This window comes from Phascolarctos cinereus, unplaced genomic scaffold (genome assembly GCF_003287225.1).
Source record: "Phascolarctos cinereus isolate Bilbo 61053 unplaced genomic scaffold, phaCin_HiC Scaffold_726;HRSCAF=1367, whole genome shotgun sequence".
Lineage (NCBI taxonomy): Eukaryota > Metazoa > Chordata > Mammalia > Diprotodontia > Phascolarctidae > Phascolarctos > Phascolarctos cinereus.
In genome coordinates this window covers 175,880,855-175,952,943 of record NW_027556098.1, presented here as the reverse complement: position 1 = coordinate 175,952,943, position 72,089 = coordinate 175,880,855, and the positions used below count along the sequence as shown (strand labels likewise).

General features: G+C 43.0%; 1 protein-coding gene across 1 annotated transcript; it reads right to left on the bottom strand.

The window, feature by feature from the left end:
• Positions 1-38,908: 38,908 nt before the first annotated feature.
• OAF (out at first homolog) lies at positions 38,909-64,879 on the bottom strand. The gene is made up of 4 exons (XM_020984845.2): positions 64,102-64,879; positions 42,348-42,482; positions 41,157-41,337; positions 38,909-40,056 (listed from the first exon to the last, which is right to left on the bottom strand). Exons 1-4 carry the CDS (start codon positions 64,345-64,347, stop codon positions 39,779-39,781), a joined length of 840 nt encoding a protein of 279 aa, XP_020840504.1. The 5' UTR covers positions 64,348-64,879; the 3' UTR covers positions 38,909-39,778.
• Positions 64,880-72,089: the final 7,210 nt, after the last annotated feature.

The window sequence follows — 72,089 nt, the reverse complement described above, 5'->3', positions numbered from 1 at the left end:
AATTATAGGGAAGAGATCCCATTCCTACCACATCTGGTATTCTCTGGGTACCCACCATTACAAACAAAAAAATTTCTTATGAATATCATTCTATTTGTTCTGGTGCCATCATAGAGACGGGTATGAGTCAGAGTTTTTTTCTCACAGAATGTCAGTGATGGAGGGGACATTAGGTTGATTTGGTTCGTCACTGCTGACCTCCCATTTTATAGATGACAACATTGAGGCCCCAGAGGGGAAGTGACTTTGATTATGAGCTAGCTCTCTGACTCCCACACTAGTATCCAGCCCACTATTGCCTACAGCATCTCTGTTTCAGAAGGGGAAACTGAAACCCAGAGAGGCAAAGTGATTTGCCCACCCATTGCCACAAAGTAAAGAAGGGGCCAGAGATTAAACCTGGACTCAGGGGCCCTGACTCCCAATGTTACTGCTTTCTAACCGCCTGACAATCCAGGCTACTTTCTTTAAGAGGTTCAATATCTTTTAATTCACAAAACCATAGGCTTTAGATCCAGAAAGACCTTTAGACAGAATTTAGCACAGTTCCTGAGTTTTTACAAGAAACTAAGGCCTGGAAACATTGGACTTGTCCAAGGTTGCTAAAGCGGAAAGTAGCTAACCAAGGTACTTTAACTCCTGATGGCACGGCGTTTTTCACTTCTTCACATCGTTTCTCCCATGATCACAAATCCCTTCGTGATACCGGCGGAGAAACTAAGTCCATTACACCGACAGGTAAACTTACGCATTCACACAGTAGACAATGGCTTGACCCTGTTTTCTTAGAGGGTCAGAGGGAGTCAGAACTTAGAAAGATTGCGCAGAGATGGGGTATCGAGGGAGATGGAGTGTCGTGACCCTTGCAGTAGGAGGAATGGAAGGCGTGGAGCGTGGGGCTTTGGAGAGGAGCCAGCCAGGTGCACTCCTCCCTTAGATAACTTTCGGTTAAGGAGACTGACATTTGTCAGACGGCTTAACCCCTTTTGCCCTCGCTTCCCTCCTCAAGATAACCTTAATCATCCTCATTTGAATTTCAAATGACCTCTCTCCTCTCCCCTCACACCCCCAGCAGGCTCTGAGGCAGGGATATGGAAATTTGCAGGGCTTCGCACTGGGCTGCAGTAGGAAAATCAGCGCCCTATGCAAATCGGGGCTGCAGCCCCGTTGTCATAGCAACCTCCAGGTCCCCTTCGCGCGGTTGCTCTGGGTCCTCCATCCGCCCGCGCCTTGAGCCTTTCTCTGTTCTTCCCAAGCTGCGCTGGTCCGGAGAGGGCAGGCCTGCTGCTGTGGTCTCCATCTTTGTTATAGAGGGCTTGTCTTGATCTGGTCTTGGAAGACCTGGAGATCCCTCACCCACGGCGCAGACCTAGGCTAGCCAAACAGAGCAGCGGAGTGAAAGCTGTGCTAGGTCTGAACTTTGGAAGGCTTGGGTTACAATCTGCTGCTCCGATCTTCGCTACGCGTGACCTTGAATCATTTCCCCCTTTTGGGCCTCAGTTTCTTCATCCGTAAAATGAGGGGGTTGCATTTGGTGATTGCTAAGGTCCCATCCAGCTCAAATGGTTACGAACCTAATATAATAAACCGAGGTACCAACTTTTGGTTTTTCCACCGAAATAAACCAGGGACTTGAAGAGCAAAGAACCAAAAGCTGGCAGATAGAGTGCGGCTGTGAAAGGCAGGCATGGGGATTTTTATTTTATTTTTTACAGAATGTGTAGGATGTTAGGGTTGAAAGGCACCTTAGTAATCTTGTAGGCCAACCCCCTCATTTTACAGATGAAGAAACCGAGGCGCAAAAGAAATGAAGCCCAAGATTGCACAGCCAGTGATTCTTTGAGCTGGGTGTTGAACTCAGTTTTTTTTTTTTACTCCAAGTTTAGGGCTCTTGCAGTCTAACATAAAAGGAACTGCATGGAAATTAGATGCAAACCAGTATACAAATTAACACCTATTATTTTTTTGAGTCAACAGCACCGACGCTTTTTGGGAGAGGCCCACAACGCTGTTTCCCATGCTTAGGACTTGGCAAGAGGGGCTTCTCTCTCCTGGGCCCCTTAACTTCCTAGCAAACTTCACCTTTTCACCCTGGAGGGCAATAGGACCATAGCCCAAGAGAGGAAAACCTGCACTTATACTTTTCTAAGGAGGAGGAAGAAATGAAACAGAGGGGCTTTAGCCCCAGAAAATTTCCCCTAGGGTGAGGAGGTTACTCCTCCCTATTTAGGGGGTGATTTCTTCCAGGCAGAAGCTGGCCCAGCATCTGTAAGATGAGAGGAAATTAGACAGCTTCAGGAAAGAGTTAGGGTATCATCCTATTTGATGACCTCAAGATCCCCTTCTTAGCCCTACAGTTTCTCCAGAGCTTTGGGCTAATTTTGGAGGTAGGCGGTCCAGGCCTAGGTGACCTCAGGCAGAAAGAAGGAGGGAAAGGGCTGAAGAGAATATAGGACCATAATATCGATGTCTAAAAGAGATCTTTTAGGGCATTTAATGAAATCCCCTCCCTCATTTTACAGATAAAGAACCTGAGAAAGGTGAAGTGACTTGCACTAACTAGGTCACACAGGTAGTATGCGGAAGAGTTTGGATGAGAACCTAAGTTTTCTTCTCCAAATTCTCTCTCCCTCTCCCTCTCTCTCTCTTTCTCCCCCTTGTCCCATCCCCACACCAACATCTCCTCTCCTATGATTGAAAACCCCTTCATGATACTGGTCTAAAGGGAGTGGAGATACTAAGTCCATTACACAGCATATTAACTATATAATAAAAACATATGTAATGTTAAAGCTGGAAGGAACCTCAGAAAGCATCAGTGCAACCCTCTTATTGTCAAAGAAGGAAATGGGCAAGTCACTTAACCCAGACTGCCTCACCAAAAAAAAAAAAAAAGAAGCAAAAAAGCAAAAGAAGGAAATGGGAAGGTTCAGAGAGGTGGAAAGACCCAGGCCTTGAGGGCCCAGCTCTCCAATCTCCCAGGCTGGTGCTCTTTCCAGAACACCAAAAGCATCATCTTGATCCATTTCTATCCTGTGACAGAGTCTATTTTTCAATGTGCTTTCACACAAACAATCTCATCTGAGTATGAGGTCAGGAAGGGAACTAGTCCATCCCTAATTCATTCATATCATTACTTCTTTCCCAAATCTGACTGCTTTTTAGCTTCTCATCTCTGGCTTTCTCTTTCCTTGAATGGATAGTTTTATATATAACATAAATATCTAAACCCCCATTCATTGGTTTTCATAGATCCACCCCCTCCACCTTGGCACAATCCTTACTCTTTGTTACTGCAATCTCACTTAGAGCCAGGGCCAGGGCTTAGGCAAAGTAGGTATCCATTTAGGGCACAACCTAAAGATGATCCCCCAAATGTAATACTTCTTATAAATGTGAATTTTTTAGTACTTTAAATTTACATTCTTCATTCTATATGGGTATTTATTTTATGATAAATCAAATTTCCTTATACATAAAATGAAGGGGTTGGACTAGAAGACTACCAAGGTTCCTACTAGCTCTAAACTGCAGAGTCTAAACTCCATTGCTTATGAAAACAAGCTTACAAATGAAGAATGATAAGATCTTATTTCAGAAGATCCTGAACATATTGACAGGAAGTTATCATTTCACAGATGGAGAAGGTGAGGCTAGAATATAATAGCCACAAGAAAGGGAGGTCAATGTGCCCCCAGTTCCCTCCTGTGATCTGCAGGGACTCCCATTTAACTCTTGGAACCATTTACCTTCTGGGATCTCCAAACACTTTGGAAAAGGCTGGGGTGAGGGGAAAGGTGGAAATGGGGAGGTGGAATCCTTTCCAAGTTCTAGGAGAGTACAAGAGAGAAAAACAAAACTACTTGCCCCACATTCAACTGCATTTAGAAAAATCGACCTGGCTGGGTCACCCTGACAAAGGACCACAGAGGCTGGGCCGTGTGGGGAGTAGGGAGAGGGAATGCTGCCTTAACATCAAGTTTCTTTCTATTATCCATTACTCTGAAGGTGGAAGGGGAAAGTGGGGGAGACTATTCCTAGGTCTTTTTCCTTCCTTTTCAGGCAGTCTCAGTTAAAGGTAGATAAAGCTTTCAATCTCCTAGGCCAAGGGTGCAGCCCTTGGACTGAATCCAAATTTCACAGAACAAATCCTCTTGTTCTGTAAAACTTGGACTCAGTCAAAAGGCCACACCCAAGAACCTAGAAGGCCACATGTGGCCTTGAGGCCACAGGTTCCCCACCCCTGTCCTAGACTAATTCATATTTTCTCAATTCACCATAGATTCAACTCTTCTCCGACTCTTTAACAATCTACTCTCCACCACTATTGCCCAAGTGTATCAACTGTCTGGCTTTCTGAGGTCCTCTCCCTCCCTGTCTCCTGCCTTCACTTCCTTGCCTTGCTCTGCCTTTGCTTAGCTTCCCACACATCCAAATGGACCGGTGAGGAAGAGAGGAAAAGGAAGAAAGCAGGGAGAGGGAAACAAGGAAAGAATGAGGTGGAGAGAGCTGGGAGAAAACTTGGAGAAGGAAGGCAAGAGGGATGGTGCCAAGGAAAGGAGTGGAAAGAGAAGGCATGAAATCTGTATGTTAACATGTACATACACAAATAATAAATAATAAAGTGTTCAGAAAAGTGAAAAGAAATTCCTATAATTATGAGGTTTTTTATTAGAATCTTAACATGTTGGAACTAGAAGAAAATTTAGAGATTATCTAGTCCAGCAATGATTTCTGCCAAAACACAAAGTCACCATCAGAGCTGGAACTAGAAATCAAGTCTCCTGACTCCTAATCCACTGTTTTTGTCCTTACACCACTCTGCCTAATATTATTTTAATATTATCTCATTATTATTAAATAATATTGTCAAGACTATGCTAAAAGCATGGCCAGCGTAAGCAAGTAAATCCCCAACCTGACAATGTGCCTGACCTTCTCTGTGCCACAGTTTCCACATCTAGAAAATGGGGATAATAATGCTTGTACTCCACCACCCCAGAACCCAATGCCTCATTTGTGTCATGGGGATGACACTGGATTCCTGAAGCATATGCCAATGGGGTACAGGCTCTGGAAGGTCCCATGAAGATGGAAAGACTTAAAAGTCAGGTGACAGGCTTTACTCAGCTCTTTTTCCTAACTTCTCTATTGCTGTTGAGGTCACCACCATCATTTCATTCATTCAGGTTCACAACCTTTGCAGCGTCCATCAACCTTCCCTCTCTCATGTACCCTTCTCTCACCAGTCCTATCATTTGCCAGCTCTTGTCTATTATCTTTCCCTATCTTTCCCTTCTATGCCCTCTGTGCCTACTCACACAGTCACCACTCTCATTCAGGCCCTCATTTCTCCTCTTCTGGATGTTCAAAATAGCTTCCTAATTGGTCTTGCTGCTTCCAAACTTTCCCCTTTCTAGTCCACCCTTCTTACCATTGCCACATTGATATTCATAAAATACGCTTTTGACAATGTCACTCCTCTGCTCACGAAGCTTCAGCATCTCTAGGATAAAATATGAACCCCTCTGTCTGGTATTTAAAACCCTTGAAGATTTGTTTCCAATCTATCTTTGCACACTTGCCTCAGGTTCCTCTCCTTCGTGCATACCCCAATCCACCAAACTGCCCTGCTTGCCATTCCCAGGTAGCAACAAGCCATCTTCTCTTTGTGACTTTACATAGGCTATGCCTCATGCCTAGAGCAGTACCCTTACTTCTCACCTCTGCCTCCTTAAGGCTCAATTCAAATGCCACTTTCTGCTCCAAGCCTTTTCAGATAACACTACTTTTTGCTTATTTCTCTGAAATTACTTTGCATTGTTGTTGTTCAGTCATTTCCAGCCTCCTCTGACTCTTTATGTTCCATTTGGGGCTTTCTTGGCAAAGATACTGGAGTGTTTGCCATTTCCTTCTCTAGCCCATTTTACAGAAGAAGAAACTGAGACAAACAGGGTTAAGTGATTTGCCCAGAATCACACATCCAGTAAGTGTCTGAGGCCATATTTGAACTCAGAAAGATGAGTTTTCCTGACTCCAGGCTCAGCATTCTATCCACTGCGCCACTTTTTACAAAGGAAATACTTTGTATTTACTTTTTATATATTTTGTGTTGACTTAGTTGCCTAAGGTGTCCTTTGCTCTAGTAGAATATAAGATCACTGAGGACAGGGGCTGTTTTGTCTTGTCTTTGTGTTCTCAACTCCTAGCACAATGCCAGACACACATTAAGTGATTAATGAATGCCTGTTGAATCACTTGAATGAACTGTGAGTAATATTTACAGGCACAGCTACTCATGAAGCCCTCTGCTCAGCCACAGAGAGGTGCACCCATCTGGATGAAACCACAAATCCTCGAAGTAATAATTGCCCTAGCTCTCTTCTCGGGTTGTTGTGAGGAAAGATCTTTGCTCAAATCTATAGCATTTAAAAGTGAACAGTTGTTGTGACTATAATGTAGGCTCCAAGGGGCTGGGGGTGGGAAGTGGATTGGGGGGAACTTGTAGGTGTTAGAGTTTATTCTTAGATATTAACTAAGCTGAGAACACCATAAAATATCCTTATCCCTCTCTCACCCATCCAGGGAAAAGAAGTGTCAGTGATTGGATAAGATCTGAGAGTCAGAGAGGAAGGTGAAAGGAGTGGATTCAGGAAACTTTGACATGAACGGTGGAAAAACTCAGTTCCCTTTCCTCACTCCTTCCACTAGGTGCCCTTTGGGGATTTCACTGAGCACAGAAGCTGTTCTCAGGGAGTGCTGGGGCTTTCTAGGTTGCCTTTGTTTATAGTTCCTTTAAAACCACCCCTTAATTCATGAATTGCTGGGAAGGTGATTCTGTCTTTTAAAAACCCAAAGGAAGCCTTTAAACCAAATCAGAAACCATTGTGACTCATAATGAGCCTTCCTCTGTTAAAAAAAAAAAAGGTCAGAATGACTTTCCAGGAAGTTTGGTTACTTTAATTAGCTACCTCTTTTCTCAGTCCTCAAAAACATGTGGTTAATTGGATGATCACCTCATTTTAGTGCAGGTCTGCCCTGGAGAGAAAAATCCGGGTTCTGGAGGACCCTATCAAGTTTATTGTCATTGACTCCTTGGTTTCCTGGACAACACAGATGATTCACCCTCCTAACAGGAAAGGAGAATGAATCTCAGAATCACAGAATTTTGAGAGTTGGAAGGGACCTCTAAGGCCATCTAGTTTAACTCCTTAGAGTACTATAATAGAATGCTGACCCCTTTAAGGAGGACAGGAGTGAATAAAGAAGAGAAGGGTTCTGTAGCTAATAGTAAAGGAGCTCTGCTTAGCTTCTGAAATTTCACACCTAGGTCCCTAATGGCCCACTCATTGCAGGTTACACATAACATCTACCGATGCAATTGCATCAAAGAGTGGGACCTTTCCCCTTTCTTCCTTAGCTAAACTCCCACTGATTCTAAAGCCTTGTTTGGGTTCTCTTCCTCAAGCAGGAGCCAGAGTAGATACTTTCTCTGAATAAAGGATGGTTCTGGAAAGGGGAGGAGGGCAGCCAGATGATCCAAGACTCTTCTCTCCTACAAAACAGGTCCCCACCTTGCCCAAGTACAGAAGGCTAAGTCAAAAAGACTGCAAGTGTCTATTCCTCAATCCTCCTCACCTTCCCCTACTCCACTAAAAAAAAAAAAGAATTAGAACATGAGGTCATTTCAGCATTTGGATGGGGAGTGGGAAAGTTCACTTTTCTTCTAGGTGCATCTGACCCCTGATCCTGAGAGATGAGCTATCAGAATGAAACTTTATGCTCAGAAAAAAGGGGAGGGGTTTAACCCCTGGAGAAAATGAGAAAAGATCTTAGGCCTCGGGACACCCAGGGGATTTAGGAAACCTTTTCGGCTTCTTATTTCTCTGGGCCCTAATGATCCAGATGAAAGACTAATTGTAGTGTCTTTGAGATGCTCTAATGGTCCCATTACTTTACACCTACCATTTCAATCCGTTTTAATAAACATTTATTAAGCACTTACCACCTACAAGGCACTGTGCTAGGCTCTGGGAAGCAAAGACAAAAAAGAAAAAAAAAGCCAGTCTTCACCTCACTCTTAAGGAGTTTATATTCTACTTTCTTTAAACTTAAAAAAAAATTCTGTAGGAGTTTTGCAAATAAAATTTCTACCAGGAGAAAAAAAGCTATCAAGCTAGGAAAATTTATTCTCATTTCATAGGAACCTTTTGGCTGTCTTGATTTGGTTTAACACTATCACTGCTGAGCTGACTCTCTAATGACCTGTGGTCACCCTGAACACATTGGCTCACTGGAGAAACAAACACTCAAATGACAGTCTCTCTTTTGAGTTCCCCTTGAGTTGGACCATCAAACCATGCCTCTTCTGCTAAATTTGGATTTCCTTCTTTGCCTAATTGCAGGCAACCTGGTGGTAGTGATGTCCACTAAGTGCAAACCTCATCTTTCACCTGTTTTCCCCAGGTTCTGGCCTCTTCCTAAGATTAACAAGCATTCCCTAAATCCCAAGTGACTGCCTTCTTATTCAGACCAGTAAAGAATCACTGAGACACGTTAGTGTTCTAACTCAGATTTCTCTCTCTTTTTTTCTAGTAGGCTCCATTTACCAGGCTGTACCAGGTCTGTCTGACTGGGGGGAAAGAGCAAACAAGAGAAGAGGATACAATCCATACATTGTATGTTTTCTGCAACTTCCCAGCTACTCTGTTCTTCCCCAGGCCTCATTGTCCCTTGTCCTCCACCCAGGCTGCTTAGGAATGATGGTACAGGAGACCGAGGATCCCCTTACCTGTCTCCACCTGGCTAAGGGCATTTGGAGTGTCCGTGGAATCTGCCACATCCCCATTCATCTTGATATCTGCAAAGAAAACACAGCTGATTTTAATGACAGGTCACAACTTGTCACGCAATGACATGTGTGGCTTTAACTAAACAGCAAAAATGAATGTGTAATTACAACAACCATCAGACTTTCAAATGCCCTATTCCTGCATATACAACCATTAGAATATTCATAAGCTTGGGGTACAGCTCCCCTCCACAGTGGGTGAGCTGTGTTCTCTCCTCCTCTCTGTCTCTCTTTTTTCTTTTCCCCTTTCTGCAGAGCCACTTTTGGGTCTCTCACCTTTTGTAACATTCATTTTCTGTAACTCTTCATCACCAGGGCTCAGTTGATAAATATTTTAAAAGGAGAGAGGGGTACAGAAGGGGAAAGATGCCCTTTTCCTTCACAATCTGATTCATCCTATCCTCTTCTGGGATTGGGGTCTAGGGATTGATTTTGTTTCTTGAAAAAGGGGTAGAAAACACTTCTAGGCTTTCGAACCCCAGCCACACAACCCCAGGCTGGAAAGTGAGCGTCTTATAGCCTAAACCCAAGTGCCCCATCATCTCACCTCTCTGCCCATTCCAATTCCTCCCTTGTCAGAGGAGGGTGGCTAACATGCTAGGGACTAACCTCCCAGTTCCCACCTTGGCCCTCCCCCAGGAGACTTCTGTCCCTTAGGAGCATTCTGCTCTCTCATTGTCCTGCTCCTTCATTGTCCGTATGTGTGTGTGTGTGTGAGGTGTGGGGCCCCCAACCCCATCTGAATGCCCATAGAACAGCCATTAAAAGCTTTGCCAGGTCTCTCTCTCTCTCTCTCTCTCTCTCTCTCTCTCTCTCTCTCTCTCTCTCTCTCTCTCTCTCTCTCTCTCTCTCTCTCTCTCTCTCTCTCTCTCTCTCCAATAAATTAAACATTTACCCATAACTGACAGCTACCACCACCTATGAGACCCGAAGTCTCCTCCAAGGATCAGCAGAGTGATGGGGAGAAACAACTTTGAACTAACTCACTGTGTCTCCTGGCTCCTCTCCTTATTAAACCATCCAAATATTGAATCAGTTAAAGACAGAAGAATATTTTATTCAAATTATGCTGACCCCCCCCCTTGCCCCCACCCTTTTCTCAGGGGCAGCATTTTAACTCTTTCCAACCAGGTAAGCTGTGGGTGAGCTGATCTGCATGTACCAGGCAACCAATCCTAGTTGAGCAGACAGGCCTTATTTGCATCTTGTAATCAGGCAGTTAGCAGTCTGAATGTCTGTGATCTGGAGAGTGCTGGGACAGAGGGAGCAGAATGGGACAAAGGCATCAGAAAGAACTTGGAGAAAATGTAGCCCAGCTTGCTTCATGGGGCAAAGGCAGTGCCTTAGCCAAGTCAGCCACTGGAATGCACCATCTCTGGTGTGCATGAGGTGGGGTGAGTGTAAACATTGACCAGCTACCAGGGTTAAGAGGGATCCCTGGAGAACCAAACCTTTCAAGGAATTCCCAGGCAGGAAATGAAGTGGCTAAGTGGGGTAAGGGACCCTTAAATGTCATAGTAGTGTCTTGAGAGCTTTTAGAGGAAATGAATCATAGAAACCCAGGCAAGGATTTTTATAATGCTGTCACCCTAATTCTGAGCAAGACCACAACAAAATTCTCTCCTGACACAGAGGAGAACAAGGCAGAGAAGATTACAATTTAAGAAGCAGCATGGAATAGTGGACAGGGCTCTTATAGCTGTGAGACCTAGCTCTAAAAATGAGCAGACTCAGGCAAGTCAGTCACTTGACCTCTCTGTGCCTGAGTTTCTTCAACTGTAAAATAGGTATTAGTAATGTTCATACTCTTTGCCTCACAGGGTTATTTTGAGGAAAGTACTTTGTAGCATTATTATGAATTCTCCCACTCCTTTTAAAAGGGGTTAAAGTTTTGTATTCAGAAAGTTCTTGCTATTCTAAGTGAACATGAAGAACAGGCGATCTTATATCTCTTCTTACTGCTCCTTTCTTTCAGCATGGGGCCAAGAGCTCCTCAGACAATGAAATTAGCTGTATTTTTTTCAGCCCTTGACCTGAACTTGAAGTTTTGATGTATTCCCCAACCCCCACCCCTTTAGCTGATGCTTCCCTATCTAAAACCCCAAGCAGCAGAGATGAAGGAATGGGGGGGGTGTCTTTTTCCATGGGGAAATTTTAACCTGTGGTCTCTTCAGCCCTGATGATTACCCTCTCTGCCTTCTTATGTTTACCCAGTGCCTTAGGTTCTTGTTGGCTGCATCATAATTTTCTTTAAAGGAAACCAGGATGTCCTCGAACAGAGACTTTTAAGTGAAAAGCAATGTGAATTATTCCTTTTCATAAATTTATTTCAAACTCCTAGCTTAAGAAGGGTATGATGTAATCTTGTGCCTGTTATTATATACCCTTGCTAGGCACTTTTCTCACCTTCTATTCAACTTGGAGTGAAGAGATTTGTATTCAAATCTGCATGATGAAATACTAGTGTGCTCTAAGAAATGATGAGCAGGTTGATTTTAGAAAAAGAACATGGAAAGACTTGCATGAAATAACCAAGAATGAAATAAGCAGAACCATGAGAATGTTGTATACAGTAACAGCAATATTGTTCGAAGAATAATTGTGAACAACTAAGTTATTCTGAGTATTATAAATACTCAAATCAACTACAAAGGACCTATGAAGGAAGATGCTATCCACCTCCAGAGAAAGAAAGAACTGATACACAAAGTATGCATAGTATAGTTTTACATATATATACATATACGTACATATATAAATGTATATCTATCTATCTATCTATCTATCTATCTATCTATCTATCTATCTATCTAATCTATGTCAAATAGTAGCCTAGAGAAGGCTCTAGGCTTCTCTAGAAGCACTAGGTTGAATGCAGGGGAGGGAGGGAGGAAGGGAAGGGAAGAGAAGAGACAGTTTGGAATTTTAAACGTAACAAAAAATTAAATTGAATTTTAAAAAATAACAAATCCTGGTTCTGATACTTCACAAGCTAGGTGATTTTGAAAAAGCCTCTCTGAGGCTCAGTGTCATCAAGTACATAATTGGGAAGAATCATACATGTCATGCCATCATTGAGAGGGACCTTTGAGATCTGGTCCAACTATTTCATTTTATAGATGAGGGAATTGAGAGATAGAATGGTTTACTCCAGGTCACATAACATAAGAATCATGATCAGAATCTAGGTCTCCTGATTCCAAGTCCATTCATTCCCACTATGCCACATTGTCTTCTAAGAAAGTACTACCTACCTCCTAAGAATGTATTTTGTGAACCTTAAAGCATTATAGAAACATGGCTACTTTTGTTTTCTTTTCTTTTCTTTTCTTTTCTTTTCTTTTCTTTTCTTTTCTTTTCTTTTCTTTTCTTTTCTTTTCTTTTCTTTTTTTCTTTTCTTTTCACACATCCTCTATATCATCAAGAAACTAGGATTAGCAATAGCATCACATTCATTCTTTGGATTGACTTGATATTTAGTCCTAGCTTAGCTATGGCTAAGAACATCTTTTGATGTGGTATCAGACACACTTAACCATAACAAGGAAATGGGATTTTATAGACATAGGATCAATGATAGGTGTGAAATAACTGTAGAGCCAGCCCCTACTGGGGAAAGGCCCAAGGTTAGTTAACAAAACAACTCCTATAGTTTCAATCCGTGAAGGAGCCAATGTTATAATTCTTAACCCTTTACATGCAGGACAGAATTTGCCAGGCATGAATTTAAGAAGAGTTCAGACACCCTATTCCTCTTTTCTTATCCCAGTCATCTATTGAGTGAGTGTCTCCAATTACTCCTTTCCTTAGTCATGGGGGAGAGAGTGGAGTTAGCTTCTTGACACAACAGATCTTCTGGAATGCTAAACATAAAGCCCCTAGCTACCATTTTAGCCATCCTGGGGACGTATTGGATAGTCACATATGAACTGTCCTGAGAGCAGATATTCTCATTAGCTTCATACAAAGCCCTCAAGAAGAGTTCTCTCTTCTTACATGTCTGTGAGCATACATATGCATGCTCTCACCAACACATAAACCTAGTGAGCCCCTGCCCCATTCCCTATCTCCTTAGTATTCTATGGAGAGTTCATTTTTCAGTCTTTCCCTAAGGGGCAGGTGCTACCTGAGATCTGAACTGCTCCTCCTTCTGTAGACTATATAGCCTTGTGTCTCCAAGATGCCTCGTCAAGCCCCTTTGGTTTCAGAGACAACTGGAAGCAGTGAAAAGACCAGTGGACCAGGGAGCCTGATTTCAAATCCAAGATCTGCCTCATATAACAGTGTGACCACAGGTAAGTCATTAACAAAGCCTCCATCTCCTTAACTGAAAAATGAGGTATCCGGAGAGAAGGGAAGATGGTGTAGTACAGGCAGCAGCCCAGCTGAATTCTCCCAACATTTCTCTACAAAAAACTCTAAAATAGTGCCTCAAATCAAATTTTGGAGTGGCAGAGCCAACAAAAAGTCAATAGAAAGAATCCAACAATATGTTGTCTATAGGAGACACACTTGAAATGGAAAGACACACAGAGTTAAAATAAAGGGTTGGAGCAGAATCGATTATGCTTCAGTTGAGGTAAAAGAGGCAGAGATAGTAACCATGATCTCAGGCAAAGCAAAAGGAAAAACAAACCTAATTAAAAGAGACAATTAGGGAGGCTACATTTTGCTAAAATGTACTGTAGACAATAAAGTAATATCAAAAAAATTTATAGCAAGTTTTTTTTTGATAAAGGCCTCATTTCTCAAACATGTAGGGAATTGAGTCAAATTTATAAACTAGTCCAATCATTCTGGAAAACAATTTGGAGCAATGTTGAAAAGCTATAAAACTGTGTATGTCCTTTGACCCAGCAATACCACTACTTGGTATGTACCCCAAAGAGATCAAAGAAAAAGAAAGAGGACTTATATGTACAAAAAATATTTATAGTAGCTCTTTTTGTAGTGGTAAAGAATTAGAAATTGAGTGGATGCTTATCAACTGGGGAATGGCTGAAAAAGTTGTGGTATATGATTGTGATAGAATACTATTGTGCTATAAGAAATGATAAGCAAGATGGTTTCAGAAAAAAACATGGGAAGACCTATATGAACTGATGCAAAGTAAGGTGAGAAGAACCAGGAGAACATTGTGTGCAGTAGCAGCAATGTTGTAATGATGATCAACTGTGAAAGACCTGGCTACTCGATGCATACAATGATCCAAGACAATTCTAAAGGACTCATGATGAAAAAATGCTGTCTACTTCCAGAGACAGAACTGATGAACTCTGAATACAAACTGAAGTATAACTTTCTAGCTTTATTTTTTTTGTTGCTTTTTTTTGGGGGTGGTGGCAATATGACTAATATGGAAATGTTTTACCTAGTTTCATATGTATAATTGATATCATTTTGCTTAGTGGATGGGAAATGGGTGAGAGTGAGGGAGAAAATTTGGAATTTAACATTTAAAAATAAAAGAATGTTAAGAATAAATAATAAGTTTTTTGAAAGGAGCATTATGGTCATAACTCAAAATGGAGACCTGCCAAGTTGAGCACAATGATATATCCACTATGGCTGGACTGGGGGAATTGGTCCTTTGTTCTTCAATCCCATTTCATTTCAAAAGGATTTACATTGGACGAGTATTTCCAATTTGTCTTCCTCTTGCTGAAATTTTATATGTGCATATGTATGTGTATCATATATATCTTCATTGTTTTTATGTGGTAAGGTTTAGAAATTGTGCTATGAACTACTCTTTAGCCTTCATATAGCTTTAAAGTGAAAGCCCAATATAAGAGGTATTGTGCTTCAACTAAAAATTAAAAATACAGTATTACCAATCATGATTTTGGGAAAAGATGAGAGTAAAAATGGATACCATTAGGAGACAAAACATTATGCTTAAAATATTAGGGGTAAAGAAATAATATTAAATAATTTGAATGATTAAATAATTTTATTCTTCTAAAAAATGAGAGGTTGGACTTAGATGACCTCTAAGGTCCTTCCTAGCTCTAAATCTTGTGACCCTGTGGTCAGAGATCTCAAGACCTCATTCTTCTCTAGCCCTTCTCTCAGAAAGGAATCCCCTTCCCTCATCTCCCTGAGAAAAGCCAACTCCCTTCAGAATCCTCCCAAATTGAAGAGAATAGGTGAGGGGCACTTCTATAAATAATCAAATCCCTTAGGAAGAGACCTTAAACATTTTGCTCTTCTATCATCCATCACCTTCCTATGAGACCACTCTCCAAACTTTGCAAGAGGAGAGCTGGGCAGTGAAAAGGGAGACGATCTGTATATCAGGAGACCTGAGGCTTTATCCCAGCTTCTCTGCTTACTACCTGTGTGACCTTGGGCAAGTCATTTAACTTTTCTCTGCCTTAGTTTCCTTATGTGTAAATAACACAAATTCTTCGTAAACTATAAAGGGAGATACGAATGTGAGCTATTATTATTAGAAGGGATTCCACACCCCTTTACAGTAAGTGTTGCCTTTCAGTCCAAAAGGCATTTTTTGAGATCTTAACTGGCATCCCTCTGCTGAGACAACTGCTCATCGTCTGATTTGTCTGAGTTTTGATGGAAACAGAATAGTTCATAGTTTCAACACTGGGCAGAGGAGCAGCAGCAGCTGGGAAGATCTCTCTGCAAGCAGCGGAGGAAATATTGAACTGGGAGACTTGGGTTCTACTTTCAACCCTGCTACTAATTAGCTATGTACCTTTGATCAAATCCTTCTACTCTGGGCCCCTATTTTCTTATTTGTGTAATAAGATTAGACTAGATCAATGTTAGGATTCTTCTGGCTCTAAGACTGTAGTCTTCTCTGTTCTCTCTCTACTTCTCTGTGATTAGTTGTTTGGCGCCTGCTTTTCTCTGACTAGGAAAGAAGAGCCCCCTTCCTTTGCCAGGGATGCTCCCAGGGCAGGTGACCTCATGCCTGCTCAGGCTTTAGGGATCCTTTTGTGAGAGATATTCTTTAAAGTACAAAGTCCGTAGGCTAGCCAAGGCTGCCGGGCTGGAGTGAATCATGGCTTTAACACTAGGCTATCAGACAGAGCTAGCTGGGAGACTTTCTAGAAATGAGGAAAGAGAGTGATTGTATAGCATGGGCTGACTCAGGGGTTACAGTTCATTGAGTGGGGGTTGGTCCTATACCAACCTGCTTCCAAGTCTTTTCACCCCTGCCCTCCAGGTTATTTTCAAGACAGAAGAACAAACAAACAAAGCATGACTTTCCAAAATTGGCTGGAGCTTTGATGGAGAAGGATCTTGGGTGGGCATGGTAGCAGGGGAATATAAGGGGAATTTACAATTTACCTAGCACATAATAAGGGCTTAATCGGTGCCCTTCATTTTAGCAGGAATAGTTGGCACAAGACTGTAGTAAAAGCAAAGGAGAATTTCAACCCTATTACAGTCCTCAAGAAGGCACAGGAGCTCATCAATTGCCTTGAGAGTGGGATAGATCACATTGAATGTCCCAAACAAGGGTGTTTTACAATTATAGAAACCTTACAGAAGAGACCCCAAAAGTGAGGCCAACCCCACGGAAGATCCCATACTGAGGGGGACTCCACAGAAGAGTCTACCCATAGGAAGATATCACAAAGAATCCCAGATTGTGAGAAATTTCCCCAAAAAGGAGTTTGTTCACACAGAGTCCCAAACAAAGACTTTCCAGAGCAATCCAGAACAAGGGGCACCCCACAGAGTCATCAGACAGCAACCCTACAGAGGACCCTAGATAAATGTAACAAAATCTAACCAATTCCACAAACATTTATGAAATGTCTACTAGACTCAAGACTTTGGATGGGGCTTTAGAATGTGACAAAGACTTCAGAATGTGAGAGGCTCCTCTAGAAGATCTCGACCCAAGGGAAATCTGGTAGAGGGCTCAGACAAAAAGTAACTCTACCAAGAAGGTCCATACTGAAGGAGATCTCAAGGAGGGGCTTCCAATTGAGAGAAACTCCTCAGAGAGGAAACTCTGGACCAAGAAACCTTAAAGAAGAGCCTAGACAGAGAGGGGTAGGTCCTACCTACACTGAGAGATCCCACAGAGAAGGTTTCATGCATATGTTGCCTGTTCACGATCAGAGCAAGAATTACCTGGGAATTCAACACCAACCTGTGCCACCTTTCACTTAGCCCCATTTTTCCTCCCTCCTCCCTGCCCCCTGTCCTCTTTGTTACCAAAAGCTATGGCTTACAAATGCTGGTGGAGAGAATAATGAGATGAGAATTTTCCTCAGGAGTTATAAGATACACTGAATGGAATGCTGTCTTTCACATGTCCTCACCTGAACCCTCAATCTTTCTGGATCTAAAGGTGACCACAATCCTCTAATCCCTGATATGAAATGCCCCCAGTGCCAGCCTTGGCTCCAAGTTCCTGAGGATTCTCCTCTGCTGGGTCTTGGCTCTCTCTCCGCCTCCACCTCCACTTGAGGGTCAAAGAGTTATATGAATGTGAGCTGCTGTCTACTACAATTAGTAATCAATAATATGAGGAAAGCCCTAAGAGGCCTCTGATCTGCCCACTGAAGATCACTAGGGGGATTTCCTTGGCCATCACCATCCACTCCGTCTGCCATTGTGATAGCAATGTCTGAAGAAAATCCTGGCTTCCATTCCAAGCAGAAGGGTCTTCATTTTAAGGGAGGCGGGGTAGGGATGGGGAGGCAAAGACCTGCCTGCTTGCCCAAAGCTCACCTTCCCAAGTTAAGTATAATCAGCCACCAAACATTCCCAGCCACATGTTTATAAACGAATGAGATAAAGTATAGGGAAGTACTTTGTAAACATCATGTAAAGAACTCTACATATGCTGACAGGAATAATATTACTTTGGTCATGCTTATTCTTTGGGGTCTGGAAACCACCCCCCAACAGCCCTCTGTCCTGGTCCTTGCTCACGTTCAAGTTCTACAAGCCAGCTCTGGAAGAGAAAGTGATTTCCATGCTTGAATTATGCTTTTGTCCTTGGGAGCTGAGCTTGAACTCCTTGGTGGTTCTGGCTAGCTCGGCTTCTGGAATTCACTGTCCATACTCTGCAAATGGTTCTGAGCCTCCCCTTTGCCGCTTTGGAGCTGTGGAATCCAGATGCTTTAAGAACTTCCCTATTTCTATGGCTTATCAAAAGGGGGCAAATGTCTTTTGCCTACTCTAATTTTCTGTGTTGGGATTGAAGAAGCATTCCCTCTGTACCCTTTAGAGCAGGGACAGATGTATCAAGCAGCTAACTGCTCAAGCCCTGGAATCTAAAAGGTCATATAGTCCAGTCCTCAGCCTTCTAAGTCAGTGGCATTGAAGAATGAAAAAGGGGAAAATAGCTTGTCTGAGGTGGGATCCAGCTCAGTGCCAACTCCCAGTGAGATCTCTTATCTCCTTGGCATTTTTGTCTGCCTGACTCTAGCCTAGCCTAGGTAGGGGAGGAGGGAATCAAGGTGAATGGATTTGGGCTTGATCTCTCCAGATCTCAGTCACTGTTTACCCAGCAAAAATGAACTCTAGGCTAAGTGTTCCCATTGACTGTCTGCCCCTACTGAAGTCACAGGAAACCCTGGGAATATGGTGGCCACCCCCAGGACAGACAAATGGACACAGGTACCTACCCCACAGACCCATGTGCATGCTCTCTCCTAATCCGTGGCTTCGATCAGCTCCCACAAAGGACACAGACCCGGCCCAGAATATGCACACGGGCTCTTCAGCACCGCCATGCACTGAGCCTACAGAGCCAGCCAAGATCCCCACGGCACGTGGGCGGACACACCTCCCAACACATGCAGACACACCTCACACACATGTGCAGGCATCTTCAACCCCCGCAACCCACCACCTGACATATGGGCAAGCTCTTTAAGACTTGGCCCCAAGACACACATGTGGATATGTAGTCCTCTGACATATATGTATAGGAAGGGGCTGCAATCCAGTGAACACGCCTTGTATCCACATGTGCTCTGCCCCCTCCTATGCCACTTTCCAGATAGCCCCAATAGACACCTTCATTTTAGAGATGAGCACATATCTTCAATCCCACCCTGACATATATGCCTATAACTTTATGAGTCAGAGAGGGTAGGTGGATTTCATATGTGTGCATTGGCTCCGAGCTTCCGAATCCCCTGAATCGAGTGAATACAGACACACCTCACAGATAGATACCATCCCTACCACTATCCCACACATCCTAAATCAGCCTACACAAGTGCTCACATCTTTTTCCCCCCTTCCCTCTTGTAGCATTCCCTCCACATTCTTCTTCCCAGCTCCCTTATCTCTTTCTTTTAGTCTGTCCCTTTCTCTTTGTATAGTGTGCTTCATTCCCCAATCTAAGTCACCTAAGGCCGGATGACACTATTACCCCAACTGGTGGAAGGACAAAACCTTGGGAAGTCAAGCTTTCTTTATGCCCACCCCCAGCCCTAGAGGGCTGTCCAGAACCAGCAGGGAGCTACCCGGCTGGACACCTGTCAGATCCCATTCTTTCCGTCCCCTCACCTGTGTGCATGGATTCCAAATTCACCATCCTGCCTGAGATGGGGCCAAAGCCAGTACCCACCCAGGCCCTGTTTGTTCGCCCCAGCTGGTCCCCTTGGGCAGCCAGGATCCCCTTCCCCTCCCAGCAACCCTTACAATCCGCTGTGGATCAACTGCTGCTACCAGCCCAGAGCTGCTGAGGATTCTTCTCTAGGTGAGCATGAGGCACTGAGAAGGAGCCGCCTGCCGGGACTGACTGGGGCCACACCCTCCCTGGCAGGGTCTCCCAGCCTGGCTGGTGGCCCATGCAAATGGATCATTTGCATACGGGGAGCTGGGGGACCAGGTATGGGGAGGAGGGCAAAGAGTTACAATGGTGGAAGTTCAGATGGCCCAGGGGGGCCAAAGCCCAAGGCTACAAACTTGCTCTGTCTTCACTCTAAGAGTCATTCCTCATGTCTCTAATTCAGGAACTCTGGGTAGAAGAGCTTTTCTTTGAAGGTGAAGCCAATGTATAGGGAAAAAATAAAACAACTAATTTGGAGTCAGAGGACCAGAGTTCAAATTCCAGGTCTGCACTTACTACTTGTGGTACCTTGGACAAAACTGATTCCCCTGCCTGGGGCTTGGTTTATCTAAAATTGGGGGGTGGGGCTGGACTTAATCTGAGGTCTTTAACTTTTTAATGGGTCATGGTCCCCTTTGTCAATCCAGTGAAGCATAGGGATCCCTCCTTAGAATCATATTTTTAAATGCATAAAATAAAATGCATAGGGTTACAGAGAAAGCCAATTATACTGAAATACAGTTATCTAAATATTTTTTAAACACAAGTTCACATACTCCATGTTAAGGACTTCTGGACTAGATGGTGACCAAAAGACTCGTTCAGTTTTAGATCTTCTACTGGAAAACAACCATTCAGCTCTTCCCCAAATCCCTGCTCTGGCCCCATCTTTTTTTCTCCTCTCAAACCCTAAAAGCTGAGCTGGAAGCTGTGGGCACCAACTGCCCATTGGCCCTGGAACAGCTGGGCCTCCCTTTTGCCCAGAATGGAATTCTGGGGCTCCCAATGACATTGCTAGATACTGCTCATATGTTTCTCTTTTAGCCTCTCCCAGGACCAAGCAAATTATAATAATGATCATGAGAGATGACATTTGTATATTGCTTTAGTTTGGAAAGCATTTTACATTGATCATTAATTTAATTCAACTGATTCTCACTTCTTGGGGAAGCTGATAGAGTGCTGGACTTGGAGTCAGGAAGACCTGGGTTTGAATCCTGCCTTGAATTTCCTGTGAGGCAAGTCATTTAACCTCTCCTGGCCTCAGTTTCCCCACCTATGGGGATTCAATTCAATGACCTCTGATTTCCTGCCAGTTCTAAATCTGTGATCCTATGTCTCTGTGATATTGGTAGTACAAGTACAATTATTCCTGTTTGATGGATTTAAAAACAAAACCAAACCAAGGAGGCTCAGCAAGGTTACATGACTTATCCAAGATCATATGGCTGGCAAATGGCAGTCTTTTTTTGGCATCCTTAGAAGTTACCTTCTTGCCAGTTGCATTATGTCATGATATCTTTTCCTCCCATTCACTCTTATAACTTGAATGGGAGGTAAAGGGAAGAGAGAAGAATTCTCCCATTAGTTAGGAGTTGGAAGGTTAAAAAAAAAAGCAGCCAAAGATGGTATGGAAGCACATGGGGTTCATCACATTTTGTTTCCGAGGCAGAGAGGACCCAAGAGCCTCAGTTGCCCAGTCAAAGCTCTAGCTACTGCTCAATTTCTTCTCTCCTTTTGTCCTCCTTCCCTTCCAAAAGCAGACCCCCTTCCCATGGGCTGGCCTTTCTTACGTGAATGCTGCCTTGCAATTGTTACCTTAGAAAAAAGGCCTAAGTTCCTGACTGTGGCACTAATTTGAATATCATTTAAATTTGCATATCATTTGCATGTCAGAATCACTGAATGGCTACATGTTCAGAAAATACTACTCTTGGCTCCAGAGCCTGACCCCTTTCTCCAATGTCCCCACCCCCTCCTGGGTCAGCAGTGCTTTGGAAAAAACAATGGATGGGTTGGGCTCTGTCTGGGTGGGGCTGGCATCCCTAGCAGGTGAGAGGGGCCCAGTCACTGGATGGAGTCTTCCAGCCTGCAGACTCTTTTCTTGCCAGTTTGGAAAACCTGATGCCCTAGGGCCATCCTGACCAAGGTAGAGTTGGCTTGGGACAACCTCACCCTTCTCCTCCCACAGCTATACACTTTGACAGAGAGGCAACATTGTAGAGTGAAGAGCAATGAATTCAAATCAGAAGACCTAGGCTGGAATCCAGGTCCTGCTGTCTCTGTGACTTTGGACAAATCACTTTACTTTTTTTGGGTTCAGCTTCCTCATCTGAAAAAAGAGGGGCCTGAACTAGATTGTTTCTAAGGTTCTTTTTAACTCCTGGTCAGTCATAGCACCAGGGTGTTTAAGGCACATCCCAATACTCAAGGTTAGGGATGCTTTATGCGTAGGGGAAGGAGATGGACCTCTATTCTGAGGCTGGTGGCTTTGGACAAATCCCTTCCTTTTTCTGACCTTTAGTTTCCTCCTATGTGAAATAAGGGGATAGGAACAGATATCTCCAAGTTTATTTCAGCTGAATGCTAACTGTTAGCTACTCAGCTTCAAGATTGTCTGACCCTATAATTCTACTTAATACAGCATAATGGGAGTCATCCCATCCCCACCATCCCCACATTTTCCTGGCCTGGAAGTGGCTTAATTATGGCCACTCTAACCAAAGACCCCTGTTAAAGTGAACAAATGCTCTTAAACAGAGAGAAGGAGGAAAGATCTTCTAATCCCAAGTAGTGTGTCATAATATTAGTTAATATTTATAAAGCCCTTACTATGTGCCAGGCACTGTGCCCCAACTAGTGGACAGCTAGTGCTTTATGCTCTGGCCAAGCTGGACTATTAGCTGTTTCCTAATGATGCCCTGCCCTCTCCCACCTACCTGAATACAGTCGCATAGGTTGTCCTTGAGGCCTGTAATATACTATATTCTACATCTGAATCTGTTGAGTTTTTTCCTTCTCCCAACACCCAGCTCAAGGGCCAACCACCATTATAGTTTTCTTGGGTTCCTAACCCTCCAGTCCCCCTCCAAGGTGTTTTATACTCTCTAATTTCCCTAAAGCAATTTTTCTCTTTCTCCTCCTCTTTCGCAGACAATCTTGTATTATACTTATCTGTGTTCATGTTATATTCTCATAAATAGATTGTAAACCCTTTGAGAGCAGGAGCTGTGCCAGTCTCATCTTTGATTCTCTAATGCCTGGTGTAGTGACTTAAACATAGTAGCCACTTGATGAATTTCTTTCTCTTTGGATTGGAATGTGAAAGAAGGAAGGAAGGACAGAATCACGGGCTGGGATTTGAAGGAGTGGGTGAGGTGCCCCCATCAAAGCAATGGGTATTACACATGGCAATGGAGAAGGGAGGCAATGTGGTGAGTAAGGGAGATAACAGGCTGTACCCAGTCTTCTCTGGGCAGCCTTAATATTGCTCTCCTCCTACTCTTCCTCTTCCTAGAATCACAGCATCTCAGCATTGGACACTCTTGGTCCAACCCATATTTGAACAAGAATCCCCTGATACCCTCCACAAGTGGTCATTCGAACCTTTGCTTGAAGACCTCCAGGCAAGGAGAGGCCCCCCAACCTCCAGATACAGCCAATTCCATTTTCAGGTGGCTCTAAAATGTAGAGTCTAAATGTTGGCAAGTTTCCCCTTACATCTGCTTCTTTGTATCTTCCACTCATTGTACCTGATTCTGTCCTTGGGAACTAAGCAGGAAAAAACCAAATCCCTTCAAATATCTGAAGACAGTGATAATGTCCTCACTTAAATCTTCTCTTCTTCACCCTTAGTAGCTTCAAAGGATACTCACATGCCCCAGTCTCAAGGCCCTTTATCATCCTTATGGCCTTCCTATGGACGCTTTTTACCTTAAAAGTGTCCTTTCTAAATTGTCACTCTGCCTTGCACACGGGACTCCAGATGTGGTCTGGCCAGAATAGAGGATGGAGGGAGCATCACTACTCTTTTTTTCCATTGTTGACTCATTTTGAGCTGGCATTTCACCAAATCCCTTAAGTCTCCTTTCGGTCTAGCTGTGTCTCCCTCATCATCTACTTCGCAAGTCAAAACCAAGTGCAAGAGTTTACTTTTATTCCTATTGTTATGCAATCTAGCCCAACATTATTGCCTGAGGAGATCCTCTTTTGGATCTGCAAATTTTGATAAGTATAAGATCTATGCCTTTAGCCAAGTTGTTGATTAGAACATTAAATAGCATATGGCCAAGCATTCTTCTCTTTTACCCTCATGCCTGAAGTGCCACATTGTGGTTAAGAGTGGACTAGTGGAAACAGGGTTTGAGAGGACCTTATGAGAATCATAGGATTTTAGAGTTGGGTGGGCAGCTAGGTAGCACAGTGGATAGAGTTCTGGGCCTGGAGTCAGGAAGACTCATCTTCCCGAGTTCAAATCTGGCCTCAGAAACTTATTAGCTGTGTTACCCTGGGCAAGTCACTTAACCCTGTTTGCCTCAGTTTCCTTATCTGTAGAATGAGCTGGAGAAGGAAATGGCAAACTACTCTAGCATCTCTGTGAAGAAAACCCCAAATGGGGTTACAAAGACTGAAATGACTGAAAACAATGAACAACAAAAGTTAGAAGAAATTTTGTAGATAACCTAGTCCAATTCCTTATTTTACAGGTGAAGAAACAGGCTCAGAAAGGTTAAACGACTTGTTCGGATTATACAGCCGATAATAGGAGAGATCGAATTCAAACTCAGGTCTTGGTACTCCAAAATCTGTGTTCTTTCCACTACTTCTGTACTTCCTTCCTGAGACATTAGTAGGGGCAGGGTCTCAGTCAGGATGAAGAGTATGTTCAGGATTTGGAGGTGACAATTAGCTATTTCTGTATCATTTCCCCCAGATTTAAAGTCCTGTAATTGACTGTAAACTTGGCAATGTTTCCCTGACTGTCTTGCTCCTTCTCTTTCCTTTTCCCTCCTCTTTCTGAGATGACCTTAACTTTCCATCTAGATTGGAGAGATATTTGGGGGCAGATATCTAACGGTAGGGATATGTAAAGTTTGGAACCTCTTTTTCACTTGGGATCGTTGGGAGAGTTAAAAACAAGGCTGGAAAAGGAGCAGAGGCTGGGGAAATTTCAGTGCTTTTAGACATCAAAAGATCCTTATGCAAATGATAATGCAAATGAACATGCAAATTAGCCAGTACAATTTTTTTTTAAGTCAACAGCTGGAGGACTTTTTTCAGAAAGGAACAGTAGCTCTGGCTCCAAGACCTTACTGGTCAAAATTGCGATGACGTTTGACCCCTCCGCAGCTTTTCCTGGTTCCTCTTTGGGACTATTAGCCCTCCAACTCCATTCCTTCCCTTTCTTCCTCTGCTTCATCCCTTGCTGGCTAATGGCCTCAGAAAAGGAAATTCCAAGAGACTGATCATCTCCTCCTCTGAGGCACATTTACTGGAGAGGCAGCTGTTTTCTAAGAGAAGGGCAAAGCAAGTTCCCAGAAATCTCTCTCTCTCTTCCTCCCTACCTGTGTGTCTTGGCGACTGGCCCCTGCCACTCATTCCCGTTTCCTGTCATGTCAAGTCAATTGAGTTGTCAGACCAGGGAAGGAGCGAGTGGGGAAGGGCCCTGGAAGGCTGCCCAAGCAACAAGTCCCCTCTAGCTCTGCCAGTCTGCCAGCCAAGCTCTAAAGTTGGCGAGCATGGAGGTGGCAGGAAGGGGAATCAGTTCCAGACTAGGCAGGAGATTTGGGAGAGGGAGTCAGGCCAACGTGATTATCTTTCTGCAAAGGTGGCAAAGGGAAGTTTGGATGTCCAAAAGGACTTCCTCTTTGGGAAGACTGAGTGATGGGATTGTAGGTTCTAGCTCATGTTCTAATGAAAAGAATGTAGGATTTGGAATCAGAAGACCTGTGTTCTAATCTCCGTTATATAATTTATGTGCCTTTGGATGAGTGGTCTTGACCCTCTGGGCTGCCCTGGATAAAAGACAGTGTATGGAGTGAATCAAATGCTGGACCTGGGTTCGGGAAGGCCAGAGTTCATATCTCTGCTACTTACTAGCTGTATGACCTTGGGCAAATAATCTTAGAGCCCCAGGTAAATTTTCTAAGGCAGTGCTTCTGAAACTGTGGGTTGAGGTCTATCGGGGGTTTCTGAGACCACAGGGAACACAAGGTCAAAATTATTTTTATAGTAATGGTAAGATGTTATTTGCCTATTAATATACTCCTCCCTTTTTCCAGGTACATATTTGTGTTAGCCAAAATAATGTATCACAACAGATCAAATGCACAAACAGATTTGAGTATCCAGCTATCTTTAAAACCAGATATGAAAGATTTATAAAATTATGCAGATCAATATCACTTTCCTCACTAATTTTTTTATTTGGAAAACAGTTTTCAAAAAATAAGTTATTCATATTAACATAATGGATTCTAAAATTATTTTAAATAAATGAGTATTTTTAAAATTTCAGTTTTAATTTCTCATACAGTAAATTTTCTAATTTAAAATTAGTCATTAATAAATGAGTAATTTCCAATACAGTAAATATTGATAGATATTTTAGAGTCAACTCAACCTGGCTCCTGAGAGCCAAGTGTGAGTATTTACACCCAGAAATCAGTAAATGCTTAAAAATAAGACTTCATGTATTGTTTTCTTTATTGTCTGGACTTAAGAGTGATGGAGAAAATGTGGATAAAGCAGATCAAGTTTAAATATGTGTCCTGTGTACATTCCCCCCCCCAGAGCTGGTTATTAACATTTGCCAGCACATCCCTAAACATAACCCACATAAATAGAAGCTCTTTGGGTCCTCAATAAATTTCCAGAGTTTAAAGGAGTCCTGAGAAGCAAAAGTTTGATAATCACTGCTCTATAGCATCTACTGAGCTATGTACCTACCTATATATTTACCTACATATTTATCTATGTATTTTTTCTTTCTTTCTTTTTTCTTTCTTCTCTTCTTTTTCCTTTCTTCCTCTTCCTTCCTTCCTTTCTTTTTTCCTTCTTCCTTCCTTTCTCTTCCTTCCTTTTTTCTTCTTTCTTTCTCTTTCTCTTTCTTCCTTTCTTTTTTCTTTCCTTCTCCCTTCCTTCCTTTCTTTCCCTTCCTTCCTTTCTTTCTCTCCCTTCCTTCCTTCTCTTTCTTTCTTTCTTTCTTTCTTTCTTTCTTTCTTTCTTTCTTTCTTTCTTTCTTTCTTTCTTTCTTTCTTTCCTTCCTTCCTTCCTTCCTCCCTCTGTGTCTGTCTGTCTCTCTGTCAGTGGTAGGAGTTCCTGGACTGAGAAATTCAAATTTTGGGGGCATTGACCAACTAGATGATCCATAATTGTATTAAAGCTCTCCATTCCTAAGCGTTGGATACGGTGCCTACTCTTCTCCCTTGGCTGATCAGCATAGGGCAGGGTTTTTCTTTTTCATCCGAGCCACAGGTGTAGTCCTGAGTGGTTATTTAGTGGGAGTGATATAGAATGATAGTCTGGAGGCTTGGGGATGGTGGACTGTGGGAGAATGGTGCTCAGGATGACAGTTGGGGTGACATTCCTAAATGTTCTCCTCACAACTGTTAAAGTGGTGTCGGGGTATCTTTACAGTCTTCACTGGAGGCAGCCTGTGATAGTGGGATGAACACCATTTCTGTCATTTACTAGCTGGGTGATCTTGGGCAAATAGGCTTAATGTCCCAGGTAACTCTAAGGCAGGGGTTCTCGCAGTGTGGTCTGAGAACCCTTGGAGGCCCCTGAGAGTCTTTCAAGGGGGACCATAAGGTCAAAACCATTTTCATAAAAATACTAAGATGTTATTTACCTAATAAATACTTGCTTTATTTGGTTTCAGGGGCTGTTGTTTTTGGTCTTTCTGGTTAAAGCACATACCTGGGTTCTGATTTCTAGAAAATTGGCACTTGGGGAAACAATACAATCAAGTGCTTTATTGTTATTTGATGCAGCAAGCTGGCAAACAAATATAACCTTCTCTATGTATATATACACACACAATGGATATATATGTGTGTGTGTGTGTGTATGGTGTATATACACACAGCATGGCATGCTATATATGGCATACATATATGTGTGTATGTATATATACATATGCACATACACACTATGGCACTATATATAGCATATACAGTGCACATATGTATACATTCATATGTATATGTACGTGTGTGTGTGTGTGTATATATAATATATATATATATGTCTGTATACACACATATACACTATGACAATATAAGCAACCAGTAGTTTGTTCCCACATGCAAAAAATTGAGTCTGGCCAGCGGGTGAGGGAGACATATTGGGGGCAGAATACATGCCAAGTTGGGGTTCAGGTGACAAGATCATATACACTAAAAATGGGCTTGGTTGAGAACAGGCGATTGGTACCAGATGTAGGAGGCGGTGTTCCTAATCAGACCCAGATGTGACGGAAACGTTCTCAGGGTTCCTAACCTATATCAGGCTTGGGTGAAGTGCTGTTAAGGGGACTTTTTTTTGTCTGGACAACAAAGTAGTGGGAGGATTTAATGTTAACTAAGGTAGCAGAAGTAGAATGGCTCAGGGCCCCCCTGTAGTAAGTCAAGAGTTCATCCCACCAAAAACTGCAACCCTCATCCATCTATCACAGAATCAACAGCGGAAAAGTACAATTGTCTGTTTTGCCTGCATATTTTAATGGGCATTATGAGCACTTAGCCTAAATGACTCCATATTAGAGTCCTGTCATTATGGCATCAAATAATAATCAAACAATAACCTCAAACAACATGAAGTTTTTAATTATCACAATACTCCTTGAAGATTTGGATTTGAATTCAGGCTCTGATACTTCCTAACTTCATGACCTTGTTCAACTCACTGAACTTCTCTGAAGCTTAGGAAAATGGGGATAATATTTGCTGCATTGCCTACCTTCCAAGGTTGTTGTGAGGAAGGAAGGAAGACCTTGTTGCTACAGAAATGTGATCATTTCTAAGGTAATGCTCCTGGGGAGCCATATAAGGCTATTGAAGAAAACCCTGGGTTTTCACAAAATCAGAGCATTTTAGAGCTGGAAGGAACCTTAGAGAGAGTATCTAATCTAATCTAACCTTAGAGAGAATATCTAATAAATACTCTCATTTTACAGCTGTGAAAACTGAGGCCTGGACAGGCTAAGTGACCAAGTTTCTGGAATGTCTTTACTCTGGAGGCCCAAGCTCTGGCATTCTTCAGCACCCACGAAAGTTACATGCTCATGTTTTCCATTGCACAGTTGAAGGTCTAGAAGAAGTATACCACACATTTTAAAAGCCCTCAGGATTAGCTTGTATGCCCCCAATACCATCCCTTTCCCCCTCAAGCACTGGCTGATATAATCACAGAACACATTCTAGGGACAACCTTTGTCCCTAATATTCAAGACCACAAGGAAATCCTGTTCTCTATGCTCCTACAGTTTGATTGAAGCTACCTAGTTGTTGTTGTTTGTCTTTCGTTCTTGAAGAGGACCAAGACATCAGGAAGGTGCTGCCATGACTCACAAATGAATTGGATTTAAGTACCTTTAGAATGCTTGGCCCCTCAGGGCTGCACATCTGGACTCATGGTGCCCTCTTGTGGTATTTGGGAAAGGAAAGTTCTGACGAGAATTAAAAGTAAAGAAATTTCAGAGATTTTCAGAGTTGTAAGGACCTTTGTTGTTGTTTTGCTGTTCAGGTTATTCCAGTCACGTCCAACCGTTTGTGACCCTATTTGGGGTTTTCTTTGGCAAAGATACTGGAGTGGTTTCCCATTTCCTTCTCCAGCTCATTTTATAGATGGGGCAAACAGGGTTAAGTGACTTGCCTGGGGTCACACAGCTAGTAAGTGTCTGAGGCTGGATTTGATCTCATGAAGATGAGTCTCCCTGATTTCAAGCCCAGTGCTCCATCCACTGTGCCACCTACCGCCCAAGGAACTTTAGTGTCTACTCAATAATTAATAATAATGCTATCTAGCATTTCTATAGTGCTTTCAGGTTTGCAAAGCTCTGTACATATGTTATCTCATTGGATCCATTTGGTTTAACCCATACTGTGGGAAAAAAAATCTCCACTCTAAAAAACTCTTAAAAAGCAGTAATCTAGTCATTGTCTAAAGACCTCCAGTGAGAAGAAACTCACTACCTGTGGAAGCAGATTATTCTACTTTTGGTCAGCTTTAATAAAAGGACTGGAAGTAAAGACTGTCTCCAAGGACCAAAGTGTGTCAATTGATGCAGCGTTGGTTTTTTTTTTAATCCATAAAGCAAAGGAAATAGTGAGAGGGTAAAACCTTTGTATTTCAAAACAAAATTATAGCATTTTTTTTGCAACAGCTGATGCACCTGGTCCTATTAATTGTAAAGAAGTTTTTTTTTTCTTTTGTCAAACTCAAATCAGCCTCTCTGCAACATTTAACCATTTCTGGGAATCTCTGGACCTAACTTTGATGTAGCAATGGTAATTCACATCATAGCTCTTTTAAGCTTACAAAGCTCTTTTCCTCTGCAAAGTAGCTTACACAAGTATCAATGCCCCTATTTTACTGATGGGGAAACTGAAACTCAGAGATTAGCTCTCGAGGTTTCCCAGCTTCTAAACTCCAGAGTCAACATTCAAACTCAGGTCCTTTTGACTTCAAGTCCAATGTTCCTTTCAACTACAATGCTACCTACTTCTAAGCAGAGAGATGCTGGGTCTCTTAATATGTCCAAGAATTTTGGAGAAATTGATGGTGTGCATTTGAGCTCTGTTCTAAGGATGGGAGAATCCATAGATAAGGATTTTGTTTCAAGCCAACCCTAATTGAGAAATTGAGACAGCTAGCTCTTTGTGTGTGTGTGTGTGCGCAAGGGTATGTGTGGGGGGTATTAGAACTCTATTAAATTTGGTGTATTAGAACTCTATTAAGTTATTTTCCAATCTAGAAGAGTAGATCATAAATTTGGGGACTTGAAAGGAATCTGAGAAATCATCTCCTTTATCTTACAGATGAGCTGGACTGATTTGAACAGCCTCATGCAACTTGTCAGTGGTAGGTAGATCCAAGGGCTAAGATCCAGGACCCCTGACTTCCCAGTCATAGGATCATTATCAAGCAACTAATAGTATGATTATGATAATTACCATTACTACAACCCAAACAAGTATCATTATTATCATACTATTGCTGCAGCTCTAGAACCTGATGCTTTTCAAAGTATTACCCTTACAATAAACCCAGACTGTAGAAGGTAGAGCAAACATTTTACAGATGAGTACACTGAGGCACAGAAACTTGCCCTGGGTCATACAGATAATAAGTGCAGGAGCTAAGTGGCACAGTGGATAGAGTGCTGGACCTGGAGTCAGGAAAACCCTAGACAAGTCACTTAACCCTGTTTGCCTCAGTTTCCTTATCTGTAAAATGAGCTAGAGAAGGAAATGGCAAAAACACTCCAGTATCTCTGCCAAGAAAACCTCAGAGGGAGTCATGAAGAGTTGGACACTACTCAACAACTTCTGGCTTAAAGGCCAATGTTCTTCCACTACTCCCACTCTACTACAGACTCAGAATCTTGAGGCTGAGAAAGGACCTCTTATGGTCACAAGTCCTTAACTTTTTTTGTGTCTTGTGTCTTTTTAGAAATTTGGTGAAGTCTATGAAGCTCTTTCAGAATAATGAATAGAATACATAAAACAAAACACATAGGATTACAAAGAAAACCACTTATATTGAAACATAGCTATCAAAACATATTTTTTTAAAAAGTTCTCAGGTTGAAGTTGTGAACTGATCCAACCATTCTAGAGAGTAATTTGGAGCTATGCCCAAAGAGCTATAAAATTGTGCATACCCTTTGATCTAGCAATACCACTTTTAGGTTGGTATCCCAAAGAGATCATAAAAAAGGGGAAAGGATCCACATGTACAAAAATATTTACAGCAGCTCTTTTTGTGGTGGCAAAGAACTGGAAATTGAGGGGATGCCCATCAATTGAGGAGTGGCTGAATAAGTTGTGGCATATGAAGGGAGCAAGATAAAATGAGAGAAGGAGTCAGAGAGAAGAATCCTCCTGCGCTGCCAGCCAAACATGGCCAGTGTCCACACTTGCCACCTGGTCTGCAAGTCTTTCAATATCACTGCTATCTTGTTCTTTCTTTTTAAAAAATCCCCCCAAAACCCCTTATTTGCATGATTAGTGATGGCTACAGAATGAGATTTTGGAGATAGAGATTCTTTTGACCTTATTTGAAGAAACAGAGACACTGTCTCTCTCCTGTTCCTTTTCAGCCAAGTTGATGTAAATGATGAGGATCCAATACTTTCATAACTACAGTAAGACATTAAATATGTATTAAGCACCTACTGTGTGCCAGGGACTGAGCTAAGCATGGAGAATACAAAGAAAGGCAAAAGACATTCCTTGGCGGAATGTGTAATGTAATACTATTGTGCTATAAGAAATGATGAACAGGCAGACTTCAGAAAAACCTGGAAAGACTTGTATGGACTGATGCTGAGTGAAGTGAGAAGAACCAGGAGAACATTGTACACAGTAACAGCCACGTTGTGCGATGACTAACTTTGATACACTTAGCCCTTCTCAGCAATGCAAGGATCTAAGACACCTCCAAAGGTCTCATGATGGACACATCCAAGAAAGAACTATGGAGTTTGAATGCAGATCAAAGCATACTATCTGCTCTTTTTTTTTCTTCTGTCTTGTTTTGCTTCCTCTTTCTTGTGGTTCCTTCTATTGGTTCTAATTCTTCCTTACAACATGACTAATGTGAAAATATGTTTAATAGGAATGTATATGTATAACCTATATCAGATTGCACACCATCTTGGGAAGAGAGGTGGGGAGTGAGGGGGAGAAAAATTTAAAACTCAAAAGCTTATGGAAGTGATTATTGATAAATGCAAATAAATCAATAAAAAAAAGAACTTACAAAAAGAGAGGAAAAAAAAGACATTCCCTGCTCTCACGGATCCCATGGTCTAATGGAGGAAACAACATGCAAACAATTATATACAGACAAGCTATATAGAAAAGATATCTGTAAATCATCCTCTAGAGGTGTCAAACTGAAATAGAAACAGATCTCGACTTAGAAAAGCACAAATTAACATTATCTATGTTGTATTATAATTTTTATTTATTTTGCTAAACATTTCCCAATTACATTTTAATCTAGTTCAAGCTGCATTTGAGAGTTTTCTAGGCTGCTTTTCTCCAGTGGGCCTTGAGTTTGACACCTCTGCAAAGCCATTAAGCCAAAAGGTGAGCACTGGAGCAGCTGAACCTGGGTATTATTGTCAGCTTTGTCCTTCATGCAGGAAGAATTTCTAGCACAAAACCCTGTTGCCTATTAGACTTCTCCAGGGAGACCATCATTATCACCACTACCACCATCATCATCTTCCTGGGACTATTATCTAACTTACATAGTTAGGGAGCCCCATTATAAGATGGACCTAGTACATATACATGAATCTCTGCCTTTTCTGATTTCCAGTGACTACTTAGAATCAATAACTTCTGCCTTGTAACGTTTGATAACTGTTTCACATGCCAACTTTGTCTCACCAACTATACAAGAGTGAGATGATGCCTTTTGCTTCTTCTGAAATCTTCACAGGGCTGGAAACAGTGCCTGGTGACCTGCATATACTCAATCAACACTCATTGAACTGCATTGAATATCTGAGGTTTCTGCTTTGCACCTTACCTTGTTTTTCCCCTAGCTCCCACTATGTAGGACATACTTGCTGTGTGACCCTGGGCAAGTCATGGGACCATAGATTTAGAGCTGGGACAGACCTTAAAGGTCATCTAATGCAGAGGATGGGGCTAAGGAGCAGTTAAGTGACAAAGTGGATAGAATGCCAGGCCTGGAGTCAGGAGAACCCAAATTCAAATTCAGCCTCAGACACTTACTAGAAGTGTGATGCTGGACAAGTCACTTAACCCTATTTGTCTCAGTTTACTCATCTGTAAAATGAGCTAAGGAAGGAAATGACAAACCGCTCCAGTATCTTTGCCAAAGAAAACCCCAATTGAGATTATGAAGAATTGAACATTACTCAACAACAACAGTGCAAGGGTTCTTAACATTTTTTTCACTTCATGGACCTTTTTGGCAGTCAGAGGAAGCATCTATGGATCCTTCCTCAGAATAATATTTTAAATTGCATAAAATAAAACAAAAAGGACTTGTCATGAATAAAATTCCAAGAGACAAAGTTTTGGGGCATTAAAAGTAAATGCCAATATTAATAAATTGATGGTTAGTGGTCCCTCAGTAACCAAAGACAAAAAGTCAGGGTCTCAGGACATCTTAAATGCTGATCTGTCTTCCTGACAGCATATCACTGGAATACTCCCTAACAAGAAAAAGGCAATTCTAAGTGCTGGACACTTAATGAAGAGGTGTGCTAGGAGGTGCTCCTGATTACTTGTTACATAGCTGAGGGGGGAGGTCAGCTGAGAACATGGCTTGGTCATGCGGTTTGAGACCTCTCTGGTGCTCTGGGCACCCCATCAGGACTTCTTGGTCTTGGTTTCTTTTTCATGAGCCAGGCCACCCCAGACTCTAATGAAGGGACCAAGGACACATGGATCTCTCTTGGTAGCATTTACTAGCTCAGTTTGGCTTCTGTTTACAGGGTATACAAAAGCCAGGGTCCTATTTGGGTGGGGCCCAGCCCAATCTAGTTAAGGAGCCAACGCCTTGGGGACCAGGAGTGAACACATTACTTGGTCATATCCTTCAGAGACTGACTGGCCTTTTCAGGAAGGGAGTCTGGACAAAAATAGGAAGGAAAAAGGATGGATCACAAATTAATAATTGGTTATTAATATAATTGTATAATGTTAATTTCCCTCAGGTTATAAAGGAAGCCAACTGTATTGAAATTGTTAATGTAAACTGCTTTTTTTCAAAGAGTTAACAGACCCCAGATTAAGAATCTCCTTTTTAGTCTAATCTCCCCATTTTACATAGGAGCAAACTGAGAACCAAAGAGGCTTACCAAGGGTTATATGAATGATAGGTAATGGAGCTGGGGTTGGAATCCAGCTCCTCTTACTTCAAATCTAGCGCTCTTTCCATTAAACCGCACTGCTTCCTCAGGTACTTTTTCTCTCTGAGGCTAAATTTTATCTTATAAAATGAGAATAATACATATTATTTCTACCTACCTCACAGGATAGTTGTGAGCAAGCAAGTTTGCAAACTACAGAAGTATGAGTTATTATGGTGATGATGTTCCCATGAATGGGAACTCAAATGTCCTGGGTTCTAATTCTGCCTCTATCGTTAACTAGCTATGTAACCCTAAGCAAAGTTATTTCCCTTTTTGGATCTCAGTTTATTCTTCTCTAAAATGTGGGGACTTAGATGAAGTGACCGCAAAGCTTCCTGTCAATTCCCCTGAGTCTGGAGATGTTACAAACTGCTTTGAGTTGAATAGCTCAGAATAAATTCTTACATGTTCTCTCAAATCCATGCAGCCTCAGCCAGAGCCTGTGGCTGTGGCTCTGCTGGCCATATGTCTTGTAAGGTCCTTTTCTTATACGACACGGCCTGGTCATTATAGAACCTCAGAGCTGGAAAGAACCAGCCTAATATTATTATGCCATCTCCAGTCATGCTGATCAATATCTGGCCACTGGACCCAGATGGCTCCGGAGGAGAAAGTGAGGCTGGTAACTTTGCGCAGCTCTCCCTCACTCAAATCCAATTCACTTGCGTGTCATGGCATCACCTTCCTGATGTCCTGGTCCTGTTTGAGAATGAAGGGCAAACAATAGTAATGCTCCTGACTCCTACGACTGCTCAATCAGACCTTGGATATTCTGAAATCGAGGTTTTCTGACTTGCCTGGTTCTCGTTTCTGGGAGCTCCTAAAGTCCCTCCCACCCAAATATCTCTCCTAGAGCACTGGACCTTTAGTTAGGAAGACACTTATTATCACTACGCAAATTAGTTCTGTAAAATGAGGATAGTAATAGCTGCTGTGCTTATATCACTGAATAGTTTTTGGGGCGAGGATCAAATGAGATAATATATGTAAAGCTCTTTGTAAACTGCCAAGCACTATATAAATGTAAATAATTATTAAGTAGTAACCTAGAACATAGAAATATTTAGCTAAAAAATATACCATAAGCCCTAGAACAACCCATCCAGGGAGTTCCCTTCCATTTGGGCTTAGAAAATTTGTCCGTACCCCATGTCCCCCATCTCTGCCCTACAGAGGACCTATTTACCTGCTGTAGAAGTTGGCAGGTTTCACCTAGTCTGGTCTTGTCCTCTGGGATGGGAACTGGCACATGGGTGACCTCTTTGGGGATGCTGGGCCCAGAATGGAGGAAGCTTTGATCTTCTTCTCTTCCTTCCCAGAATCTTCCTGACTCCTTTGGGCCCAGGAAGCTTCTAATGACCCCTCTCCACTTCCTGCCTTAGCCTCTGTAGGTGTTCCCTTCCCCCAGTTTCCACCATCCAGTGTCCACTTGTAGCTCAGAAATTCTAAATCCAGTGAGAAAGACCAGAGCTCAGAGAACCTCAGACTTCGTAATAGTGTAGTTACAACTGAACTTGTAAAAAGCCTGAGAATACATTATAACATGGGAAGATTGGAGGTAGATGCAAATGAGATGCAGATTTATGTTAATGTTAATGATTTCTTGCACCTGGATGCTACTCTGGGAGAGTCCCAATAGAGCCTGGAATCACCCACTCTTAGGTTCTGAACACTGAGCCTTAAGTATCTGCATAGATAGGGTCGGGGTGGAGGGGGACATCTTTCAGAGAGCCAAAAGCTGAAGGAAAAGTTTCTTGTACCCCACATTTCTGTACAGGGTCACAGGGAAGTTTCATTTCTCCGTTATCTTTCTCTTTCTTTTCCATGTTCTCCCCTACTCCATGAAGCGCTGGCCCTTACGCCATGCTTCTGAATACAGTGCCCTCAGACTGGCTTCCACTATGGGGACATCTCCCCAAACCCTGAATTATACACCTTTTCCCCTCAGGACCTTGCTCCCTGTTAAGTGACAGCTGGCTAATCAGATAAACCACCCTAGGTTAGTGGGTTAGTCTGCTTCGTGGGTCACCTCTCCCAAGTAATGCATATACATCTTCATAGAGGCCCTTCTGGAGATGGTACTGCCATAACCCAAATAAATAACCCTATGGTGAGAGCTTTAGACATTACAGCCTTTTGGTTACGGAGAGACTTTGGGGTGGGGTGGGACTTTGAAGTCATCCGAACAGATGGCTTCCTGCTTGGCTACATGGAGGGTTGTACCCATGTCTTTGCTTGCTACACAGGCATGGCCCTACATGTGGGCCTGCCAGAATGACACAGAAAGCAGCAGGGGCAGAATGCTCAGGACTCACTTGGTGTTACCTGGGCAGACCTATGCTTAGGGATTTCTGAGGCCCCTGTCTTTGATTCTTCCCTTGTTTCCCCTCACCTCTCATGGGCAATCAGTTGGCTCTGGCGCCCTGAGATTTGCAATTGCTCTGGATTGGTCCATGGAAAGTGCAGAAGACATTCTCCAGAGACTTGGGAATGCTTTTGACTGCTCCATGGAGGGTGCAGAAGAAGTCCTCATACACACCTGAATAGTCCTGTGCTGGGGGGAGGGCCCTCCCCTCAGTCCACTTCCAACTTAGTTCACCAATTTTAGCACAATCCTCATGCCTGGTAAGGCTTGGGGAATAGGGTCAGCGTTGGTCCTTGGCCTACTAGCTTCTCCATCTGAGGGGCCTCTAGAGGGTTTTCCTAAGTAGTTTTATCCACCAGGGAAAATTTGAATACTTCGAAGGTCCTTGGCATCATCTGTGTGAATTCACTCTGTTAATCCTGATTATAACCGTTCCAGACAGTTTCATGAATCGTTGAGTGCAAAAAACTCATTAGCTAGCATCCAAAAGACTTCAAATCCTGTCTTTAATTATGGGCCGGGGGTGGGGAACTTATGGCCTCGAGGCTGTTTGGATTCAGTCAAAGGGTAGCACTTGAGGATATAGAGGGCCACACATGGACTCAAGATTGCAGGTTCCCCACCCCTGACATAGACTGTGTGACCAGGGGTAAGTCAATTAGCCTCTCCAGCTCCAAGCAACTCTCTAAAACCCCTGTCTTGCCAATCTGCATCAGTGGAAGGAATTTCCCTACCAGGAATCCTCTGTGTTGACAAAAATCATGATTTTGGGCCCTGATAGTCCAAAAAACTTCAAAACTGAAACAAATGAAAAAAGTTAAGCATTTCATTTTATCAGGAGGTTAGATGACCACTTGTATTAATGCAAATATAGTCTGTATTTTCTCCCTAAAATCTGTCCTGTATAAACAAACCAGAGCGCAGCCTATAAAGGGCAATGTTCTTTTTCAGTGTATACCTATGTGTACGCATTTATTCATATATATATATATATGTATATATATATACATATATATATGTATATATATATGTATATATATATACATATATATGTATATATATATATACACACACATATATGCATGTATTATATATATAATATAAGCATACATGTACACATATGCACATATACTATTTTTCCTCTTTCAAATAGATATCACTTAGGGAATTGAATGGTAACATGGAAGGAACATTGGCTTCAGAGGCAGAGGACCTGAGTTGGAATCCCAATTCTTCCACTTAGTAAGTTGTTTGCTTCCCATACTCTGGAGCTCAGTTTTCTCATCTATAAAGATGACTTCCATTGTGGTTTCCAGCTCAGTCCCACGAGGATAGCCTATCTTTATATCAGTGTTGAATATTGTCTTGTATTGCTCACCACTGTTTAATGAGTTGTTCCTATACTGTAAAATGGGGGTGCTAACAGCACCTACTTCCCAGGGTTGTTGGAGGATCAGATGAGAATATCTGTAATGCACTTAGCTAGATGGCAGCAGATAAGACCACCTGGCCCAGGGTCAGAAAGACCTGAGTTCAAATCGGCCTCAGGCACATGTTAGCTTTGTGTGACCCTAGGCAAGTCATTTAATCTGTTTGCCTCAGTTCCCTCAACTGTTAAGTGGGGATAATAACAGTACCTACATCCCAGGGTTGTGGTGAGGATCAAATAAAATCATAATTGTGAAGTGCTTAGCACAGTGCCTCATACCTAGGAGGCACGATCTAAATGCTAGGTATTATTATGATTATAATCTTCCAAACTTAGAGCCCAGACATCTGCTTATACTTTCCTGTGTATTTCCTAGAACTTCTAGCTCAGTTGGGCACACAGTAGAATTTAATAATAATAAAAAAATAATACAAACATTTGAAAGTTGAACTTTTCTGGCCCAGCTGCAGAGGCTGCATAGCGTTTGTTGAGCACCAGGTGGCAGTATTGGCTCAAGTATGTCCTGTATGAGCCGAAGCAATTGGACAGTCCCCACCCCAAAGTGTACAGACCAATCACACTGATAAAGTAAAAACTTCTTTTATTTCTGGTACAAATGATAAATACTTTGCATTAAAAATCTGGAATTCAACCCTCCCCTCCCCCCATGTTTACAAAAATAATCTTATGAAATGGAAAAAAATATTGCTAGCAATCACACTGGTTGGCTAGGTCCGGACCTGGGGGATAAAGGCACTGTGGTCGGGTAGGGAAGACCAGGGAGATCTCTCCACCTAGCCTTACCCCCTGCACCCATATTCCTGGATTTCTGAGGAGTGGAGGCTATGGCTTGTGATCTTCTCTGGCCTGTACCCCTCTTTCCTTCAGTACCTCTGGGTAATTCATTGATGTTACCTGCCACCCCTACCCCCATGGCTTTTTTCGGGGGAGTATCCCCAGAAGTTCTCTTGCTGGAGTGGGGAGGGGGAAACGGCAAACAGAAGCCACTTGAGGAATGGATTTGTATGGGTTCCTTCTAAGTGAGGGAAGAGAAGTATAAGTGGGAGGGGAAAGGGGCAGAGAAGACAGGGGATTTATTATATTCCCTTTCTTCTCTTCCCACCCCAGCAGGGTTTTCTTAAGGTCTGAGCCTTAACAGAGTTAAATAAAAGAAATGGTCACATTTTTGTTACTTGAAAATGACATACCTTGAGGGGAAGGGGCTCTTCACCTACCCTCAATAAAGGAGCAGGGAGTAGGGATTGGGGAGGAGAAGGGGTGGTCTTAAGTTAGCTCTTGTGTTAACCTCATCCCTTTTCACAGTCATAGAGCAAGGGGCCTGAGACTCCAGATGGGATGAGCGAGGAAAGGAGAGGCTTTGCAGCCCCTTTCTCTGCTCCTGAGAAGGGAGCGCCTCATCTCACCCCTCCCCAGCTCAGTGCCCCCGGCCCTGGCTAGGTGTCCTCATCCCAAAGGCACAGTTGTTTCTGGGGCACATAATAGTCAAAATTATAGCTCTTTTGGCAGCTGCGGATGCCACACTTATAGGAGGAGAGGCGGCCGCTAGGTTCCCGACTGTGGCAGTACTTGAGCAGGCAGGGGTACCAGGCTAAGTTGAGCCCGTAGTGACAGAAGCAAGGCTTCCATCGGTCGCCAACCAGCCGACAACGCTGTAGGCTGGATAGGTCATCGGGCTGTGAAGGCAGCTCTTCAAACATGGAGCCATCCACACCTGTGGGAGAGTGGGAAGGAGAAAGAGGAGGGGATCGTGAGGGGAACAGCCTTCCTCTTCTCAGGCCTCCTTTCACCCACCCACCCCCAGTCATTTCCTGGTCTTCTTTTATGACCTTGGAGCAGTGTCCTGAGGCCTTGGCCTGGACTATCCATGCCTACTTCCAGGCTCTAGGCCACCCCTACTTCAGCTAGGAGTCCAGAGGACCTAATCAAAGGAGGGGAGAAACTGACCTATGACCTTTGTGTTAGGGAGTGTCTAACTCAATCCTTGCCCTGAAAGCCTAGGTGCCGAGAGCCAGATCTAAGATTGAAACCTGGCTCTTTTACCTTTCAGGCCCTCTCAGATTCCTCAGCTACAACATGGGAAGTTCTCTTTAGTTTTAGATCCTATAAGCCCTCTGTGCAGCCAGACCCTGAATGGGAGGAAGGTGAGGGTTACCTTAACTTAAAACTTGGGTTAGAACTGCTGGCATTTCAATTTCTCTTTTGCCTCTCTTTGGAGAGAGGAAGGCAGCCAGAGTCTGGGGCCTAGTGAGGATGTGATGGGCACCCAGCAGCACTGGCAGGAGTTAGACAAGACAGGAAGAAACGAGACGGCTGAATTTGGATAGGTGGGAGCAGAGGGGGAGGGCCAAGAGGGTTCTAGGAAGGCCCGCTGCTCCAGGGCCTGGTGCTCATTGCTTTCCAAAAGAGTGAGTCAGTGAAGTTCCCAGCCATGGTGAAGGTGGACATGGCCCCTGAGGCTCTCCACAGGTCACTACTCCCACCTTCAGCAGCCCACTAACCCATGCCCCTGTTGTCTTTCTGAATACTATTCAACTCTCAGTTTCTCTTAGAAGCATCCTCTGTTTTTGCCCTTTTTTTCTCCCCAAGCACTGTGTGACAACCCATCTCCTTAGCACGTAGAGACAGTTTTTGCACCTGGCCTTTCTGCATGAATTTCCAAGTCTTTGCTGTTTTTCATTTGTCTGCCTGTGTGTAGCCTCCACCCTTAGACAGAAAGTTCCCTATGGCCAGGGCCTGTATGGCCTCTCCCTCATTTTACGTAGCCTATGACTGGGACTTTAGGCCCAGTGCTGCAGAGGTTATCTGCCTGACCTCTCTCCAGCCAGAACTGGACGTCCTTTTCCCGGGTGTAGATGGCCTCTCGGGCTTCGGCACACACGTTATGGATGTGGGGGCTCAGCCATGCTGCCTTGCTGAAATTGACTGCCACGTCCATGTGGAGCTGTTCCAGACTCCGCACCTCTTCAGCCTGACGTACCGCTTGAGGGTTTTTCTGTTAAGGGTAGGTGGGGTGGGGAGGGGAGAAACTGGAGTAAGCATATCTGTGGTCCCCCATGGTCTCTTTTCCCTTACATACTTCACCCACTTTCCCCCAAAAGCCTCATCCATGACTAGTCTTCATCTCTTACCATTTGTATTGTGGGACTACAAATGTTCTTTTGGGGGCATACATCAAAGAGTTAGTGTGGTTCCTTCTCCCTTCTACTCCTCTTCTCTTTTTCCCCTCCCCTAGACTTGGACAGGTTTTGGAGGGGGAGAGAGGTGAGGGGGGTTGGATACCAGCAGGATGAAGCTATTCTCCATACAGTAGGCCACTAGTGGGATTTATAAGAGCTTCTGATGGGTCTGGAGAGCAAGAGATATAATTTCTACCCTCTTTCTTTTGCCCCCCCCCAATATCTGAATAACATTGGGGAATCATCCCATTTTGAATCTAGGAAAGTGGGCAGGTGGTGGTATAAGGGTAAGGAGGTACTGAGAGAAGATTCTTGTGTATAAGAACTACAGAAGGGCTTAGGGCAGGGGTAGGGAACTGGCAGCCTCAAGGCTACATGTGGCCCTCTAGGTCTTCAAGCGTGGCCCTTTGACTGAATCCAAACTTCACAGTCAAGTTTGGATTCAGTCAAAGGGTCGAATTTGAGGGCCTAGAGGGCCATCTGTGGCCTCAAGATCGCCCCTGACTTAAGGGAAGAATCTGGGGATTTGAGACACTAAAAAGGGATGGACTGCAAGGGGCATTTGCTTGGAACTAGGAGCATTGGTTTAATAGTGGAAATGAGGGATAAGGTATCAGGATAAACTGGACTGGGGGGGAAGTTTGGGGTCCAGGGTGAGTTGGGAAGCTGGTACTGGGTGGGCTGGAGAGTTGAGACTCTGGTGCGTATGGGCTTGGGCCTGGGTGGGTAGTTGGGCTGTCATGGATCTAGACTCTGGTTAGTGGGGCCAGGGTAGGTTGGGGAGCTGGAGGGTCATGGGGCAACAGTAGTCTGGAGGAGTAGTCACCTGCCGAAGTTTAGCCATAGCCTCACTGGGGATAATCTCGTTGTGATGTAGCCTTGTGATGAAGCAGAGGGCCTGGAACTGACTCTGGCCCTTCTCCAGCTCACCCAAGATGAGGGCTCTGAAGATCTTTACATCCTGATTGAGGAGAGGAAGAAGAGGGTGGGAAGAGAAAGGTAGAGGTCAGTAGGGCCCATCTTCCCCCTCCTCTGATACCCCAGGAGAGCACACATCTCAGGTTTGGACAAAGATGTCCTAGGGAACAGAAGGTGGTTCCTGTTCAGCTTTGGGAGAAGGCACAGAGTTTCTCCAGCCTAAATTCCAAGAGACTCATCACTAGATTGATCAAAGGATGATGAATTTTTTTAATGACAGAAATTTATGAAATAGTTTACTGAGGAATGTGGGCTTATGATCTGACCATCCAGGCAAATTTCATTTAAAACAAGAGCTAGAAAAAAATTCTTCCAAGAACTCCAGACCCTTTTGGGTCGGACCATGCCACAGGCTTCTTAGTCTGGAAATTTTTCCAATGAAATCATTTAAGAGGGCAAAGCTTCCACCAGAAGAAAATATTTCATTTTCCAAGTATGTTATATTCTATCATCGAGACAATCTCTAAGGTCCTTTCTAGTGCTAAAATTCTATGACTCTATAACTTTCAATTATCTGCGTATCAATTATTCATAGCAAATTCATTCACTCAATAAACATTTATTTTACTCGGGGATTGTTTCCCCACCTCCCTTTGTCACCCTGCTCACTGTAGCTAGAGGGTGAAGAGAGGTCAGGGTGTCTTAGGTAAAGGGCAAAACAGGCTTTAAAGTGCAGAGACGGGCAGGTGTTGCAGCTGCTGCTTTCCTTCCAACCCTGGTATCAGTCAATCACTTCAGAAACACAGCCGGTATAAATTACCCTTGCCTTCCACTTCCCCTTCTCCAGATGGGGCTGTTAATGGCATTAGCAGCAGGTCAAGAGCTGCTTCCTGTTCCTGATTCACAGTCTGAACCGTGTGGCTCAGGATAGGGGGCAGGAAGAGGGCATAGTGAGGGGCAGGGGTTTTCCACTGCATGGAGTATATGCAATCTAAACTTCTTAGCCTGGCATTCAAGGTTTCAATACCATAGCTTCAACTCACTTTTTCACCCTTGGCAGAAACTACCCTCCTACATAAATCTGGATCTTTAGCTAAATTTGGGAAGAGGGAGGGAAAAGAACCCTGGCTGGCTATCAGTTTCACCGTCTTTCAAATTGGTAAAAAAAAAAAAAAGAAAAGAAAAGAAAGAAAGAAGGAAAGAAAGAAAGAAAGAAAGAAAGAAAAAGAAAGAAAGAAAGAAAGAAAGAAAGAAAGAAAGAAAGAAAGAAAGAAAGAAAGAAAGAAAGAAAAGAAAGAAAAAAAATCACCTCCCAAATTCCAACATATTATGCGCATCCAGGCCTCTGGGGCATTGTTCATGCTTGGCTGGTTGTCTCCCCCTCCACTTGTCTAACTTCAAGGCCAAATTCAGGTCCACCTCACCCATGAAACATTTTCCAATCTTTGCTGAGGCCTCATTTCTGGACTTCTCTGGCATCACTGTGTATACCATTTATCTGACCTTTAGCAGATTCATAGAGTTAAGACTTAGAAGGGACTTTAGAGGTCCTCTGGCTTAAGCTTAGAAATGAGGAAAATGAGATCCAGGAATGTTAAGCAACTTACCCAGGATCACATAGCTAGTAAGTGCCAGAGGCAGGATTTGAACCCCAGTCCTCTGACACCAAATCCAGGGCTCTTTCCCACTAAACAACATTGCCCTAGATTCAGGAAGATCCAAGTTTGAATCCAGCCTCAAACATTTATGAGCTGTGTGCCTCTAGGCAAATCATTTAACCTCTGTCTACCTCAATTTCTTCATCTGGAAAATGGGAATAATAATAGTACCTTTCTCACAGAGTAGTTGTGACGGTAAAACAAGACATTTATAAAGTGGTTTGCAAACCTTAAAGTGCTACATAAATGTTAGCTATTATTATTATTACTGACCATAAGTTCTCTGAAGGCTCATATTCTCTATTACTAAACTCCTTTGCCTTGCACTGTATGCCCTTCTTCCAAAGACCCAGCCCATTTCCTGCTCAGATTCCACCAAACTCACGATGTGCCAACAGCTGTGGGCCCTCCAGATGCTGGGTGGACACAGCCACTCCCATTGATTGACATCTGTAAGGACCCCTGGGCCTTTCCATTGACTGCAGCTAAGCTCTTGCTTATCTGTGCTGTCTTCCCTAATTAGAATGTGAACTCTTTGTGAGCGGGAACTGTCTCATTTTTCGATTTTTATTTCCAGTGCTTGCTTGGCATGTAGTAAATACTTAATAAATGCTTTCCCACTCCATTCCACAGTGCCTTCAACCTAGTATGCCCTCAAAAATACTGTTAATGATGATTCTATCAGAAATGTCAGTGGGTGGGGGAAGAAAGAAACAATTGCCGTAAACCAGTGAAACCTAGTTTATTTCTTAAGTGCTGTTCACTTCTGAGCTACTTTTAACCTTATAGCATTCCTGGGAGTATGGAAGCAGTTATTCTTTCTTTCTTTCTCTCTCTCTTTCTCTCCCTCTTTCTTTCTTTCTTTCTTTCTTTCTTTCTTTCTTTCTTTCTTTCTTTCTTTCTTTCTTTCTTTCTCTCTCTCTCTCTCTCTCTCTCTCTCTCTCTCTCTCTCTCTCTCTCTCTCTCTCTCTCTTTCTTTCTTTCTTTCTTTCTTTCTTTCTTCTGATGTCCAGCCAGGGTTCTTCTCCCTCCCTCCTCCCAAAACATACTAACCAAGACAATCTTTCCTATACAGAAGGAAAGGTTCCAAGTCCCTCATGATTACGGAGACCTGGCAGGAAGGTGAATCAGAGCTGAAGGCTTATCCTGGCCTCCTCTCAACAGGAAATCCTTTCTCTGATAACTAGCTCCTGGAATCTCCCTGCCCAGCCAGTCTGAGCCATATGATCTCTCTCTCTCTCTCTCTCTCTCTCTCTCTCTCTCTCTCTCTCTCTCTCCCTCCCTCCCTTCATTCAGGTCAGCAGGAGTTATGACCAGGGGCAAGGCACTTGAGATGGCTAGATTTCATTTTCCAGGGCTCATCTCTTGCCAGGTGAACCCAGAGCCAGATTTCCTATCCTAAGACTTGAGTCAGAAGGTTATGCCAAGTGGTATCAAAAATACATCTCAACATTAAGTTCAGCTCCTTCCCTTTAAAAATAACTCTTCTCAATATATTTATAGCATTTTTTTAACAGTGCTTTGGGTGCATTCAAGTCATCTGAGGCACAGGGAATATGGACACAGCTCTTTGTGACATCATCCATTCTTCCCAGAGGCATCAAATAAATTTTAGATTAGAGGGTGTGCAGAAGAAATGGAAATGTCTTTTTCTCCTGTTTTGTTAACAACTCTTGCAGAAAATTTTAGCCCCTTAGGATTCTGCTGGGAGCTCAATGACATTTTTTTAGGGTTATTGGTATTTTCTTTCCTTAACTCCAGTCTAAGATTTAAATCTCAAATGTAGCCTTCTGTCTTTATGTTCTTTATTGTTCTGTGTGAATATTAATAATCTCATATTTACAAAGTACTTTAAGGATTATAAAACACATTGCTCACAACAACCCCAGAAGGCGGGTAGTGTGTATAATCTCCTTTAAACAGATGAGGAAGCTGAGGCTCAGAAGGGTTAAATAAACTATTCAAGGTCACATAGCTAATAAGTGTCAGGTGAGGATTTGAACTCAGCTCTGTCTCCAAGACTAGTGCTGCAGCATGGTGAATTTGTAAGTTCCTACTGAATGTATGCATACGGAATAATTTCCCAATTAAGTGCTTAGGATTCTGAGGAAGATAGGCACCCAAAAATGTCTCCTCAGAAAGGAATATTTCATTCTAATTTCCCTCCCTCCCCTAAGCCTCTCCAAACACTGAAGCCATTCTCTTTTCTCCTCTCTCCCCCTGGGGAACCAGTGATTCTCCTCTGAAAAACAAGGCAGTTTCTGCTTTTAAGGGATCTAAGTTTGGAAGCTATGCCCTATCATCCTGGCCTGTCTCTGAAGCATCTCCCACTCTTGTGACTTGGCTGCCCCCTTTCCCCATGACTTTTTCCATCCATCACTAGTACTGATTTCTTTCCTCACAAAAGGACCCCAGGGACACTGAAAGTATCTGGCCTTATGAAGAGCTTGCCTGGTTCCCAGCCTCCCACAGGGCTCCCAACTTCCTCCCTGATGGGGGTTTCCCAGGGTTGATTCGGAGGGAAGCAGCCTCTGAAGCCCATGCCAGGTAGCACTGATAGGAGAAGTGGGTGGTTTTTAGCACCAGAATACAGAAGATAGCTTGTTTGTCTTCTCCCTGAATATAAGGAGTCCATGCCTGTGGGCAGGGGGGAAGGGCTCAGTTAGCCCTCTTTTACCAGACATTTCCAGGCATCTCCAGAACCATATGGATTTGTGTAATTGGGCAAGACTACCAAGAGAGTAACCAAGTCAATGCAGAGGGTGGAAGTGTAAATTCTACCCAGGGATGAGGTTGTTAGATGTTATTAGTATAATGTCAGTAATCATGAACCTCCCCTTACTCCTGAAGCAATGTGCTCTGCAAGAGTGTGCCCCATGGAGCCTATGTGGAGTTGAACTGAATTTGCCTGGGGGAAAGAGGGGAAAGGGAAGAGAGAACAAGCATCTATTAAGCACTTACTACCTGCCAGGCACTGTGCTAAGCACTTTACAAATATCTTACTTGATCCTCACAACAGCCTGGGGAGGTAGGTGCTATTATTATCCTCATTTTCCAGTTGAGGAAACTGAGGCAGACAGAGGTTAAGTGACTTGCTTAGGGTCACACAGCTAGTGTGAGGCTGGATTTGAATTCAAGTCTTCCTGACTCCAGGCCTAGCAGCAAGTGTGATATCCATTGCACTACTACCTAGCTATCTCCTCAGGTACATCAAGGGGTTAGGAATTCTAGTTCAATGCTAAAGGACTTTGGGATGAGGAAATGATACCCTTATTGGCCACTTAGCCAAGAAGAGTCACCTACTTAGTAGACTTTGAAGACAAAGCTCTTGCTCAGATCTCTTCTTTATGCTTCTAGCATATGCAGTATGGAACTATCTCTCTGGGGAGTCTCTGAACTCTTCTTTGCCCTCCCCTCCCCCCTCCCTCCTGTCAATCCCAGGTACCAATGGTGGCTGCCTGCACGTGGTAGCTAGAGTACATGCGAATTCAGATGAGTCTGAGTCCAGATCTTAAGGCAAGAGTTCTATTTTCTGCTTTGTATCCCCCCCCCTTTCCCAGGCCCCTGGAACAGAGGTTATTAAACAGTGATCCTGGGATTAACATTTCCATCTGAGAAGGAAACCTCATGAACCTGAGAGGTCTGGAGCTTCTGGGTCCCTCATTCAGTACTGGTTTCATTGTAGGAGGTATTCTCTGTAAGTACTACAAATTTCTCAAGAGAAGATGATCACTGAAAGAGGATGAGCTGAAGCCTTGATATTTATTAACTGCCTCTATTCATTCATTTAATAAACATTTATTAAGCACCTACCATAGCCTAAGCATTTGGCCAATACATTATCTCATTTGATCCTGGACTTTGAGGAAGTTGTTTGAACAGTGAGGAGTTGTTGTGAATGTCAAATGCCTATTTATTTGACAGTGTCACTAAGTGTCTCATGTTTTATTATTTTAAGTATCAACCTCACAGGAGAGTATAATGAGAGTTATAGGTTACTGTATTGTGTTTTAAGTCTTTTTCAATGTGTGCTTATGAATCTTTTGTGTTTTAAGCATTTCATTTTAGTGGAGGAAATAAATAACTGTCGTCTACTTGATCTATGCTGTACCTTGGGTACCTTTCTAATCCCTTTTAGGTGGGAAGACCATAACAGGAACCAACCTAAATTTTCTTTAAGTGATATTATCTAGAACTCCCAGGGTGGGGATATAAAGAGATGACAAGAAAGAGAATAACTTCCTCCCTTTGCAGCTAGGCTTCATCTTCAACTGAATTTAGTCCAAATGTGCACAAAGGACTGGGAGTTGCTCAGGGGGCCAGCATTTTAGCTTCCCTGGGCTCAGTGCTAATCTGTTGATACACTGCTTTAAATGGTGTTAAATACAGGAGGAGATCATAGATTTAGAACTGAAAGGAACCTTAAACACAATTTCATCCAACACTTCATTTTACAGATGAATAAACAGAGGTTCAAAATGTCAAATAACTTGACCAAGGTCATGCAGGTGAAATGAGATTTAAAACCAGCTTCCCAGATTATAAATGAAGTCTACTTTACAGTATACCAAAAAGTTCTAAGAAAAGCAGTTTTCCCCATAGAAATAACATAGCTCTGCATTTCTGCTACTTGATTCTCAAAAGCTCAAAGCATATAAAATGAAATAATCATCAAATCGATTTCATGCGAGTTAGAAAAAAAAACAGAAGAGTTCAATGAGTTCCATTGAATTCCAAGAGTTCAATCAATGGAACAGACTAGACAGGTAAGACCTAGAAGCAGCTGAACAGAGGTGACTAGTGTTACATGAATCCAACAAGAAAAACAGCTGGGAGCCAAGGACTTCCTATTCTTGTAAGAATTGCTGGGGAAAATGGAAAGCAGTTTGAAAGTAATTAGGTTTAGAACAACATATTATACCACGTACTATAATAAGCTCCAAATGAATATATAACCCAAATTTAAGAGGTCACATGATTTTAAAACATTATAAGGAGCCATGCTGTACAGCCTCGGGGGAGAATTCTTAAACCAAGCAAGGATAGCAGAGATCACAAAGATAAAATAGACCGTTTTGATTACCTAAAATTAAAGAGCTTTTGCAGGAACAAAATGCTGTCAAATATGAGAAGCTATTGATTCAGAAAAAATCTTCGCATAAAAATCTGATAAGATCTGCTATCCAGAATACTTACAAAAGGATGGATTTAGAGGGGAAAATAATGAATTGAGATTATATGAATAAGAGATATGATATTCCCAGGAGATAAACTGTCAAAGAATATGAATATATTTCAGAAGATGAAACGCAAACTCTCAAAAAAGAATGCTTCAAATTACTTATAATAAAAGAAATTAAAATGGAAACAATTCTAATGTTTCACCTTTATCCATAAGACTGGCAAAAATGAAGAAAGATTAAAATGATAAATGTTAGAGGAAATGTGAAAAGACACGCATAATAATACTGGTGGTTCTGGGAATTTGTTCAACCTTTCTGAAAAAAGAATTTGGAACCATACTAGAAAAAGTCACTGAACTGTCCATACCTTTTCACCCCCACGATATTACTAGTATATTACTAATATATATAACATATCCCAAGGAGGTCAAAGACAGAGGGGAACATTCTAAGGGGGTGCCCATCAAATGGGAAAAGGCTTAAAAATTGTGGTTTATGAATGTAATGGAATGTTACTGTGCTATAAGAAATGACAAATACAAAGATTTCAGAGAAACTTGGGGAAACCTTTATGAACTGATACAGAGTTCAGTAATCAGAACCATGAGAACAATTTATACAGGATTGTAAAGGAAAGCAACACTGAGAGATACCAGAATTCTGATCAATGCAATAAACAATTACTGAATCCAGAAGACTGATGGTGAAACACTCCTTCCTCCTCTCCTCGGAGAGGTATTTGACTCTAAGTGCAGAATGAGGCATAGGTTGTCAGATGTGGTTAATGTGCTGATTTGTTTTGCTTAACTATATTTCTTTGTTATAGTGGAGGGTTCTAGTGGCAGGGAAAGAGTGGTGAGGGATGTCTTTGGGAAGTGGTGTAAAAACAAAAAGAACGAATATAACTTATTTTTTAAAAGTTCACAGACCTTTGCCCTCATTACAGAAGGAGTAACTGAAGCTCAGAGGCTAAGCAACATGGCCAAGGTCACACAGAGAGTCCATGGTCCAGAGATGAAACCATGAATGTCCAATATCATAACTCAGATTTCTGTGGTGTTTTAAAGTTTACAAAGCACTTTTTTCACAACAATCCTGTGAAATGGGTGGTTCGAGTATTTTTATCTTGATTTTTACAGATAAGGAAACTGAGACTCAGATGTAAGCACTAGGTAACACAACTACTAAATGTCAGAGCTGGTATATGAGCTCCAAGTGCACTTCTCTTTCCATTATGCCATGCTGCACTTTAAAGTCCAAGTCTCCACAGCACAATACCTCCTCCCCCACCTTTTTTTGTTATAGACAGGGATATGGTAATGATGTTCAACCCAGTGTGTCTGCCATTCTTTCCCATTCTGGCCATGTAGACTTACCAAACCCACTGCTGAACTTACAGGTCCACAACACTCCTAAGTTCCCCACATGTTCCAAGACACCCCTCTGCTAGAGGGTGAGCAGGCTCAGATCACATCAGTCTCCATGAAGAAGGCTCCTTCATGACCTCTTCCTTTCTGTCAGTCATCTAGTGCCTTCCTTGAAGCCTCAGAGTTGGTGGTCTCCCAGTTGCCATTACATCTTGTCCTGACATTCCTTTGTGCCTGGAAGCAGGGGCTTCATGGGATTGATCTCATGCTTCCAATGTGAGGAAAAGCTTTCTCATCTTCTCCTGCCTACAAGAGGCAGCTCTGTGCCAAGGTCTTTCCTAGGCTTCAAATGAACTCTCTAAGGACACGGAGTAGCCTCTTCTGCATTTTCTACACTGAAGCTCTTTTCTATTTAGACTAGGGGCTATATTCTGGGTCAGTCTTTTCACAGAACTGCTTGATAAACTCTCATTGTCCTATACACACACACACACACACACACACACACACACACACACACACAGAGTCTCTGTGTCTCTCTTACACACACATAGAATTTTTTTTATTGATATCTTTTGTTTTCATGCCACCTTCATCTTTCAATATTTCCCTCTACCCAACCCAGAGAGCCATCCTTTTTTAATAAATAATCAGAGAAAAAAAGCAGTTCAGCAAAATGAACCAACACATGGACAGTGTCAACAGTGTTCCACACCATAGGGGCCCCTCCCACCTCTGCAAGGAAGGGAGGGAGCCCCACACTTGTCTGCATGCTCTCATATACCCACAGCCTGCCACAGAAGGTCTCTAACATTTTGTTGCAGAAACAGTCTTGCTCACCCAGTCATTAATAGCCCATACATGGTCTCTTTCACACTCCTACAGAGAGTCTCTGTCTCAGGCACATTCTCTGAGCTGATCTTCCTTGCCAGAGTTCTCTCAAAGCCTGTCTCACATAATGTCTCACACACACAAGCTCAGATACACTCTCACATGTAATCTCTATCTTAAAGTCTCATTTGACTTCTCTCTCATAGTCTGCCTCACATGCACATTCTCTCTTCTGCACTATCTCACTTTCAAAAAGTTTATCTCAATGATAGATTCTCCCAAATACCCCTGAGCACTCTCAAATACTTTTCCTCTTATGGTCTCATACAAACATTCTCTCTCCTCTTTCATTCTCTCACTCTTGTGTCTTCCTTCTTAAATACACCCAGGTGCTTCCAAATATACTTTCTATCATCTGTCCTCTCTTTTACACACACACTCATTCACATTTCCTTAGTTCCATTCAAAGCCAATCTCTCAGTCCCTTCACCTGCCCCTTCCACTCTGTTATCACCTCTTCTGGTTTGGAGTTACCCCCACCCCAATCCATTACTCTCCCCTCTCCTTAAGTCCATGCCAGACCCAATCCTCCACAAAACTCATTCTGAGTCTGGAAATGGGGTCTGTCCACCACAGCTATGTCACCTCACAAACACGCTTTTAACAAAGTAGTATCAGATATGAAAGGGGTGCTTGGAATGGCTAGCCCAGGTCAACTTGCTAGATTCCATCTCAGGGAGTGTATGTGTATGTATTCATGCATGTGTGTGTGTGTGCGCATGTGCATGTGTGTGTCTTCCTACCCGAAGTCCACCATTTTGTCCTGAGAGCCGGAGTGGGCTTTGAACCATCATACCAAGGCTCCCACCATGCTTGCAGCTCTGCTTTCCTTCTCCTCTTCCCATCCCCCTCCAGCTCTTCAGCAGCAGTTCTCTCCCCCTGGGAATCTTCTTTGCTGTCTTGGGCTCCTTCCCATCACACTGGAGCTCGTGATTTCTGTGCCAGAGTTGAGCCAATCCAAATATTTATTCACTCTTTTCTGGGCTGGGGCTGCTTTATAGGCTGGAGGGGTAGGATGGTTAGGGGCCTCTCTTGGGTAGATAGCTATAGTTAACCTAACTGGGTGGTGACAGGGAGGGAGGAGGGAAACTCCCAAGGGCAGCCCTAGGCAGAGCTGAGAGACACATGGGACTAATTGAGTGATGGGTTGGCAGCTTGTTGGGATGGCAGCTGAGTTGAAGAACATAGAGACATCTTCTCGGATAGTTCTGCTCAGCCCCTTCCAGAAGAGAAAGGGTGAGGTTTAGGACAGATTCTGAAGATTCCAGGCCATTAAGATGAGTGTCTATAAGCTCAGGTCACTCCTCATCACAAAGAAGTGGTTAATCAACTCAAAGCACAAATGTCCACACATCCTCGGGGCTGTCTTACCCGAGACAGAGACTCTTTGTAAGGGGGCTGTGCCAGGATGAGTGGTGTTTCAGAGACAAGGGCCTGGAGTGGTGCCCCCTGGCCTCTAGAGGACTTCCCTTCCCCCAACACCCTAGTGCTCTGTCAGCCAAAACCCAAAGGTCGCTCCTGTCCAGACTGCTTCGACAAACAATGTAGGGCTTTATGTGGATCAATTATGCCCCATTGTCTTGCTGACTCAGGGCTTCCCAGATCAAGGCCTTCACTCTTCTCTCTTGTCCAAGTTCCCAGCATGGAGGCCCCCTGTATCCTCTGCTGAAGTGACCTGAAAATTTCTAGTTAGGCAAATCTGACAATTTGTTGAGCTGACCAATCTCTCACCATCCTAGTGAATGAGCCAAATAATTCCTAAGTCTTCTCAGAATGGAGCAGAAAAAGAAGATGCAATGTCTAAGGTCACCAGTGATCTTAAAATTGCCAGATGCAATGGTCTTTTCTCAGTCATCATCTGCTATGAGCTTTTTGTAACATTTGACATGTTTACCATCCTCTCTTCTCTGTTTTTTTTTTGTTTCACAAAACTGCCTTCTACTGGCTCTTCTAACAGTATCTTTCTTGTCCTCATTCCTTGGTTCATAGATCCTTGAATGTCAGAACTGTAAGAGACCTTAATAATCATCTAATTTAACCCCTTTATTCAATCCAACAAGCCATTATTAAGCATCTATTAAGTGCCAAATAGGGTGCCAGGTGCTGTCCATACAAAGAAAAAAAATTTCCTGCCTGCAAGAAGCATACACTCCAGTAGGGGAAATCACATAAACATAGATATATCAATACAAGACATATATGAGGTGACTAGAAATGCTTTTTTTTTTTGATGGGCAGGAAGCACTAACAACTGAGTGATCAGAAAAGATCTTATGTAGCAGGTGACACTTGGGTTGAGCCTCTAAAATAAATTCTATATTAGCTATGTTGTGATTTTTTCAAAGTAAGAAAAATAAGGAGAAAAAAGATATGCTTCAATCTGCACTCAGACTCCATCATTTCTCTTTCTAGAGGTAGATAGCATTTTTTCTCATGAGTCCTTTGGAATTATTGTGGATCATTGCATTGATCAGAGTACCTAAAGTCTTTCACAGTCGATCTTCACTGCAATGTTGCTGTTACTATATACAACATTCTCCTGGTTCTGCTCAATTCACTTTGCATCAGTTCATGTAAGTCTCTCTAGGTTTTTCTCAATCATGCTGCTCATCATTTCTCATAGCACAGTAGTATTCCAGCACAATCATGAACCACAACTTGTTCTGACATTTCCCAATTGATGGGCATCCCTTCAGTTTCCAATTCTTGGTCACTACAAGAAGAGCTGCTATAAATATTCTTGTATATATGGGTCCTTTTTCTTTTAATTTGATCTCTTTGGGATATGGACCTTTTAGTGGTATTGCTGAATCAGGGGTATAATCTCATCTGACTTGTGTATTAAGAATATCAATTTATCATGGTTAGCATTTACGGAGTGCTGTAAGGTTTGTGAAGTGCTCTTCCTATGTCATCTCATTTGATCCTCCCAACAACCTTAGGAGGTTATTATCCCAATTTTATAGACAAGGAAACTGAGGAAGAAAAATTTAAGTGACTTGCTTTGGGTCACATGTCTGAGGCCAAAATTGAATGCAGGTATTCTTGACTCCAGGCAACTAGGTGGCACAGTGGATGGAATACCAGGCCTGGAGTCAGGGCTCTCTGCCTTCTCAAATTGCCTTTTATTTTTGTACCTTTGTACATGTTGGCTCTCTCTGGTAGAATGTAAGCTCCTGGAGGGCAGGACTCTTGTTTTCCCTTGATGTCCCCAGTGACTAGCTCAGTGCCTTTCACTTAGTAGGTGCTAAATAAATTTTTGTTGAACTGGAATATAATAGAGGTCATAGAGAAGGGGGAAACATATGGGAACAGGAAGGAAGGAAGGAGGAGTAGTAGGAAGAAAGGGAAGAAGGAAGGGAGAGAGAGAGGAAAGGAGAGAGGGAGGAAGGGAAGAAGGGAGAGGAAGAGAAGGAAGAATGGAAGGGAAGGAAGAAAGGGAAAGAAGTGAGGGAGTAAGGGAAGGAGGGAAGGGAGGGAAGAAAGGAGGGAGGGAAAGAAGAAAAGAAGGGAGGAAGGGAAGGAACAAAGAAAGAAAGGAGGAAAGGGGAGGGAACAGAGGAAGTAAACTTGCTTATAGGAACAGGTTGTAATTCCTTAGTCTGGCATTCAAAGTCCTCCATATTTTGGCTCCAATCTATTTTCTCTGAAGACAGAACTAGAAGCAAAGAAGGGAAGCCTCAGAGGCAGAACTGGCGCCATGCTATAGCAGAGGGAGTTCTTGGTCAGGCAGAGGTTGGATTGAGTGGTGCTGAGGTCCCTCATGACTCTGGGATTCTGTGACTATATCTTATACTTCTCTTTCCCACTAGTGTGCCTAGAACAGTGCCCTCCCTATACAAAGCAGAAGCTCACTAAGTATTTACTGACTGAAAAAACTGTTCAAGTTTCTCTCCAAAAGTTGATGGGGCAAAGAACTTTAATTATAGTTTCGTTAAATGCCCAGTCCTAAACACCACTGGGGGTGACATGGGCCAGGAGTAGGACCAGCAAAAACAACCTGCTGGAAGGCTTCTCCCCTGCTACAGTGGAAAGGTTGCTGCAACTATAGTCAGAAGTCCTGGGTTCTAATCTCATCTCTCCTATTACCAAGGTAACCTTAGTCAAGTCCCTTCCTCTCTCTGAGCCTCAGTTTCCTCATCTGTAAAATGGGAGGGGTTGGACTCAGTGACTTCTGAGGCCCTTTCCAGATGGAAATCAATGGTCTCTTGATTCCAGGCAGAGAGGGAAAGTCTGAAGGATGCTGAAGAAAATGAGGCTATAATGCACACCTCTCCCTGGCTTCTACTTTGCCTTACTCCAGTCTGCACAGAATTAGATCTACTGAGGCTATAACAAGAGGAAACGTGCTCAGAGGAGGAACACATGTAAACTGCTCATGGGCAGGGACTGTTTCATTGTAGTCTTGGTACCTAGCATAGTCTCTAGCACATAGTAGATATTTTAAAAACATTTGTAAAATTGAATCCCCTTCCCCAAGTTCGGAGAAGTGGTTCTCAAATTCACAGACTACAGGACCTTGGAGAGGTCATGACCACTTTTCTGAACCTGTTTTCTCATTTATAAAATGTGGATAATAATATTAGAACTGCTGGGGAAGGAAATAACAAGCCACTCCTATATCTTTGCCAAGAAAACCCCAAATGGGGTCACGAAAAGTTGGACATGACTGAAAAAAGACTGAACAATCATATTACAACTGCCTACCTTGTACAGGTTGCTGTAAGGAAAGTGCTTTGTAAACTCTGAAGCAGCACATGGATGGGAGCTATTTTATGCAACAATGAGAATAATGATGATTGTGGGTAGTGTCGTGATTGGAAAGTCTTCTGTGGCGAGGATACTCGGGGGAATTCTTCCAGCCTTAATGATTCTGAAAATCTCCTTAGACATGCAGGATTTACTTCCTGCCTTAACTCTCAAAGTATGCTAGGGACTCTGGACTTGGATTCAGGAAGACCTGATTTCAAATCCCACTTCAGAAACTTCTGAAGCTGTGTGATCCTGGATAAGTCACTTAATCGCTATATGCCTCAGTTTCCTCATCTGTAAAAATTGGGATAATAATAGCACCTACCTCCCAAGGTTGTTGAGAAGAGAAAATATTTGTAAAGCACTTTGCAAAAGCTAAAATATAATATAAATACTAGTTATTATTGTTTTCCATCCATCTCGATTTCCTTTTGGGGGAGTGCCACTTACACACACACACACACACACACACACACACACACACACACACACACACACTTTCCCAAATTCTCTAGCTGTTAATGTCCTCTCCACTCCACCTGGAATCACTTTGAATGTACTTTGTATTCATCTGGGTTCATGTTGTGGTGTTCCATTCTCTCTCTGTGCTTATCCCCAATGTAGAATTGAAACTACTTAAAAAAGCAAGGACGGCTTCTTTGTAGCACCAGGGCATACCCTGCACATTATATTAATTGCACAATATATTAACAAATGCTGGTTGAACTGAGCTAAATTGAATAGGGAAGCTAGAGTCTATCCTGGACTTTATCATCTCAAGCCTCTTTGTGCCTCCAGCCCAGTACCCTCTAAGCTTTTTCTCAGTATTGTGTACCTTGCTTTCTCTTCTACCAGCACCCACCACCCACTTTGCCTCCAGCAGCAAATGTACCCATACTTGAACCAGGAAGAGTGGTTAAGAACCTGCTTACTCCAGCTGTTGGTGGGGAGGGGGGAAGGGAGAGGGAGGAGTCAGGTATGGTGGTAGGAACACCGCCTGCCAAGTTCTGAGGAACAAGCAACTGGATCTCACTGCCCTGGTGGAGGTTTTCCACAATTAACTCTTAGAAACTTTAGCAACAACAGGACTAAAGACCTTGCCAGGCTAAGCCTAATGATTCCTCTTTTGGGGGGGAAACTGAGGGGTCCCCTCACTCCCTTTTACATGCTGATTGCCAACCCAATATTCTGCTTCCTAGGGGCAGTGGAGAGAGGAGGAGTTAATGAATCAAGTCTATACCAAGTGCCCCTTAGGTGCATAGACCAGTACACAAAAGTGATGCTGTTTGGGAGGCAGGACATAAAGAATACTGGGCACTATAGTTTAGAAGGTCCCCATGTTTGGGGACACTCAAAGGGAAAATGGCTGGAGAAAGAGGAAAGGCAGCATAGAATCAAGTACTTGCCTGCTTCAAAGAAAGGGGAGACTTCTAGGTAGGCTGGGAAAATCAGGGAAGACTTCCTGGAGGTGAGGAACTTGAGCTGTGCTGTAAGTTGATGTAGGAGAGGCATAACAACAACAAGAACAACAAATATTTATATAGAGTCTGATATGTGTCAGGCTCTGCACTTAATGATAATATTTACAAATTTGATCTCATTTGATCCTCACAACAGCCTCAGGAGATAGATGTCATTATCCCTTTTTATGGATGACAAAATTGAGGCAAACAGAGGCCGAGTGATTTGCCCAGGTCCACGAAGCTAATAAGTGTTTGAGGCCAAATTTGAACTAGGGTCTTCTTGACTCTGTACCCATTTCTCTATCCACTGTGCCGCTCCGTTTCCTCTAGCGGTAGCTGCTTAAATCTCAAGTGTGTCACTTAGGTTCTCTGGATCTTATTTGCCTCATCTGTAAAGGGAGAGGTGGTAATAGAGGACCTCCAAGGGCCAGGATCCTATAATCAGGAGCCCAGGGCCTCATGCCCTCAGTAGGTCACTCCATACATCCTGTCCCACTGTCTAATAATGGATTAGGGCTGCCACAGATGAGAGGGAAAGTGGAGGAAATAACTCCACTTAAAAACAAACAAAACCAAACCACAAAACTCCAAGAGGTCTCTCCCATTAACGTTCTATCACAATGCGATTTTTTTTGTCCCCTGTGAACTTAGGTAACTGTGAACTTTGTATTATGTTCATTTCAATTCATAGATCCATAGAACCTCAGAAACAGAAATAACCTTAGGCACCATCTAGCTAGTTCTGCTGATGTTTCTGATGTTTATATTTTGACTATTCCCCTATACTTTCTGACCCTTTCCTATCAGCCAGAGCTCCCCAAAAGCAAAGACCATTTGTGCCCCCTTTCTTTGATCTCTCCCCAGTACATAGTATAAAGATCATAAGGATCAAATGAATTTCCATTCTTTTTGAGTCACTCAACAAATCCTAGCCTTAATCTGGCCTAAGTGACATCCACATGTGTCTCTTTTGACACTGGCTTCTCCTCTTCAGTCATCTGGCCTTAAGGACCACCTTTGGGAATCTCAATGAACCCTTCTCCCCAATTATGAAACTCCCTTGCCTCTGTCCCACCCATCCTTGTCCAGTTAGCCAAGCTGAGAAGTGACTCATCCCCTCACCAGCAGCTAGTTCCATTGCCCCCTTGGAGGGGAAGGAAGGGAAGGGAGGGGAGGGAGGCCAAAGGATTTACAGGAAAATGATGAGTTGAGGGCCTGAGGATATGCCTGTTATGAGGTATGGATTATATATAATTACACACACATGAATCTGATTACATAAGAGGGTTATTATGAGGAGTGTACACGTTATAAATTGGAATTATTATACAGAAAGGATTTAAGGTTCAAATCCTATAGGGTCTTTATCTGAGGGTTACTGTATGTAGGACAACCTTGCCCAAAGGCTTTGACCAAATTCAATTTGTATTGACCCCACCCATATGTAACATGTATTCATATCTCAGCCAGAAGGAAAGCTCAGCTCTAAATCCTATGATCTTACTGTCAAAGTTCATTTAGTCCAACCTATATGTGAGCAAGAATCCCTCCTAAATATTCTCAACAAATGGTCTAATCAAATCTTTCCTTGAAGATGGAGAGATGGGGGCAACCCGTTCATTTTTGGACAGCTCAAATTTTTAGGAAGGTTTCCCTTATCTTGACTTGCTTCCCAGTAGCTTCCTTCAACCTACTGATTCTGCCCCCTGGGACTATGCATCACAAGTCAATTCGTCTTTCATTTGACAGTCCTCAATGTCCTGGAAGGCTATTCATATCCTCTCTAAATTTACTCTGGGTTAAATATTCCCAGTTCCTTCATCCAAGTCTCATTTGGCATAGCTTTGAGTCATCTCACCAGCCTAATTGCCTTCCTCCCTTTATACTCTAGCTTAACAGTCTGTCTCTATCTAGTTCCCCTCTCTCACTATTCATACCTTTTTTCCATAGTCATAAGATAGGAGAAAGAACTCATTCTCAGCTAAGATGTCAGAGCCATAGGGTCTCAGTGTTGGAAGGGACCTCAAGGGACAGCTAAGTGGTGTAGTGAATAGAGCACTGGCACTGGAGTCAGGAGGACCTGAATTCAAATCCAAACGCTTGACACTTCCTAGCTATGTGACCCTGGGCAAGTCACTTAACACCATTGTCTAGCCAAAAACAAAAACAAAAACAAAAAAACCCAAAACAAAACACTCCTTCCTTGGAAGGGACCCCAGAAGTCATCTAATCTAATTCTAATACCTGAAGCATTTATCTCCTCTAAAACTTCTCAGACAAGTGATCATTCCACTTTTAACTGAATGGTTGGGAAACTTACTACTTCCAAAGATAGTCCACTCTACTTTCTATCATTAGGAAGGTTCTTTTCTTACACTGAAATCCCCTGATCACCAGGCTCGTGATATCAAATATCAGCCTGCAGCCAGCAGTAAGGATGAGGCCATGGAGTCCAATCCCATCATTTTACAGATGAGGAATCTGAAGTGAAGAGTTTAAATTACTTGTCCAGTCACAGGCAGTTAAGTGCCTGAGATGGGATTTGAATAAAAGTCTTCCTGACGCCCAAGTCTGGCACTCTGTGATAACCCTCAAATTCCTTAAGAGAACCAAACAAAAATAGAGAAATGAGAAACAGGGAATTTCATTTTTCTTCAGACCCACTGTTGAATATTCATTAGGTCCTTTCATAGGATCACAGAGCTAGAGCTGAAAGGGACCCATTTTAATACCCTCATCTCACAGAGGAGGAAATTGAGGTACAGAAAAGTTAAGTGACCTGCAAGTTGCAGAGGAAGGGTTAAAACCTAGGTCCTCTAACTTCAAATCCAAGTATTTTTTTCCACTGTTCATATACTTTGGACCTGGGGCATAGGACTAGGCCTTATCTTCCTTGCCATTCTACATTATCATTATACATGATAAAGAGACAATTACGATTACGTTGATTCTAAGACATGGCACAATGATAATTATTGCATAAATTCTGGGACATGTCACATAGTAGATTGATCATTTTTATTATACACAGGCCCCAGAATTTAGAAACTGGGCAGGACCTTGAAGGTCATCTGACTTTTTCTCAACCACTCATTGTATAGATAATGAAACTAAGGCCCAGGCAGAGATGCAGAGATATGCCCAAGAGGTCATACAAGCAGTTATAGAACCAGGATTTGAACAAAGGTCTTTGACTCCAAACCAGCTCTTTCCACTTTACCCCAAAGCTCACGTTATATGTAGTGTGATGGTTATGAGACTCGTACTTCAGCATTGTCAAAGATCTATGATCTCCCCCTATACTTCTATCAAAAGTCATAAACTGTTGTGAGAAAAAAATAACCCTCAAATTAATACTGTTCTGGCGATAAGCCTTTATGAGCTGAATGATAGTCTGTCAGATCTACGCTTTCAAGTTTTCCAAGTTGGGCAGAGCTGCCCTACTGCCATAGTCTTTGTGCCTCTGTACCGCCATGAGGCATTAAAAGTGATGTTTGAATAGAGATATTAGAATTTTAAAATGTTGGAATGGACCACAAGTGAGCAGAGTGGTTCTAGAAGCAAGGTGGGCCTCCTCAGTCAAAGGAAAATGGAAAACTGGGTCCACTATAGTAAGGGCTGTGATCTCATGGCACCAACAATCCAGTGGAGTTTCTGGAACTAAACCTAATAAACAAGAAATGAGTTTGGCAAAGAAGAATTTGCTCTCTTTTTTTTGCTTTTGTTGGAATTAAAGCAATAGGGTGAGATTAGAACCACTCTTAAATTCTTCTAACATTAATTGCTGACTTTGCTGGTCGACCTTGGGTCAATCACTCAAGTGTCTCTGGCCACAACTAAAAGGGAAGGAAGGTGCTTTTTTTTTTTTTTGTAAATGCTTCACAATAAAACATAACTAAGTTCCTAGCTCCATTGTTTTCAGCAGTATGGGAAATCTTAAATACAATTTCCAGAAAGGTGTGCATATAGAACAAAACCCAAATATCCTCGTGGCTTTTTCCATCAGAGAAAACTATTTCCCCAGGACAGAACTTTCTAGTGAACAGCACTCTGACCCCTCCCATTCCGCCACCCCCCCAAAAAAGAAGGCAAAGGGCTGGAGACTCCAAGAACCAAACAAGCAATAAATCCAAAGAAAAAGTCAACTATCCAGCTTCAAGGGAGAGAGTCCAAAGTAAACATACTTCCATAGCCAATGGGCAGGGGAAAAAAACCTGGGCTTCTACCATGTGCGCCACTAAAGTCTGCCTCAGTAAGTAAGAGAAAGCTCAGAGTCCTATCCCAGTTCCCTTTGCTCCAAATTCCCTTACTTGCTGTGGAGCCGCCAAGTATAAGAAGCACCAGTCTCTGGGTCAGAGGCTAACTTGAAAAACTGACTTTGTAAACCTGGATAGCAAGGTCCCAGTCTCAGAGGTTGCAGCACTGTAGGGGTTAAACAAGCTAAATTCAGATGGACTCTGCAGCTGGGCCTCGGGCTCTTGGGGCTACTCCCCCAGTTCCCTGCCCCCTGCTCCCATCCCACTCCTCTAGCCTCGGTCTCCACCCCCACTCCCTCCATTCTCCAGGCCTCTCCTCTCCCTTCCCTCCAGGGCAAAGCAGTAAAAAGATTAAGTGTTGGCAGCAACTAGTGGTTGTAAAAACTAGGCCCAGCTTCCCCATCCCGCCCCCTTTCAACTCGGCTCCAGTACCTTCCCCAAGACACGAGCGACCGCTATAGGGAACAGTGGGCTCCCACTGCTTTAGGAGAGCCTCTCTCCAGTATTCCTGCTCCTGGGCTCCCAGTGAAAAGCAACTGGGAAGGTCCAAGGGATAAGAGGAAGCTAGCAAGAGGGCTACAGCAGCCTATTGGGGTCAAGGAAGGCTCCAAGCCAGACCTGAACAATTGACAGAGAAGGAGGGCTGGATTCTGCTGTTTCTCAGCTTCAGAGAGGTCCCACAACTTCTAGCAGAGTGCCCAGGGGCTGGCCATCCCCAGGCTTTTCTTCCCAAAGGAAGTGTGAAATGGGCAGATTTGGCCCAAATTTTCCCATTTCCAACTAGCCTGCTTGGTCACTGGGGATGGAAGGTCCTGATTTATGCTAGACCTGGTATTACTATGACATTTTAGATTCCACCACTCATGTAGTGAGTGACAGGGTACCTTGAAGGCTTTATTTCACATAGCCAAAGTCCCTTGAGCTGTGGCTAAGGCCCCCATTACCTCTTGTACCCCAAGGACCTTCCATGCCACATGGGGTGGGGAGGTCAGAGGGAACCTCACATTTCAACTTATCTCTCCACCTTTGTTATTTTTGTTTAGGATTCCTGCCTGGCTATAATTAGATACACACCAGAACATCTAAGCTGACTAGTTTTTTCCCTTCCTCTAGCCCCCAAATCCCAACTCTTTCTAACTTCAGGGGTAGACCAGCCTAAGCCTCTGTCTCCACCTACCCCCTCTCCTGTTCATCACCCCCTCCCCTCCAATTTAACCAGGTCTCTTGTCCTCGGACTATGCTAATGGATATATCAATCCAGGGCAGGAAAGTTGATGGTAGCATTAACTGCCCAGTGCTTCTTCCTGGAGGAAGAAAAAGAGAATGTCTCTCCTGCAGGAAAAAGGGGCAGAGTGTGGACCCTCTTCTCAGGTGTACTAGCTGGCAGAATTAAAACACACTGCTTTAGTAGAGTGTATCTACTCCTATAAACAAACTCAGGAAAGAACCATGAGAAAGAATGATAGCCCATTCTTAATCTCATCCAATTCCTTCATCCTTTATGGATGAAAACGGGATCCAAAGCACTTTGTCTAAAGTCAGAGACCTAATAATTGGTATATTCAGGGTAGCAATGATCTGCTCGTTCCATTTTCCCACCCCCACATACCCCATCCTGATTCCTTCTCTAGTGCTTGACTGGTTTCCTTATCCAATTCAGATGCAGTCATAGAAATTTAGTACTGGAAGGGACCAGAGACCCCTTAGTAGAACTCCTTCATTTCACAGATGAGGAAATTGAAGCTTAGAGAGATTAAAGTGACATTCAGAATGTCAAACAGCTAAAATGTGGCAGAACCAAGGATGGAACTCTGGTCCTCAGCCTTCAATTCACCACCCCACCCCATTGGTAAAGAAGGAAGGGATGGGGGTGGTGGTGGTGTTTTAATGGATGAGTAGTTGTGTGTGTGTTGGGGGGGGTTAGAAGGAAGAGGTAGGTCTCTTTCTGAAATCTCTGGGGGGAAATGGGTTAGAGGAAGGAAACTGATGAAGCAGAAGAGGACCGGCTTGAGCTTAAGGAGAAGAGAGAAGATGAATGGGAAAGAGGAGGTCCAGGTGAGAGGCAGGTAGTGCTAGGGGGTTTGTCCCTCACCCTCTTGAAGTCTGCAGTGAAGGAGATGAGAGTCCCGTCGGGTTTATGTAGCTCCAGGCTGATGCAGTCTGCATCACTGTCAGCCTGCAGACTTTCCTCCGTCACCTGGCCATCTGGCAGCCGCACTCGGACCTTCAGCTCGGACAGCCCCGGGGACCCCCCGGCTGGTGCCTGCAACCCAGGTATGAGCAGCAGCAGGAGCAGCAGCTGGGGAGGATGCGGGACTCTGCGCCGGAGGGAGCGCATCACCGGGGGCAGCAGAAGCGGAGTCCGCCGCCTCCCTTCTTATCCCCACGGTCCCCCTCCTCACCCCGGACGCGCGGGGCGGGGGAGGAGGAGTTGCCAAACTGGCTGAAGTTGGTACCAAGTTTGGAGCTGGGAGTAGGGAGGGGAGAGCTGGACCCCGAGGGGCTCTGCCTCTATCCAGCGGTACGCGCTGGGCACATGGACTGAGCCTAGGAATGCCGCCAGTGCAGAGAAGCCGCGCCGCGTATCAGAGCGGGAGTCCCCAGGGCACGGCCGGTTCGCCCCAACCCAGCTGTTCCCTCTGTCCCCAACTCCCGCCTGCTTTAACTCCGTTCTGCACTTTTCATTCAATCCCCCGTCACTTCCTTCAGAAAACAGAAACCACAAGGACCTGCCTTAAAGAGACAGCGCACCTCCTAGCCCTTAAAGGGCCAGCTCTGGTCCACGTAGCTGCTCCCCAGAGTTTAGGCAACCTGCCGGAGGGGAGGGGGATAAGGTTAAGGGTGAGTATGCCTATAGGGCGGAGACTGAGACGGGGCAGCTGGAAAGAACTTTTCCCACGGAACTTTCTCAACTAGTCTCCCTCCCCAGCGTCCCAGTCATCATCTACTGGGGCGGTGTCAGAATTTCACTTTTTTTTTTTTTGTCAAATCTTTTCCTGCCTGCCTGGGCGGAGCCGGTGGGTTCAGCTTTTTTTCCCCTTAGGACAGCGAAATGTTAATAGACTCCTCCTGGGACCGTTGCAATCTGCCTTCATCCCCTTACAGTACTCTCGACCCTTTCTTATTTCCCTGGCTGCCTCACCTATCCGTTACCTTCTTGCTCCATTCGACATTCTCCCTGTCCCCATCTCCTTCCCTCCCTGCTTTGGGTGACACTACCCGAGACCCACGAGTAAGGTCATAGAATGAATTGAGGACCTCTGCTAGAACAATCCAGCATACCTGGGCAAAATTCAGAGATGAGGCGGGAGACTCCCGATCCACCCCCATCCGGGAAAATGGGAAAGTACTCAAACGCAGATTTTCCCTCAGGCTTCCAGGAAAACCTATTGGTTGATTTTCTGTGTGCTCTAAGGAAAAACAGGGCTAAATGTCTGGGCAGTCAAGTTCTAGTTTGAGCTTTGCATCGTTTTAGCTGTATGACCTGAGATAAGTCATTTCGCTTCGATGTGTCTCGGTTTTCTCACGTGTAAAACTGAGGTGGAAAGTACCTGCTTTTGCCTACTGTAAAGGGCAATTTTGAGGATAAATGAGAATCTCTATTAAAATACTTGGAGAAGTTTAAACTGCTAAAGATTACTGGAAAAAGCACTAGACTTGGTATCCAAAGATTTCGGCTCAAGTCCCAAGTTTGATGCATACTAGCTGTGTGGCCTACAGGGAAGTCTCTTATTTTTCTCTGAGCAATTAGTTTCTTCATCTGTGAAATGGAGATAACAACACTGCACTGCCTCTTTGGATTATTTTGAGGAAACTACTTTCTAAAATGCAAGTCATTATATAAACCTAGGTTATTATTATGAAACAAATATAAAGGATTATTATCCTACAGCCCTGCATTGTGAAACTACAAAGGAGACTACAAGGCACCATTCCTGCTCTTCAGGAACACACAGCCTAATTGAGGAGACAAGACTAATACATATGAAATTATGCCAGGACAATCCATAGAAGACAGAATTTAATTTAGTTCCAGAATGTGTAATACTTTGAGGGAGTCCTAATCTTGGTTGGACAACTGGAAGATGGAGACATTCTTTCACTTTCCCCATTATGTAGTGTTCCAGAATCTCCAGGGGAGGGAGGATATGGGGAAAGAAATTGACTAGAGCTCCTATAAATGAAATCCATTTCTTTTTTCCCTTTTGGAAAGTACCATACTGAGAAGGGGCTAGATCTGTAGGGCTCCTCTGTTTGTCTACCCAGCTTTGGAAATAGGATTTCCTGAGTGTATCTACACATGGGCCTCACCCACATTTCCTAATGTCTCCACCCTCTCCTCATGATCCTTACCTTATCAGCATCTATCTCTAGCTAGCTGTTTATTGTACTTTTCCCTGGAATGCAACCTGATGTAATTGTGATGACTTCCTGCATTAAATGTGTTTGTGTGTGCATGTATATGTCTCCCCTACATATAGTGGGTTTTTGTTTTTGTCTATCTGGACAGGTCAGCCCTAGAGCAAAGTTGTAATGCTGGTGAGATTAACTCCCACAAGGTAAAGAGAAACCAGAGATGGGCTTTGGCCTAAATGAGTGTTCCTGTCTCTATTCCATGCTCTTTTTTCTTTTTCTTCTCATGGTCTCCCTCTTCCTCCTACCTGACCCCGCTACCTCTCCCATATCAATCTTCTAGGGCTGGATAACAGTAATAATAAGTAGCATTTACATAGCACCTACTATGTGTCAGGTACTGTGCTAAGTACCTGACATTTTTTACAAAATATTTTACAAATATTATCTCATTTTATCATTACCACAACCCTGGGAGGTAGGTGCGATTATTATGTTTATTTTACAGTTGAGGAAACTCATGCAGACAGAGGTTAAGTGACTTGTCCAGGGTCACACAGCTAGTAAGTTTCTATGGTCAGATTCAAACCCAGGTCTTCTTGACTCCAGAGACAGTGCTCTATCCACTGTTCCACTGGCTGCCTAGATGAGTAAAACAATTGGGGAAAATTAATGTAACTGAATGCTCTTGTGAAATAAGATATAATGAACATAAGAAATAAAGAGAAGCATGGGAAAATTTATATGAACTGATACAAAGTAAGCAATACTTTGTATACAATTACTGCAATCGTAGAAATGAAACAACATAATTGAAACTGAAAGCTGTAAAATTATAATGACTGAGCCTGGCTCCAAAGAAAAGATGAAAAGGCACCTTCCTTTGCATTCTCTTTGTAAAACATAGCATGTAATGTTAGACTTAATATGTTAGTTAGTTTTGCTGAACTGGTTTTTTTTTTAGCAGCTAAGTTACACAGTAGATAAAGCCCTGGACCTGGAGTCTGAAAAATGGGGATAATAATAGCACCTGCCTCCCGGGGTTGTTAAGAGGATCAAATGAGATAATATTTGTAAAATGTGTTGTAAACCTCAAAGTGCTACATAAATACTAGCTATTATTATTTCTCCCTCTTTTTATTCTTAGTTATAAAGGATAGCTTTCTGGGAGGCAGAGGTGAAAGGCACACAATGGAAAATGTAGGTAATACAAAATAAATAAAATTTAATTTTAAAAACAATTCCAGCTCTCCCAAAGTGAAATGGGCTGCCTCAGAAAGTATTGGGTTCCTAGATACTGGAGGTCTTCAAAAAAGAGGAGAAGGATGACTTGTTGGGGATATTTTCCAGGGCCTTTGAGCTTGAGGCAGGGGTTAGACTAGATAACTTCTGAGGTCCTTTCTAACTGGAGTTCTATGATTCTAAGACTATCCTAGCTCATATCAGTCTCTCACTAACTGCCTTATATTGTCAGCTGACTTTTTCATGTGAATGATTCTTATCTCCTTGTTGAGATTGTAACTGAATTGGAGGGCTGGGGTGATTCACAGAACCTTGCCCAGGTTTGCTCAGCCTGTTGTTGAGGGGGTCCTCAGATCTAGCCTATGCTGCCCCTTCATGGGATCCTGGACTGTGGCATCCTGGAAGGAGGAAAAGAGTAGAAACGAAGAGACAAAAGATAGATGGGGGGGGGAACAAGGACGATGAATGGAGAAATGAGGCACAAAGACAAAGCAAAGCCCATATTGGAGGATTAAAAAGGAGATGAGGGAAGAGCACTTACCAAAGTCATCTTTCCAACAACTTCTTGGCGCTCTCAATGAACTAAATTCAATGTCCCTGACTCTAAGTAGGCTTCGTCTAAATCATCCCAGACTCAGCAATGTCTATCCTGCCTTCAAAAATCCTCAGAGGAAGAGACCTCAAAAACTTAATTATCCAACCTAGGGCTCTTGGTGAGAATTTTTTTATGCTTCCCCTTGATCCCTCTAACTATAGCTGGAGCCAATCAGAACAATTGTCAGATTTTAGGATATAAGGAATATTAGAGATTATCTGGTATTCTCTTCATTTTGCATATTTGGAAATGGAGTCCCAGAGAGGTTGAGGCTTGCCCATGATCACATGGCTAGGAAATTGCAGAGCTAGGGCTTGAACCCAGGACTTCTGACTTCAGATGCGGTAGTCCTTACGCTGTACCAGTTCTCTCATCTTATTGGGGTGGGGAAACTATAAATCAACCTTCTGAGGTACTCCAAGTACCTTGAGTTAGAAAGTTAGAAAACACACACACACACACACACACACACACACACACACACACACACACACACACCCCTCTCTTCTTGGCTATGGTTACTCCTTAAATCTTCCACTTTTCTGGGGCTTGAGATTTCTATTTCTGAGATGCAGACAGGGTAACTGTCTTTCCTTTGTTGAGGGAGTGTCTAAGTCCAAGGAAGGTAAGTGTCATGCCCATCACCCAAACCCTAGGGGATTTAGACAGCATTCTGAAAAAGGACAAGAAGGAAACTCTGACCCAACTGACTAATAGGAAAGATGAAGTATGTATGTGTATATATGGGGGGAGGAAGGGAGAAGATGAAGATGGGGAATGGGGGGAGGGGGAGGGCATTGCATTTTCATAACAGTGGAAAGACTTTTCTTTCCATTTATTTTTTGTGGTTTTTTGTGTTTAACCTTCTTACGCTAATCATATTACCACCATGTCTTTACATTTAGTTAGGTCTCTCTGGATTGTCGTAAAGAAGCCAAGTGATTTCAGGCTTGGCGAAGAGGGGGTGGAACTTGCCTTTCTGACACAGAAGTGGGCCCCAAGTTTCTGAGCACTTCACTGTGGGAGTTAAAGTGCAAATTAGTTTTATTAAACAGCACAATTTTTATTACACACAGCATAATTATCCAGTTATATGAAAAGATAAAAACTACAGAGGGAGAGAGGAATAGGGAGGCCTTGGAAGGAAGAAAATCTGACAAAGGTTATGAGGCTGAGAGGGGGTCAGGAGATACATTGCTGTCCCCACACAGGTATCTCCCTCTCTTCTCCCACCAAGGGGAAGTTTAAATAAGTGTGGGGTGAGTCAGTAACTTCTAGGAACAGAGGAAGGATGTTTTGTGTCAGACTTAATTTTGGCCCCTGTTTTATCTCCTCCAGGAGATTATCAACTTCTTGAAGACAAGAACTGTATGCCATTTACCTTTGTATCTCCCAGAGTGCCACCCACAGGTTCTTGTCCTTAGAAAGGACTTACGATATTTAATTGAATTGAATTGATTCCTTATAGAGCTGGAAAGGAATCTCCAGTGGTCATTGGATTCATAGAGTTAGAAGGAAAAGGGAACTTTGAGATTTGGTCCAACCATATCTGATATTTTACAGGCCTGGAACAGTAAAGTGATACCCAGGGTCACACAGCTCATTCATGGTAGAGATATTACTCTAACTCAGATCTCCTGACTCCAGGGCATTTTTCCAAGGAGCAATCTTTTGATTTGACAGAACTTGACCTAACTGGTCCAAATAGAAAACAACATCCAACTTTACCTGTTAGATTCCTGGACATCCATTAAGTCACACCTTAAATGCCACTTCCTGCATGAAGGGTTCTCTGAGGATGGCCCCCAGCTGCTCATGCCCTTGACCTTCCCCATCAAATTATCTCATTTATTTTGTATATTATTTGTACGTGTTTTCCCAGATAGAATGTTAGCTCCTTAAGGGCAGGGGCTCTTTCTATACTCCTGGCAACTTCTTAGAGGGGAGAACAGAGAAGACAATTGAGAAGATTTGAAAGATGAATAATACAAATGGTTATCGGGCACAGCATCCTTTGTTTTAAATAATCAAAAATTTAGAGAAAAGATTTTTTTAAAGGTGGGTATTTTTGCCCAACTGTTTATTGTTTTTGCAAATGAGTCTTTGATATGGCTTCTTCATTGTACAGGGAACTGAGTGTATGTGTGTGTGTGTGTGTGTGTGTGTGTGTGTGTATGTGTGTGTGTGTATGTGTACACATGTTTGGCCTGAACAGATGCCCTGTATGATCCACATCATTATTTATTCTTTTTTTCTCTGACTGTCCTCCTGAAAGTCAGTCAGTGAGTTGTCATTTTGCCCTGACACAGGCACAACAAAGTTCAGACTAGGGAAGTGATTTAAGTCTTCAGCCTGAGATTTTAGCCAATCTAAGAATAGAGTTTCACAAGTTCCAGTCCTCCTCATCCAGCTAAGAAGAAAACAATTCCTAACCATTGTTTTGTTGAAAAGGATTTTTCAAAAGAGATCAAGATTTGATTCAGTTACTTTCTATTAAGGTTGACCTAGAATCACAGAACGTCCATTGAAGGGCCACTGGAAGGCTGGCCAGAGATCTATCTCTATTTAATGTCAGTCTAGGAAAGAAAACAAGACATTCCACAATTTCTTTTTTGTGTAAGTAAGTGTGTACGTGTGTATGTGTGTGTGTGTGTGTGTAATCCTAGGGTCTCCATGCTCTCATGACAGGAAATTCTTTTCAATGTGTGTAACCTAGAATCAGATGGTCAGATTTGCATAGAATTAGACCAGATCAAAGTTGTCTTATAGAAAAAAAAGGTTTTAAAAAATACTTATATGTAAAAAAGAGCATTTCCATATACACAGCAGAACACAAAAAGAGAATGCTATATGAAACCAAAATTTTCCAATTCATACCGCTTGCTTTTATGTTGAGTGCCGTCTGGGATCTCTGTTTCAGAGTCAGGTTGGCTACAATCTCCCTCCTCAGGGTTCTAAGGCTTCTGCTTTGGGGCGAAGTGTCTCTTTAATAACATTGACTTAAGCCCCCATTCTGGGTGTGTTTCCCTTACTATTGGATATGAGAACTAGTACTCCAGTTCCATTTAACCAAATAACATCAATTAGCATTTAGAAATGGAAATTTAATTCAACTATATAGTAAGAACAGAAGTATAGACATTTTCCCTAAACACAGCACACTCTTTCCACCAGGATCTCTGAGACCGGCCCAAACTTAGGATAGTTTCTACATAATTGCTCTTCTCAAGTTCACATTCAAATGCTGCTTTGCTTTTGGATGAATCCTAGTCTCATCTACTCCTGGGTTGGGTCTGAAGGTTAGTACTGAGGCCATTGATTCTGGGTTGGCTGCAAAACCCAGTATAGACTATTTCTACTTTCAGACTCCCTGAATCCCCAGACTTCCAGACTCCTGGACGGCTCATTCTCCTGATCTTTTGAAACTTACAAGGTTGCAGCCTTCAATTTCTCCACTTAAAATGAAAGAACACACCAAAGGAACTGAGACTCATATTCACAGGGCCATATGTAAGCCTTAGAAGGAGAGGGTTTAAGCCTCTCCCCTTAAAGCATTAACTCTCACCAAAACCAGCAGCACAGGAGTCTTATCAAGGTCAGAGACCAACCAAGAGAGAGGCTGGGCTAACTAAGGCCTTTCGGTGGCACCCCCAGTTCTGGTTCCACAATTGCAACTAATCAAAGAGGCTGCCATTTACCAAGGAGTTTGCAAAGCTTAACCTGTTCCAAAGATTCTGCAAGACAGTTCAATTAAGCATCATCAGGACTCTCCCATCAATAGGATCTCCATGTGGGGTATCGTATCAGTGACACTTTGTGCAATGCAGTCACCCATTATTCTTTTTTTTAAAAGTACATAAATTCTAAAGTACATAATTTTTTTTTAAAGT

What these genes read in the sequence shown, in the direction of transcription:
- OAF (XM_020984845.2), bottom strand. Translation starts at nt 64,347, where the DNA reads ATGCGCTCCCTCCGGCGCAGAGTCCCGCATCCTCCCCAGCTGCTGCTC. An exon ending in TCACTGCAGACTTCAAGAGG is followed by an intron (nt 42,483 to 64,101) that starts GTGAGGGACAAA and finishes CTCCTCAATCAG; the next exon opens with GATGTAAAGATCTTCAGAGC. An exon ending in CTATGGCTAAACTTCGGCAG is followed by an intron (nt 41,338 to 42,347) that starts GTGACTACTCCT and finishes TACCCTTAACAG; the next exon opens with AAAAACCCTCAAGCGGTACG.